The sequence below is a fragment of the Lactuca serriola genome, chromosome 5 (genome assembly GCF_051521515.1).
Source record: "Lactuca serriola cultivar US96UC23 chromosome 5, Lser_US96UC23_V15, whole genome shotgun sequence".
In the NCBI taxonomy this organism is placed as follows: domain Eukaryota; kingdom Viridiplantae; phylum Streptophyta; class Magnoliopsida; order Asterales; family Asteraceae; genus Lactuca; species Lactuca serriola.
Window position 1 is genome coordinate 350,890,278 of NC_136412.1, and position 72,089 is coordinate 350,962,366.

General features: G+C 34.1%; 2 protein-coding genes, 1 long non-coding RNA gene and 3 other non-coding genes across 7 annotated transcripts; 3 read left to right on the plus strand and 3 right to left on the minus strand.

Annotated features, from left to right (window-relative positions):
• The first annotated feature begins 28,094 nt into the window (after window positions 1-28,094).
• Window positions 28,095-32,863, plus strand: LOC145055563 (transcription factor EMB1444-like). Of its 2 annotated transcripts, none has more exons than XM_079003926.1 (10): window positions 28,095-28,972; window positions 29,527-29,679; window positions 29,774-29,858; window positions 30,042-30,083; window positions 30,358-30,417; window positions 30,520-31,257; window positions 31,875-31,976; window positions 32,081-32,221; window positions 32,304-32,429; window positions 32,514-32,863. In XM_079003926.1, exons 1-10 carry the CDS (start codon window positions 28,875-28,877, stop codon window positions 32,592-32,594), a joined length of 1,626 nt encoding a protein of 541 aa, XP_078860052.1. In that variant the 5' UTR covers window positions 28,095-28,874; the 3' UTR covers window positions 32,595-32,863. The 2 variants fall into 2 exon arrangements, with proteins under 2 accessions (XP_078860052.1, XP_078860053.1); XM_079003927.1 differs by having other exon boundaries at window positions 28,288-28,972; window positions 29,574-29,679.
• A 5,053-nt stretch (window positions 32,864-37,916) lies between these two features.
• LOC145056222 (small nucleolar RNA Z102/R77) lies at window positions 37,917-38,002 on the minus strand. Its single transcript, XR_013685753.1, has one exon. It is a non-coding gene; the product is annotated as a small nucleolar RNA Z102/R77 (small nucleolar RNA).
• Window positions 38,003-38,183: 181 nt separating this feature from the next.
• LOC145056220 (small nucleolar RNA Z102/R77) lies at window positions 38,184-38,269 on the minus strand. Its single transcript, XR_013685751.1, has one exon. It is a non-coding gene; the product is annotated as a small nucleolar RNA Z102/R77 (small nucleolar RNA).
• A 172-nt stretch (window positions 38,270-38,441) lies between these two features.
• Window positions 38,442-38,527, minus strand: LOC145056221 (small nucleolar RNA Z102/R77). Its single transcript, XR_013685752.1, has one exon. It is a non-coding gene; the product is annotated as a small nucleolar RNA Z102/R77 (small nucleolar RNA).
• Window positions 38,528-39,712: 1,185 nt separating this feature from the next.
• On the plus strand, window positions 39,713-44,243 carry LOC145055564 (uncharacterized). Its single transcript, XR_013685214.1, has 2 exons — window positions 39,713-40,773; window positions 40,887-44,243. It is a non-coding gene; the product is annotated as an uncharacterized LOC145055564 (long non-coding RNA).
• A 24,632-nt stretch (window positions 44,244-68,875) lies between these two features.
• Window positions 68,876-72,054, plus strand: LOC145055565 (alpha/beta-Hydrolases superfamily protein). Its single transcript, XM_079003928.1, has 8 exons — window positions 68,876-69,004; window positions 69,793-70,101; window positions 70,200-70,399; window positions 70,496-70,846; window positions 70,913-71,113; window positions 71,186-71,256; window positions 71,322-71,461; window positions 71,527-72,054. The coding sequence occupies exons 1-8, from the start codon at window positions 68,962-68,964 to the stop codon at window positions 71,892-71,894; spliced, it is 1,683 nt and encodes a 560-aa protein (XP_078860054.1). The 5' UTR covers window positions 68,876-68,961; the 3' UTR covers window positions 71,895-72,054.
• Window positions 72,055-72,089: the final 35 nt, after the last annotated feature.

Genomic DNA, 72,089 nt, shown 5'->3' on the forward strand with positions numbered 1-72,089 from the left:
AGCATGCACATAATGTTTACCTATGGTTCTTACTTTGTGAAATAGATCACATTGAACACATTTCCAATCCTTCTCATTTCACAACTCCAAATCCGTTTTTCATAAGTGAAAGAATATCAAATTCTTGCTACTTATAAAATATGCTAGATTCTAACATTTTATGCAATGATCTCTTTTGTAATGTCACTGCACCAAAGTCACAAAGACTATTGCCAATGATATTACAAAGTCTTCTATCGGACATTGTTACAAGACAATTCCATAGATGTGATGTCTCTCACTCAAAGTACTTTCTTTGAACATCCTTTTGCATAGAAGTTTCTAATCTTAGTCATAGATTTCTCAATATTCAATTCCCAATATGGACACACTTCCATATGTTCCATATGACAACTCATTCTTAATAGAATCTTATCTATTCGTAATGATGTCGATATGGTCCATCCAATATGGAAACATTTCCATATTTTCCAATACTATACTTCCAACTACTCACAAGCGACCAATCCTCGTCGAACTTGGATTGTCCTTTGATAGTTGTTTAATTATTTTAGTCAAAACCAATTCTAGTCCCTTTTCCCTCTAAATGCGCTCGACATTTGGAAAATTTTAGAATTGTCAAACATTAAAGCATTTGCAATCGATCCTATACCCGAAGCGTATGGGACACGACGCATAATGTTTTATTTGTTATGTTCTCAAAATTCGAATTGTGAAGAGGGATGCCGTAATCATAATCGAAATTTTAAGAACACACTTTGTACCTTTGACTAAATTTTATTAACATTTCTCAACCTAAACCTTTAGATTTGAAATGAAGCATAATATTCTCTCCCTTAATTATAGCAAAACAACTCTTCAACTATTGCGACTTTGCAAAGTATGACTCTTGTTTTCTATAATTAATATTGCTAATCTTGCAATACTTTCCTTAATAATCATACAATCATAACTTTTATGCTCCCACTATCTTGATGATTATTATAAAACATAACACTTATCCTCCCACTAGCTTCGACATGTATTCATAAACATCTTAACTTTCAGAAAAAAAAACAATGCTTATTGAATTTCTTAAGTTCATGTTTCTAATACTTAGTGCTTTGATAATCTTTTATCAACGTTTCTTGATATTATACACATTTGCCTTCGATAGTTCATATGTGTGTCTAAACAATTAAGACTAATTGCCAAACCTCACAATTCAAATTATGGAAAGGGATGCCGTAACCATAATTGAATTCGAGAATGCAATTTTACAATCACTATCTTCTTAAAATTTGTCTTAGTGAAAGCATTTCCTCACAATCATTTTCATGAAGGAGGAAAACTTATGACACTTAGAGTTAAACAGTGTATTTGTTCCTATCCATGTGAATTTGTCAAAACCAAGGTTTACGACAAATTCAAACTCTTATGGATCGAACTTTCTTGATCTCGATTTCTTGCCTTTATGGTAGCACAGCTGCCCACCATGTTTTCCAAGTAGTTAAGCAGATCACCCTTTCCTATCAATGTACCTTTCATTGATTAAGGTGCTTTGCCTTTTATGCGTTCAAAATGAGAACTCATAAAACTCACATGCATAATTAACTCGATTGGATTGGCACAGAATCAAAATAATGTCAACACGATAGGTTGTAAACCTCAACTCGTGTGCTAGTGATGATCGATAAGGTTTATTTGATTTGTTCTTGAAACCTTTCAAGACAGTTAAGACTCCCACTGACTCCTTGACATATAAGGTTCTCTTGTCAATAACCATTTCTTGACAAACGAATATTCAAGAGTTAGTGTAGCTTTTATCAAAACACTTCATAAATTGGTCCTAGTTGGTCTTTGTCTTATCCAAGACATCACAACTTTCCACATTTAATGAAAGTTACAAACCTTCTTAATACCTTTTCACTCAATGCCACAATCTTAACTTTAAGACTTGTTTTTGGAACGAAGTATGATTGACTTTTTGATTTAACCATTTCTTCAATTCTTGATTCCTCTTCTCGGACATACAATTGTACCAAGACTCACTTAGAGGATCAATTGAGATATGGTTCTTAATCATTAAGACCTATCATAAAGCATAAAAGGTACTCTCCCTTCTTTTTAGAATGGAGAAACTTTTATCTCTCTGCCTACTTGATTCTTGTTATTCGTTCTGCTATTGATCTAAACCCTTTAATCAATTCAAAATTACACTTAATCTTGTAAGTATAATCATATTTACTAAACCTTTAGTAAATCATGACGAATATCATTGTTACTCTTATGGTGGTCTTGATCAACACGCAACATTGTGTGCTCGATCTCTTAGTCCTTCACTTGACACCTTGTCAACGAATTAGTTTAATTTCCAAATATGAAATTTCTCATTCATCGTGCAACCAAGTTGCGTGATTCCAAATTTCTGTCCAATTGAAACTTGGGCGATGAGAAACTCTCTCTATTTCTCTATTTGGTAAATTCTCGACTTTTCCATAAACACCATAAATAAGAATCATATCCACTTGTTGTAGAAATATGCAAACACCAATTTTCATAACGATTTCATTGCAAGGAAATAAACAAATAAATAAATAAGTCAAACAAAAATTTATTTTATAAAAGCAGCGGAAAACATTTGTCCTTACAATGCAAAATCCATTGAAAAACTATGTGTTTCAAAAAAAAATTCTAACAACTCTATCATAACTATCTAAGCTCAAAATCTAATCTTCAAGTCCATGCGATCAAGATCCATTCCTTGTGATTAGATTTATCTTGCTCTTTCACCAAGCTTCCTTTCTTTTCACCGATCCTGTAAAACATTCAAATGCGATCTTATCACATTATGTATCAATGAATAGGAACTTAATGGAGTTAGACAGTGGATTTTACCTGAAGCACATCCATACTCTTTGACTCTCCCATCTTCTGGACTCTTCAGGCTTTTTGGGCAGACTTGTATCCAACGCCCTCTCTTTTGGCAGCAAACGCAGGTCGGTTCTCCTAGAACGTCCTCGGAAGCATGGTTGGTTGACTTTTCCAACAAATACGCTCCATTGCTTCGCCAAATCATTTCTGATTCAGTAGCAATGAGCATGTAAGTTAGGTCAATGAGGTTGTCGTCATGATCCATCATATAATACTTTCTTTTGAACTCATTATATGATTCTGGAAGTGACTGCAAAACCCAATTCACAGCCAAACCATTCGGGAATGACACACCCAACATTTTCAACCTATCAATGTGTGATTTCATTCCTAGAACGTGGGCACACACGGGTTTACCATCTTCATGTTTCATTTCCAATAGGGCTTTAGTGATATTGAACCTTTCAATTCTTCGATCTTGTGGGTTGGGGAGAACAATAGGAGGAGGAGGAGGAAGTGAAGCATGATTTCTCGTTCCTCGATTGAATCGTGGAATACCATCTTCATGTGGAATGCTTGTTCCACGGGATTTGGGAAGACCATAGTTGTCGAACTTTGACATCTACAAAACGAGAGAAAAACAAATTCAAGTTAGTTGATTGATTGAGTCCTTGGTAGATCACCCAAATGAAATTCCAAGGCTAGGACCCAACACAATACGCTACAACCTAGAAAATGGATGCCGTAATCTAGTTGCAGAATATTTGAAGGTAAGTGAATGACGATTCACTAATTTCCACCATGAAAAATGAAAAAGAAATTTAAGTTTTAAATTTATGAAAACTCCTAGATCCTTTGAGATACATTGAACTTTCAATGGCATGTTTAAATCTCAATATGCCCCTCTTGTTTGTGACTGGGATGCCGAGGATCACAAAGCGGGTGTGAATAACCATGCAAACTACATGGTGCCCTCACATGTTACAGTCACCTATTCGATGTGCCGGTAAACCACACACGCTCCACCGAACTATGACAAACATTGAGTCACCCTTTGCTACCTTTGCTTAGACCCATTTAGTGTGCCGGTTAACCACACACGCTCCACTAACGTCTTCGCAAGGGCACAAAGTGTAATTTCATGGAATTGCATCAATTCACTTTTGCCTAAGTAACTAAGATTGGGAATTTTTGAAAAACATTTAGTTACTTTTATAATTCATTATACTTATAATGGAAGGTTTCGTCCTATCCTACCCGTTCGGCTAACGACCCTCCACTAGTCAAGAGTGCGGTGGGTAAGAGTGGATACCCATTCAATCACCATTTTATAGGCAATTTCCTTAAACACCCCTTATAGACCAGCTTCGTGAATGAGGCCTACTAACGGTAAGACTGACTTTTAGTTATACATATATATAATGTTAGACTTTTAATGTTATATATAGTATAGGGTGTATTTTACACTTTTAAAATATTAGGTGGTTCAATTTAACAATTATACTTTTAATTTACTTAAATTGTAAACCTAAACTTTTATGGATTTATTAAACCTCTTTAATTAAACACCTTAATTAGTTAATAAAACCATAAGGGTGTGATTTGAACTTTTTCAAAACTATACTAGAGTTTTAGAATTTAACATTCCTAATTAAACTTTTAATCAACTTTTAAATTCCAAAACTTGAGGGCAAGTTTTGAAACATTTCAACACATTAGGGTTTAGAATTTAAATATGCATCAAAATTAAACTATTTAATCAAAATTTAAATTCCAAAACTTGAGGGCAAGTTTTGAAACCTTTTTCAAAACATTAGGGTTTCAACTATTTAAATTTCAAAACAACAAAACTTTTGGGGTTCAAATTTAAACTATAAAACCTAAAGGGCCAAATATGAAACTTTTCACAACAACAAGGATCAAATAACAAATAATTTAAATTAACATTTAATCACATAATTATCCATATTTGATGATTTCTTGCAAAACAATTTATCAATTTACTTAAAATAATTAATCAATTATCTTATAAGGAAACAATTATCTTATTAATTGATAAATATCTTCAATTAGATTAAAATTATAGTCAAATATATCATATAATCGGATTAATATTAATCTAAGATGATAAGGTAATTATCCCAATGCAAAAACAGCAAGAAATCCCGAGATAAGCACTGTCTGACGCACCGACTCGCCGAGTCACCCTCTGGAACTCGCCGAGTAGGGGCAACTCGCCGAGTCCACAGTGGGACTCGCCGAGTCCATCAAGCAGAACACCAAAAATCGAATTTTTTAAACATATAAAGCATCAATACAATAGAAACCAATCATGGCTCTGATACCACTGATGGGTTTTGGTCATAAGACATCCTATGTGCTCATACAAACCCTAATGCTTGGATCTAGGTTTCTCTATTGTACATACTTTGAATCCAAGACTTTGTACCCTAATACCAGCATATGGAAATCAGAATTCACATGTAAATAGGTTTGAGAACATACCTTGATTGTTATGTAGCAATAACAATCCAATTCCTCCTTGAATTGACCTTGGAAAGCAGAGAGTCACAAGTGTCACTCCTCTAATGGCTTACAAACACCATAAGCAAGTGGAGAAGGTATAAGGAGAGAGGAGGGAGGTTAGAATTCGTATTTGGGACCTCTTGGGAAGGGTTGGCCGAATTCACAAGCCTTAGGGGGTTTATATAGGTGTAAAGATTAGGGTTTTAGTCATTATCCTTATCTAGTTGCTTGTCCACCAAGCAACCATAAGATAAGTCCTAGAAATCCTTATCCTAGTCAAATTCTAAGGGATTTACACCTCAAATTCGTTCACCATATATATAAGATAATCCTTACCTTATTTTGTAACTATCACATAATTACAAATCAGCCCCTCTAGTTTATTTAATTACACTTGATCACAAAATTAATTCTTAATTAATTATTGACCAATATTAATTAAACAAATATGATTTCTCCTTTAATATATTATTCTTATAACATATTAATAAATCATAATAACCTCTCTCTCTATTTATTTCTCCAATCAAGTTGCTTTGGTGAAGGCAACCCAAAAGGACCATGCACCATCGGGTCAAGTACATACCAAAATAGTTATGGACTTAGACACTAATCCAACAAGATCATGGTATCAAACCATGCCATCTACCCTAAACCAGCTCGTTATAATCCTCGTGACTTCCCTTGATTTGAGTATGGATCCTATGCTTCCAGTAGTATAGTCTCAATACTACCTTCCACACCTATCCATACTTTCCTCAAGAAGCATTATGAGTCCTCTAAGTCACCTTCTTCTAATAATACTCATAATACCCGCTAAATAGCGTATCTCCCACGCTAAGCACTTCATAGGTTCTCCTAGGATCCTCACCCCACATTGCCATCAGCTGCTGAAAAACCCTATTAATCTCAACTAACTACTTCACGAATACAATTACATGCAACAAAACTTAAATAATCTTTCAACTAAAAGACCCAACCCTACAACGGTTAGACTCAAATGAGAGTTACACAATAGGGCCGCATCAATCATTCTAAAATTATTTAAACTTTGTGGCATGTAACTTAACATATTCATTTAATAGTTAACTCACATCAATATGGGTCCCACAAAGCACAAAGTAAGTAACATTCGAGCGGAGACCAGACAAGGAATGGGAAATAAGGCTAAATCAAACATTCTCAGACTATAAATTCTTAACTATGTACAACTATGATGCACATACTAAGCAACTACAGTAATGATGTCAATTCCATCTAGCATACAAGAGATTATCCTAGGCTATCAGGGATCAAACATCAGGTGTCACACATGCAATTCTATCATAATCATCACAAGCAAATAACAGTGTGGGTATCTTGGGGTACACTTTATTTCTCCGATTGATTATACACATAGCATTGACATTGATGATCCACCACCTGCCACTGATCCACCACCTTCTACCGATCCACCACTTACTGCTGATCCACCACATGTCATTGATCCTTTACATGCAGATCATCAAGAGCCCCCATCATTGAAGCCTTATCGTAATAAGAAGTCCATAAAGCTTCATGAATTTGTCTATTCCTCTTACTCGCTGGTGTTTGTCTCCTTTAATGCTAATGTACATCGTCTCTCTAAGCCAACATCCTACAAATAGGTTGTTAAAATCCCTTTTGGAAGATCTCTATGGTTGAGGGAATTGCAGCTCTTTATGAGACTCATACATGGGATATGGTTATGCTTCCGCTTGGAAAGCACACGATTGGTTTTTGTTGAGTATATAAAATCAAACAAAGTCTGATGGATCCGTTGAGCATTATAAAGCCAGACTTGCTGCAAAATGGTACACGCAAAAGTATGGTATGAATTATGAGGAGATTTTTGCTCCTGTTGCCAAAATGACAACTGTTTGCACCTTGATTGCAGTTTCTTCCATTCGCCAATGGAAGATTTATTAGAAGGATGTCAAGAATGCATTCTTGAATGGTGATCTTCATGAGGAAGTATACATGTCTCCTCCTCCTGATATTGCTCATTAACCAGGTGAAGTTTGTCGACTTCGAAAAACACTACATGGCCTCAAATAAGCCCCTCGTGCTTGGTTTGAGAAATTTTCTATAATGATTAATCCGCTTGGTTTTCAACCAAGTAACCATGACTCAACTCTATTTTTTCGATGTACGGCTGCAGGTCGAATTATTCTTTCCTTATATGTTGATGACATGATTATTACCGGTGATGATTATGATGGTATAGAGTCTTTAAAGCGTGATTTGGATTACCATTTTGCTATGAAAGACTTGGGTTTGCTAAGTTATTTCTTGTAGATTGAAGTTGCTTAGTTTCCATAGGGTTATCTTCTATCTCAAACGAAGTATATTTCAGATTTGTTTGAACGCGCATGACTCATGGATAATCAAACAGTTGATACGCCTATATAGAGTAATGCAAAGTATTCTCTAACTGATGGTGTCCTCTATCAGATCCAAGCCTTTATCGTACGATTGTAGGGAGTTTGGTTTACCTAATTGTCACTAGACCTGATATTGCTTATGTAGTTCATGTGGTTAGCCAGTTTGTCACTGTCCCTCCTACCGTTTATCGGGGAGTTGTTCTTTGTATTCTGAGATAGCTTCGTGGTACTCAGTTTCACACCCTTGTGTTTTCATCTATATCCTCTCTTAAGTTGTGTGCCTATAGTGATGCTAATTGGGATAGTGATATTTATAATCGTAAGTACACTACTGGGTATTGTGTTTTTCTTGGAGACTCGTTGATATCATGGAAGAGTAAGAAATAGGATGTTGTCTCTCGATCTTCTACATAATCTGATTATTGAGCCATAGTCATCGCCACTTGTGAGATTGTTTGGTTGAGATGACTTCTTACAGATATGGGCGTTCATATCTCTCACCCTACCCCTTTGTATTGTGACAACGAGCACTAGTACAAAAATAACCTATGGTCACACTTTTGACTAAAACTGTGTCTAAAGGTTATTGCTAAAATTCTGCCATTGTTTTAGTGACATTTTAAGTTGTATTTCATGACCATTAGTAATATAGTTGAAACATTTAGACGCGTTTAAACATAACAAATGTGACAATTATTAGCCACACCGGAAAAATGAGGCCAAATGTCACCATCCGCCACATGTTTGTCAGATATATGGAAAAACTTCGTGATGGTTTTAATAAGAGACAATAGATTATTATATGGTCACATGAATTAAATGTGTATGTGGCTGTATCATGGAGCAGATATTGACATTTGAATGCAAAACACATTGAGATTGATTGTCATCGAGAGTGTGATAATGATTTTCAAGAATTCGGTGTTTCATGAGCGCACAAAACACATTGAGATTGATTGTCATTTCACACAACATTATCTCCAAAAGAGAACTATCTCCCTTATATTTCTTCCACTTTCTAGATCACTGATATTCTTACGAAGCCATTGACTACTCCTCGATTTCATTTTCTGTCTTACAAACTCTCAATGCTTATCGTTGTTGTACTGTGAGTTTGAGGGGGGATGTTAGCCTAATAAGATTTTGGGCTTTGTTTTTATGTTGGCTCATTAGCTATAAATCCCTAATTAGTTTGTCTATATATTATGTTTTTTTTTTCTTTCATTGTATCTTGTACATCTCAATTAATAATAATATTAAACTCTAGCCATTATGTGTCTTGTTAGTCTACATTAAGTATTTATCTTCATAATTTTTTTTATGATGTAGATGTACAATCAATGTATTGTTTGTTTGATTTGTTTTTGTATGCATTATAAAAGCAATATTTTACTTTTTTACATTAAAATATATCATATATTTATTTTTCTAGGGCATGCACATGCTTACAAAGATCGCTGTGAGATTGGACAATTGTTAGGCTATCACTATCCAATCTTACATACGGTAGACTGATAGGTGCTTCAAATCTTAGCAAACCTTTGATTAATGCTACAAGTATCTTGAAATTTATATAATTTAACAACACACAAGACAAGAGAAATAACTAAACTGACTATAATACAATGTGTGTTTAATTTTTTATTTTATTTTTTCCAAAATAACCATCGATTCGGATTGATACATTTTGGATTAAACAAAAACATTTTTCTGACAAAAAATAAATTTTGGATTGACTTTTCAAATTCTAGACCGATATTCCGGATTCTGGATTGACATACCAGATTTCAAACTAAAATTTCGGAGTTCGGGAAAAAAAACTCTCAAGTTCAAGAACAAATCCGGAATCCGATGAACAATTCCGGAATGTTGAGAAAAAAAATATTTTTTACTCAAATTTAACAAAAAGTTAAGCAACTATTTACGATAGTAGGACATAAAATCCTACACTTAATCGAAAAACAAATATATTAATTATTAAATACTTCGAAATTATCATTTTGGATTCAAGTAAACATATTTTTTTTTCAAAAATAAAAAATAGAAAAGTTCAAAATTTTAAAAACTCTCTAGAGTAAAATATTCAGAAGAAAATAATCATTTTTAATATATATATATATATATATATATATATATATATATATATATATATATATATATATATATATATATATATATATATATATGATTATTTTCTTTAAATAATCCACTTAAAATAATTAGTTTAATAAATTTCTCATATACAAATTTCACACGAATTGATCATTTATTAAATATTCATTATTAAACGAATAAAAAACTTTTAGCTCTTAATAACTTTTAGATCATAATTCATTGTCACCAAAAAAAAAACAAATATAGATAAATTCATGAGTGATATTAGGTAAAAAATGGATTATGTCATTCGAAATAAAGAAAATTTATTCATCAACCATAGTCCAAATTCTAACAAAAATTTCTACTATTCTTTTGACCAAAATCGATTAAATACTAAAAAATTAAAAAGCATGGCATCATTGTACTTTATGATTGCAATTATATTTCAGCCACAATCTTTTTTATATATAAATATACAAATGGTTCATCATCATTAGCATCACTAACCATGCCTTTCGATCCCTAACTTTTTTGGTAAATATACAAATAATTGACTAAGTATTTTCTACATTTTATTTTCATTTACACAAATTGTTTATTGTTTCATATGATGTCATATTGTATTTTGTTTTACTTATTTTGTCGATAAAAACAATAAAAACAATTAAGGGTGGAAGAATAGACAGATTAGATTGACAACTTGTTAATCTTCAATTATATTATAAAACTTTTAATAAAACTATATTATTACTATATTAACCAAATTTTTTGAATAAAACAAAAAGATATTATATGCACTAAAATATACTTTCAAATTTTGGGTCATTACAACTCCAATTAAATATGGTAACATACAATATGATTATTGTTAGCAAAACAGGAACACTAATAATCCCATGCCCAATTAAGAGCTTGACAAGTTTAATAATTTTAATGGAAAATCCAACAAGTATCATTTCATTTTCCTTTTTTAATCATATTAGACATTTATGATGTTTGGTTTCTTTTACAACTAAAAGAAGATAAAATCAAGCATCTTGAACGATGGCCACAAAAGAAAGTTGTTTTAGAGTCTCAAACAATTTACGATTAAAGTCTTTAACTTTTGTCTTTCTTTAATCTTGTTCTATAATAGTTTGAGGATGTTATATTATAAGTAAATATTCATGACAATAGACGAATACGTGAATACAACGTATTATAATTAAATATTCATGAGAATAGACGAATACTCACAACGACCATAAATAGATGTCCTATTACAAATATAGTTGTCCAAAAAGAAGACATCTTTTTTTAAATCTAAATTGATACTGTCAACCCCATTTGAATCAACATATTGAACCAATTTAAGTCACATATTTCCTACATGGTTGTTGTAAGTTGTAACACTCTTCTTAGGGTTTGTTTGAAATAATAATATATTTTGAAGAAAATAATCAGTTTAAAACAACAGGAAATTTTTTTAAAATCTTAAATATTTTTTAAACAACAAATCATACATACTTATAAGGTATCATTTTTTCTTCAATATCATGTATTTGAAACTCTCATTCTTTTTTTCTTTCACCACATTCATTTGAAACTCCCATGACTTTTCAATTTCTTTATAATAATAATTATAATTTGGTAATTAGTTTAAATAAATATCAAATCTAAAGTGTATTTATATATAAACTAAATTTCAATATTAAAATAATATCTTTAATTCTACTTATAAAATTATGTTTTTTTAACTTTTAACATATTATACTTAATTTATTAGTTTTAATATATTGTTGGATGTAAACCATTATCATTTTAAAGGTATAATTTTTGAACAATTTGTATAAAATACTTAAATTATTAATTAAAATATAAAATTATAGGCTCAACTTAAATATAAATTTTATTTAACTTAAACAACCCAAAGATTATTTTATAAATAGTTAAAAGTTATAAATTGTAATGTCTTTCTAATAATGATTGTAAGTTGGTTAATAAGGTTAAATAAATATCAAACCTAAAGTATAATCATAAATAGACTAAATTTCAATTTTTAAATAATATCTTTACTTCTATTTATAAAGTTATTTCTTTAAATTGTAACATATTATACTTAATTTATTAGATTTAAAATGTTGTTGCATGTAAACCATTATCAGTTTAAAGCTACAATTTTTGAGCAGTTTGGACAAAATACTTAAATTGTTAATTTAAATATAACATTACAGTGTCAATTTAAATATAAATTACAGTTCCACTAAAAAAAACAAATAATATTTTGTAAATAGTTAAAAGTGATAAATTATAGTGATAAATGCAAAAAACTAAATTGTAATATCAGTTTAACTAAAATATTTCCTAAATATATTTATATAATCGTTAAAAAATTTCAAATAAGTAGCTTAAAATAACTTATAATAACAATAGTTAAAAGTAACTCTATATAAATGATTATATTGTTACCTTTAAAATCAGAAAATAATGTTTGATGTTTTAAATAATTATAATAATAGAAATTGAAACATTAAGCAAATATATTTTAAAAAAATAGTTAAAAATAACAACTATAAATAATATTAAACCATATATAATATTTAATTTTATTGATGTTTAACTCGCGAGTAGAAGTCATTCAAACGATTGAGATTATAACGTTATAATAGATTTATATATTATCATATAATTCAAAATAGTCAATATATTATATCAAATTAATATACGAATTATTATATCAAATTTAACAACAACGTTAGTGTTATATTTTAAAAAATATATATTTGTAAAGACTTCAACTATATAGGTGTTTCTGCGCATTACAATGTCAACTCAAATATAATTTTCAGTTTCATTTAAAAAAACTAAAGAATATTTTGTAAATAGTTAAAAGTGATAACTTGTAGTGATAAAAGCAAAAACTAAATTGTAATTTCAATTTAACTAAAATATTTTTTAAATATATTTTTATAATCGTTAAAAGTTTCCAAATAAGTAGCTTAAAATAACTTACAATAACAATAGTTAAAAACAACTCTATATAAATGATTATATTGTTAGCTTTAAAATAAAAAAACAATGTTTGATGTTTTAAATAATTATAATGATAGAAATTAAAACATTAAGCAAATAAATTTTAAAAAATTAATTAATAATAAAAAACAACTATAAATAACATCAAATCATATATTATATTTAATTTTATTCATGTATAATTCGCAGGTAGAAGTCATTCAAACAATTGAGATTATGTAGTTATAATAAATGTATATATTATCATATGATTCAAAATAATCAATATATTATATCAGTTTAGTATATAGAAATTATTATATCAAATTTAACAACAACGTTATTGTTATATTCAAAAAATCATATGTTTGTAAAGACTTCAACTATATAGGTGTTTCTGCGCAACGCGCAGGCATTCGCCTAGTATATTATAAAGCTAGCAAGAAGTTAGACAAAACAAAGAAATATTACAACATAGAAAAAACAAAGATTAAGTTTTGATGTCAACCAATACAATTCGGTTTGACTTTCCTTCTTCTATTAAAAATCCAAAAGAACGCATGAGTAAGTAAGATAAATAATCATTTTTAGGTTTACATTACCAACAAGCATTGCATTCTGATGAATCCAAAGATACCACCAAGTCGTGAAACAAGTAGCCTCTAATGACCTTTTCATCATTGACCTCAAATGCAAAGCTATGAACAAGTTTAACCAATCATATTATGAAGTAAAATTTAGAATAAGCAAACCCCACCAAGTTCCAAGATAAGACCAAACTGCAAGTGCAATGGGGCATGAAAAGAATAAATGATTAACATACTTGAATCCCACTTCACAAGTTGGGCAACCAAGTAAAGCGATGTCAAGCCCTTTACTCACCATGTTATCCGTTGTAGGGAGCTTATTCAACCACAACCACCAAGCAAGAACATTCACCTTTATGGGAGTTAACGAATTCTATGAAATAGGCATAGAAGTTGCAATCAACAAGTGCTCATCAATATAATTTATAGTTACCCTCACTAAAAAATTACCTGAATCATCAATTAGGAAGAGTAGAGAGGGAACCAACCTTAAAAGACTAAGAAGATTAACCTATTGAATCCCTTCAACAAACTCTCTTGGTTCACGAAGAAAAGACTAAGACTAACCAAATTATACCATTTTAGAGTGAAGTGTGATCACTTTCTCCATTTTCAATATGGTATATTCTCATGAATTGAACTTTAAGATATGAATCTCTTAAGCAAATTGTTGGACATCAGCGCTACCAGTTGATCTAAAACCAATTGGTGTTAGAAATGGCATAACCTAACCCATATAGCGCATTCAACCCTCTAGGACCAGGCATTCGATTGCGGCACAACGACCATCGTTCGAGGAATTGGTCAATGCCATTTTTGACCCCTAACACACATGCTGCATTTTAGTAGGTTTTGACCTGATACTACGAGACCATGCAACTTTTGTTGATGCCTGCTCTTCAAAAGCAATAAATCTGACACTTGTCTAGCTTTTGACACAAGAACACACAACCAAATTTTTTTTAAAAAAAATATCCTGTCATATTTCATACCATCAGCATGCTTAAGCTCAGAGAAACACTACAACTAAGAAAGAAAATATACAAATTAAAATTAATTTAACCTTTAGAAAATAAAACTTTTGAATTTTTTAAAGTATAACTAGAAAACTAAAGTAAACATATTAAACGAACTAAATCTAACTACATTCAAATAAAAATTAGAAACAAAAAATAGACATACCTTTTCATGCCCTTTTTGTTTAATGAGAGAGACATCAAAATATGAATTTTGAAAATTCAGAGTCTCTCATATCATCATACTTAACAAAAAGACTTAGGAACCCATTTGAGAATAGGGTTTTGAAACATACCTCCCTTTTTTAATGCCTTTGACCAGATAAAGAAATGTCAGATTCACAACTCTAAACTCCCTTTTTCGTTTTGTAACTTTCTTCAACAAACTTTCCAAGACACTTTAAATTCCATTTCTTTTGTCTGACTTCTCTACATGGATTTATTTCAGATTGTGAAGACAATTTTTTGGGAACCCTCACTTGCTTCAACTTCCTTGGATCTGGAGATGACTTGTTTAGAACCCATACCTTCTTTGGCTTAGTGTGATTCGACTTCCTTTTATTTTCGAATGATGCCCTGTAAGGAGAGTTATTGAACCAAGAACATACATTAGAAAACTTACCAACAAGAGATCTTTTGATGTTTGAAGATGGAGTTGGAGCATGAGTCTTGAGAAGGTGAGATGGAGTCTTCACAACTTGAGATCATTTTATTTGACAGTGTGAAAGGTCTTTGCAGTGATACTCGACTTGTCAGCTTGAATTAACTTGTCAGTGTGAACCTTATCAGGGTGAACTGATTTGTTAGCGTCTGATGTCTTTGCAATACGAGTTGAAGTAACAGTGTGAACTTTCTCAGTGTAAGGGTTATCAGCGTGAGACTTGTTAGTGCAAGAGCTATTGTGATATTCATCTGGATGAAAACTAGAGTTTCTTGAAGATGAACATTCAGATACTTTTTTTTTCTTCACACCATTTTCTTTAATCTTCTCCTTCAGATTGGATATTTCTTTCTTCCTTTATATCAGTTCCTTCTTCAATACTTCAATATATTCTTGATTTTGATTGATGATTTTGTCTTTCAGATCAATTTCAACAGTGAAGAACAACGATAGAAGTGTATTTGGATCATACATCAGATCATGAAAACATGATAAAGGATTTTCATCAATTGTCCTTTTATATTTCAAACTTTCCTTGTATTCTTCTTCATCAAGAAGATTTGTATCTTTGTTGATCCTTCCTATTAGAAATTCTTCTCTCGTCTGAGAAACATTATATGGACCAAACATACATGATACAGTTAGATAATACTAAGGATAAGAAAACATACCATACTCTCTCTTCTGAATATCTGATGTGTCACACCCCCAAACCAGGATGGCGGAAACGTCCGAGGATGGATGACTTTCATGTATTGTATCATAACAATTGAGTAATAGTAAGGAAATCAAACATGACCATCATATATATAATTATAAAAGTTACATCTTTGTAAATGTTACATGTTTCAAAAGGCAATTACAATATGACGACAAAAAGACTTGTTTGACGCCTTAGCACCCTATCCTCAAAAGGGAGTGTTTACTTGTTTTATTGATTTCCTGAGAATACAAGTTGTTTGAAAAAGTGTCAACAATTAAGTTGGTGAATTCATAAGAGTTTATATGAAAATAGTAAGCCTTTCCGTAAAAAGATATCATGTTTGTTTCCATAAAATCCGATATTTTCAAATAAATGAGATGTAAGTTGTAAAAGTTCCAAAACCGAAATGTACCTGTGATTTCCATACATTAAAGTAGTAATATATAGTTTTATTCGTATATAAAACCGTTTGAAGATTCGTATTTCCGTGTAAATTGTACGTATAGTCGTTTCACTATGTGAGTTTCTATAACTGTGCTTTTAAGATGCGGTGCATGCCTCGTGGTTCTTTAGACGCCGAGATATTTATGACATTTGTCACCCATAACCTGATGTAACGTCCGTGTTATTGAGATAAGCATTAAAGATGATGTAATAGTATAGGACAACCTTTGTATTTTGTTTAGAAATAATAAGATGTATTATTTAAGTATTATGTGTTTTATACTTAATTATTATAATTTAATGAATTTAAGATATAAATAAGCGTCGAAAATAAATGATAGATAACCTCGATATCTATGAAGAAAGTTGTAGTGGTTGAAATAAGGAGTCCGAAGATATAAAGAATACCGGAATCCAAGTTATAACGAAGAAGTTATGACTTGTCGAAGTTTCGCGACAGAACAGGCACGACGCTGTGTGACGTAAAAAAAGTGAGTTTACGATAAAGTGATTTTTAGCCTTAGCAATCTAAACGAAAGTTGTAGTGTTTGTCAAACCGAGAGTATGCATAAAAAGAACGCCCTAATCTAACTTCGTATGAGGAAGTTATGATTTTTCTAAGTTTCGGCTTACCAGTATGCAGCCCGAAGTTCGAATATGAGATCGAAAGATTTTTAGCTGAAACAACCTTAACAAGAATCGAAGATCTTGTTGATATTAGTTCATCGGTAAAAAAAGATAGACGAAAACGGACATCGGATGAAGAAGTTATGAATTTTTAACAGACTTTTCCTGTCCTAGCCTGTTAAAAATATAACTTTAAAAATAAAGTCAAAATTAGCCAACGGAATCTAAACGAAAGTTGTGGAGCACAGCCTCACCTACGCGTGGATATAAAGAACGTCAAAAATGATGCTTGTATGCGAGAGATATGGATTTTAGAAGTTTGGAAAATTTTTGTACGCCCAACATAATCGTGTGTGTGAACCGGAGTTGGCCACGTCGCCCAAACCCTCACATGCGACATGTATCTTACGGACTCGACACGTCCTGAGCCACGTATCAGAGTATGCCCAGCGTACTGAGCCGCAACGCCTTACGCCCCGCGTACATGAGAATTACGCCCAGCGTAATTCATGTTTCAGCCCCTATAAATATAAACTGATGGTTGCCGTATTTTTGTTTAGAATTCTCTCATTTTACACCCTCTACACTCTCTCAATTTACTACACCCCCTGAAGTCCCGGTATCATCCCTGACGCACCGAAGATCCCGAGAAAAGAGTTTTTTTAAGACAAAACTCTGCCCACGTGAAGCCCGGTTTTTGAGAAAACATCCCGGTTTTAACAGAAACGATTATTTTAAGGGACGAAGTGTTGTCTAACCGTCGTCTTATAATGTGAGTGTATAGTCACTTTCATCTTACACATATATATGAAGTATTTTATATAAAATACGTGCTATGTGTATATATGTTGTTTGTTTATTTGAGATGGATGATGAATGAATGTTTTATACAGGTTTTAAACTGTATAGGTATTTTATATCTACAAATATGTTGGGTAAAACGTGGGTAGATAAAGAATGAGGGATGAAAGATGATATAGATGTTATTGGCAGTTGCGCCTAATAAATAACATTGGCAGTTGTGCCAATTAGAGAATAAATGATGTTGTTGGCAGATGCGCCTAATAAATAACATTGACAGTTGTGCCAATTAGAGAATAATTAGAGAATAAATGATGTTGTTGGCAGATGCGCCTAATAAATAATATTGACAGTTGTGCCAATTAGAGAATAAATGATGTTGTTGGCAGCTGCGCCTAATAAATAACATTAACAGTTGCGCTATAGGCAAAAAAAAAGTGGACTTCGTGCTTATTCCTTAGGTTAATCCTTAGGAATGAATGAACGAGGACTAGTTGATTTCTTATGGTGGATCCTTAAGAGTAAAGAAGATAATGGGGGTGTGAAATTGGGTTGATTGTTTGATGTTTAAACATAATAAATAAATTTATTGTTGTTGATGAAAGTAATAAATTTATTATTTGTGGGTTGAAAATCCTATATGCTCACCAGGCTCCCAAGCCCGACCCACTCAACCTTTTATACTACAGGTAGTGGACCCAGAGCATAGTCTGGATGATGAAGAGGGATTTTTGAATTATAGGCCAGTAGTTGTAAATAATTGTTACATGGCTTATGATGTACTGTATATGCTTTTGGTATGTATCAGAACATGACATCCCGAGGTTTTGATATATAATGAAAATACATATTTCTCTAAGAAATGTTTTGATAAGTTTTTTTATCATGTTTTGTTTTAGGGACAAATTCCGCAACATCTTTGAAAAGATTACTTTGATTTTATTTTAAAAGCATAAATTAAATCGGTCTTTTCTAGCCGTGAAATTAGGGATGTCACACCTGTCGGTCTGGCTGTAGCTAACAACCAGGGTGTGGGATCATCAGTCGTGTATAGATCTGTACACAAGTATCACGCTCTCGTATCAGAGATTCCGGTTATAAATACAGGACTTGCGAATATACCTCAGATAGGTACGATTGAAGACAGCGTCTCACAATTTCCAATCAACGAGTGTATGTGTTTTTGAAATGAAAACGTTTGTAAATGACATTATCCCATATTTCCAGGATAACGTCGAAAATTTCGTAAAACAATTATATATGTACTTTATATAATTTTATCCTTTGCTCAACGAGTTATAAAAGGGTAAAGTTTCGTAAACTATATATATATATATATATATATATATATATATATATATATATATATATATATGTATGTACGTATGTATGTATGTATGTATGAATAATGGTAAAGTTTTGCAAAATACTCGAAATATATATATATATATATATATATATATATATATATATATATATATATATATATATTTGTATGAATAATGTAAAGTTTTGCAAAATGTTGTTCGTGGAATCATATGTGATTGATAGTAAAACCGTTTCGTGTATTTAACACTTTTCGTAAAAATGGTAAAATAATGTATTTAAATGTTTGAGTTTTAATGTAAATATTCATGCATGTTTACTTGTATCCCCCCACTAAAACATAGAAAAAGAGTCTTGAAAATATAGGGGTATGAACTTACCTAATATGTAGTCGCGTTTAGATAACTAGATAAACACGGTGACTTCGATATAGAACACGAAACGATAGTCGTATCCTAATGTTTAAACACATATTAATGTGTGAATATTTGATGAAACAAGAACTTATGTGTTGAATAACTACTAGATAAAAAGAAAAGAACTTACAACAATACTTGTAGTCTAACTTAGAAGAGTTCTCTATTTGTAAAGCTTAGGTTATTTAAGAGAATTTGAGAGTATTTGGTTTACTAGAGAGGGATTCGATATTAAGAGCAAACATGGAGTGAAAAGTTTACTGAGAAATGAATAAGAATATTTTTAATTTTGTATCTTAAATAGGAAGGAGAAGTAGGAGGTTGATAGGATGGTTACATTGGAATGTGTATTATGTTGTATTGGGAACTTAATCTGACAATCAAGTGGCACCTTACCTTAATGCTAATTGAGATTTCAGCTAACTTGGAATGGATTTTGGTCCATCAAGACCGAAATCATCTTTTTTACTCTTCAAGATATAGATTTCGTCCTTAGTTGGAAGGATATCAGCCTTAATGACTTTTAGGAATGTATTTTCGGTCATGGTGGGTTTTATGTAGAGGCGAGGCTACATGTCTCTTAAGGGTGTCCTTGGACACCCCTAATTTTAAGAATTTATATACAAGGAATATAATAAATTTCAGAGGGACACCCGTGAAAATCACAAACTGGACACCCTTTGAACACAAAACAAAACTTAATCCATAATTTTAATATTTCAAACATGTCAATCATAATCTATTTTAATTTTAACTCTTAAAACTTGTAAAAGTTATAGGAACATGGATTTAAGAGGTTGTTACAAAACCAAATCGTTTCTATAAATAGAACACAAAAGATAAATCATTTACACTAAAATACTCCGTATAACTTCTAGGAAAAAAATAATAGAATGAGGAAGAGTGAAAACTAGCTAGAAATCCTACAAAATTTTACAAAAATTTTGGTGTAAATGGGCTCTGCCTTCGTAATCTCTCTTCGTCGTTGTCAGCAATCTATCTATGTTGATCGACCGACGGACGCCTGCAGTCTTCTTCTCCTTGACTCCTTCACCTCATTTGCATAGTTGAGCTCCATCTCCTGATCTTCGACTCCTCTATGTTAAGGTAATTCTCTTTCTCTCTCTTAGGTTTATTTTAGTTTGGTGTTTTGTGGATAGATGCAGTATAAAGTTTAATTTGTATCTGAAAAGTCAAAGCCTAAAATTAATAATTAACTATAGGTCATAGCTTCCATCATGTGTAGTAACCCTTGGGTGATGGTTCAAATTACAATAAACATTTAAATTTACCAATTTCTAAATTTTCATTTTATCTTTTTACAAATGTACTTTGTTTATATATATATATATATATATATATATATATATATATATATATATATATATATATATATATTAAAATAAAATATAAATTTGTTATTCGATTTTATAACTCTATTTTAAGTGGACACTTGTGAGTTTCATTTCTAAATTCGCCACTAGTTTTATGGGATTGATTTCGGTCCTAACATCTTTAAAGTAATTGATTTTGGTCCAAGGGTGTTCTAAGGTTCTAAAACTTGAAATCCTTAAGTATTATACTATAGCATGCTCATAGACATATTACTTGAACTTGTGTTGACTCCTTTGAGTTTTTGATGGCTTGTTGACTTCATTTGTCTTTTAAAGGTTCATTATAACTTGACTTTCAAGAGTGTATATACATATGAACTTGTATAAGCATGCTCTCTTGGTTTCCAAAGTTTCATTGCATCAAGTGTGTTGTGAATTTACTAGTACTTGGTTAGAGTTCAGACTTACTTTGCTCTAGAATTTTTCAGGTTGTCACATGATGTATTCTTCATATCTGGATGAATGTAAAAGATATATTCTTCTTTTCGTTCTTCTGATTTTCGAGATTCTGAATGGGAATGAAATTCTGAATCTTCAACATCCTAGAACAAATGTGTTATCCTGCTCTGATGCCAATTGAAGGTCCCAAACCCTTTGTAGATTCGTACATCAAATATAAACAAGAAAGAATAATAAAGAACAATGAAGAACAGAAAACGAAAGAACAATGAAGAACAGAAAACGAAAAGAAAGCAAGAGATTCTCCAAATTGATCTTTCACTAAGAAAGAGTTTTTTTCTTCACTAAGAAGAAAGGTCGTCACAAAGACGGTCATGAAACCAAGAAATTTACAAGATGCTAAACATTAGGGTTTAACCCTAATGTTGTATATATACTAATCTAATCTAGTGAATCCCTTCAATCAAGGGATTGTATCGAATCTAAATATAAACTGAACATGTAAATAAGGAATGTATCAGATTAGATCTTCTGCAGATTCGGATATCAGCACCAGCACATCAGAAGATGATCAGAGCATTGGCTTCAACTTCAGTTATCGGCGTCAGGGTCAGGCCGATCAACTTCAACTTTAGATAGTGAATGACCATCAGTGAGTATCATCAGCGTATCATCTTATCAGCGTGTCATTAGTGTATAGACTTCAGCATCTGGACAAACTGATCAATCTTCAGTAGATGATGTCTTCATGCCTTTGGTGCTGATAGAGTCTTTAGGGTCTTTCAGTCCTCAGGCAATGTTCTTTATTCTTCAACATATGAACTTCCATCAACATATCTTCAGATTAACTAACCAACTATAACTATACAATATATATTTTGCATAATCAAATATATACAACTAAGTGACCCAACAAAATGAATTAGGGTTTCAAGGAGTCAAAATGTTGGATTTTAGAAAACAAGGAGCCTCATGGGTTATATGAAAACTTTTGTTCGGGACTGGTCTCACAACGTGAGACATAAAGGCTCACGACGTGAGAATATATACAGCCCAAGCGCATGATATTTTAGGGTTTCCTTCGTATTTAAGCACCTCTAAACCCATTCTAGGGTTCATTATCAGCCTCCCAACCCTCTTCCACCTCATAAACCCCTATCCTTCATCCATTGCTTGATTCTTGGTTATTTTGGAGCCTTTCTTGGTTTGAAGAAGAAGAGAAGGTGATCTTTTAAAGAGGATTGCAAGCAATCATCATCATTATCACCTCATATTGTTTCTGGACCCTTGTAAGTGTCAAAGCTTCCACCCTTATTATTGTTTGTGACTAGATCTAATTTTTGTCCCACTTCTCTCCTTGGTCGAGCAAGTTTGAATGAATGGAAAGTTAGGGTAAAAGGCTTAATGGATTAAAGACTTAAATTTTTAGATTTTTGGCTTCAGACTGTGCTTACGACGTGAGACAAAGGGTCTCACAATGTCACAACTAGCATTTTGAGCTATGAGATTCTATTTTCATGTAAACATCAGCTATTACAAGGCTTTTACTCTAAGTGAATATCATGATATATGCTAAAATGAAATCATCTACTTGAATCAAAACCCCTGAGTAAAGTTTAAAATCTAATACAATACATCTCATATATCCAAGTTCAAAATCTAATACAATACATCTCATATATCCAACTATGGGTTGAAAACCCTAAAAATCTCGGTTCAAGTTTATTATGGACTAGGATCCTCTTATTGGGCCTTATGGACCAGTAAACTTTCAATTTGGCTATTTTGGGCCAAGGAACCCTATTTGGGCTCTAATTGGACCCACATCCATGAAACTAAAGTATTTTGGGTCATGTGGGCCTAGAATGATCCATCTTATCTCTAATGGGACATGATGGGCCATAAATTGTTTCATAAGCCCTAATGGGCTATAAACTATATTATTGGGCTTAATTGGGCCGTAAACCCTCATAAGGGCCCAATAGGCCGAAAAATCTTCATGTTGGGCCTCATAAATTTGAACTAAGTCAAGAAAGGGCCTAAACTATTTCATTCCCTTTTTCTCTTCCTCATTCTCGGCCCAACTATGCAAAAAAAAGAGATTAAACATACATGTGCCACCTAATCTTTGCATGGTGGACTTCCATACTTAAACACATCAAATAACAAGGAAATCACATACACCCATGCAACATCACTTCAACATTTCCCTCCCTCTCTCTTATCTCTTCTCACTCTTGGCCATAGAGCCTTCATCATCAACATCACTTTTCATCTTAAAACTTAATATTTTCTCTCTTTTTTTTCCTCTCAAGCACAAAGAACTTTCCCCCTCCATCCTCCTAGTTTTCGAGAATTTTAAGGGCACATCAAGAACTCTTCATCAAAGCTCATCACTCTTGGTAAGTTTTTGTTTGACTCCATAGTTTTAATTTCAAGTTTACACCAAAAATCTCTTCATAATCCACATCATTTCATGATCTATGCTCTTAGAACGTCTTAGAGCTCGAAAATCTCATCAAGAACACATCTAGGGCCGAGATCTCCTTATTTCCTTACCAAAAACTGAAAACTTCAAAGCAAAATGAGTTCATACCCCTTATTTTCGATTTTTACTTGTTTTGGGGGAGAATACAAGTTGTTTTATGTAGATCTATGTGTGTATGCATGAGTTTGTGTGTTTTCTTTAGTTATATATGTGTTTATGTGTTGTAAACTTCATAAACTTAAAGATCTACTAGAAGATGATCATATTGGTATAATATAACACTTATTTCAACTTATCATACAAGAAAAGGTTTAAAATACATTTAGGATACTTGAATCTAAGAAAACTTCATGAAAGGGGCAAAATCGACAAATATGACAAAGTATGGGTTATTTATGTAACTCATGGCTAATAAGGGGTTCAAAAGGAAATTTTTGCTGAAAATGGATAATCTCGACATTTGAGACCTTATAGGGACCAAAAATGTAAGTATTTTCATGAATGGGCCTTATTTGGGCTTTTCATGGTTTTGGGCCCAAAAATTGTAATTTTGGGTCTTTTGTGGGCTTAATTATCATTTTCAAGAAAGTTGTGTCAAAAACGTAATTTTTTTATAAAAAGGGTTAAAGTTGTGAAATTATGAAAATTTGGGCCAAAAAGATGAAATTTTCTATAATGGGCCGAAAATGTATATTTTCACAAAAATCAAGCCAAAAATGATATTTTTGATAAAAGTGAGTTAAAAATGTTATTTTTACAAAAACTAGCCTTAAATACAATTTTTGTCCAAAAAGGGGCCTAAAATGTTATTTTTACTAAAATTGGGCCTTAATTGTAAATTTTTGGCTTAATGGGCCAAGAACGTCATTTTTACAAAAAGTGGGCCTTTTATGCCATTTTAGCAAATAATTGAGCTAATACTAGCAAAATAATAACAAACGGGCTAATTTTTACCATTCTCATGTTATTGGGCCTTAGTGGCTCATTTATATGCTTGATAGGTCATGAATACTCTTTATATGTTTATTGGGCCTCATTGACCCATTAACATGCTCGATGGACCTTGGATACTATTTGCGTGCTATTTGGGCCTGTAAATACCTTACATGTGAAATGGGCCTTGGTTGTCATTTTACATATATTTTAGGCCCATGTTATATAATCTCATTCCTTTCGGGCCTAAAAATGACTTACGTGTTCAATGAGCCTCTGTTGTTCGCTTACATGATTCATTGGGCCTGGAATGAGTTTTATATGTTTCTCTTTGTGTAAATTCGATTAAGCATCCAGTGAGACGTGTCGGTTGACACCTATTTAGTGTACGATCATAGCATGTAGTTATAACCAGAGTCTCTTGGAGGGAGAGGGGGGGGGGGGTTGTGTATAGATCTATATGGGGATGACACCCCACACCTAAGCTGTTCGCTACAATTAGACTAAACCAGTCTAGGGTGACAAAAACCTTATTCTATTTTCCGTCGGTGTTCATAAACGCCAAGACAGGCGAACTTGTCTTTATTTAGCATGGTTATAACGACTCACGTAGAGGAATTAACATTATGAAATTTACGGGAGACCACTCTTTTTTCTCTTTGGATTATTCGGGAACATACTCGCGCCGGTACTCAATCTCGGGGGTTGACTTACCAGCATTCTCTTTTGTAGGCAACATAGAGTTGTTTGGGGACATTCTCTTTATATTCTCTTCATTTACTTTTGGAATTCTATTAAACAAAAACACACATGCATTAATACAAGATCGGGCACAAACATACTAAACTATTTTAAGGAAATACAGGATTTTCTTGTGATTACAAAGTTATACAAATCATTTTCTCAAACATGCTTATGAACTCACCAACATTTTTATGTTGGCCTTTTTAAATTAACTTGTATTCTCAGGAAACCGTTGAAGCAGGTTTGGCTGAACAATTTAATGGATGTTTTGTTATATTTTGTTCCATCATACTTTAATTATTTTGGCATGTAATATTTAAACACAATACTCGATGTAAACATTGTATGTTGTTATATTACATGTGTGATGATGATGATGTTATGTTTCAATTATATACTATGTGATGATACTACAAGGTTGAAGTCACGCACACGCCCCTGAACGTTTCTGTCGTCTGGTTCGGGGTATGACACACAATGTGAGGGTTGAATGACCCCTTTTTCCGTTAAGCTTCTTGGAGCTCAAGACATGAGAGGAGGCTGGTCACGACGTGAGATTAGCTCCAGTGACTTTTCTTTTCTGAGTTGGCTGAGTGGAGTTGAGATGAGTTGGAATCGGACCGAGTGAGCTCTCACGACGTGACCAAGGGTTGGTCACAAGGTGAGGCTGAATAATTGACATTAGGGGTTGTTAACTTTGAATTTGACCATTGACTTATGACCTGGGTTGAATTTTGGCCAAGATGGCTGATTTCAGTATGTAGTCTAAGGTTGGTGCTTGTATGTTGTGATAGGAGCACTGTAGCGGCGGTTGCGTGGCTTTGAGTTGGGTGTTAGTCGGCTTTGTGATTCAGGTGAGTATCCTCACTGTACTTTGTGGGTCGAAGGCACAAATGTCGGCCCACTAGGATATGTTATGTAGAATGGTAGTTGTCTTCGTAACCCTTGTATTGGTATGTCGGGCTACGTCCATTGTATATTGGGTTAGGCCCATGGTATGACGGGATAGGCCCATTTGTATGTTGGGTTGGGCCCATTGATTTGGAAGGGTTAGACCCATTTGTATGTTGGGTCGGGCCCATTGATTAGGAAGGGCTAGGCCCATTGTTATGGGTTGGGCCCAATGTGAGGGTTAGGCCCAAGGATATGTATGGTGTGAGGTATTTTAGGGAACTCTTTAAGCTTTATGCTTATGATTTCATGTTTATGGTTTCAGGTATTTCCGGTACGAGAGGGAAGGGTCCAACGTGACTGCACAACGTCCCCCCAGAGTTTATTCCACATTGATAACTTTTGTTGTGATGTTTAAATACTATTTTTCACCTTGAATGATTTTGGGAACGAAATGTTATATAGATTATTGTTTTAAAAATGAAAATTTTACCTTGGATTTTCGGGACGTTACATGAGACAAAGATCCTTTTGGGTTGCATGTGTTATTCTTAATTGTTAAATGATTTTCGCATTGTGCATATTGTTGTAACTTTAAAATTCCATCAGAAACAACCCTTTACTCTCATGATACTCTCTTTGTCGAATTCTTCAAAAGAAACCCTAATTTGTTTGATTCGTTTTATATACTTCTACTTAATAATTTATTTATATTAAGAAAAAATAGAATAAATGTAATCATCATTAACTTTAGAGGTGTTCAAGGATGGTTAAGTGCACTGAATTTGCATCTCACAAAGTTTATGAATTTCTTGAACCTAAACCTAAATAAATAAATAAAAATTAGTAAATTGGTCTTTTATCAACTATTATTTCTAAACCTAAACCTAAATAAATAAATAAAAATTAGTAAACTGGTCTTTTATCAACTAGTATTTTTGACTTAATTATCAGGTTAACCAAATAACAACTTACTAATTATAAATATAATTCCATGTTAACAAACTCCACAAAATTTTCCAAAATACAACCGATGATATTTGTTTACAATAATATAATTGATAATACAATTGGTGATATCCGTTTACAATAAGGTTAAAACGTCTAACCCCGTTTTTCAGGTGTTATTACAATTTTTTTACATGTATTTTTATTAAAGTTTTTTTTTCAGGTCTCATTTTTACACTACAAAAGAAATTTAGTGTGTCCACACAATACACATGTACCTTCCCTTAACTATATAGATCACTCTTGTATTGAACATAGAGGTGACGATTATGATTTAGTTATTTGTAAGTTTGTTGGTATGAGTTAAACTTAAATTTGAACAATTGAAATGAATTAACCTAAAAGATCAACTACAAAAAAAACTAGTCAAATGGATTTTGTACCAATATAGATTTTGTAACAATATATAACATATTAATCATAATATAAAATTCTAGAAATAGATTTAAAAAAAGTTTGTGGAAATGTTTCGTTTTTACTGTTATCCGATTCATCGACCCATCCATATTGCCACCTAACTAAACATTATGCAAGTCAAATGACCACTTAAACACAAATTATAAATAAAGAATCCGAATAGAGGTGTTTTGTTGTTGTCATAACTTTTACATATAAAAATCATTGGTGAGTAGGTATTTTGTGAAAGGGTGAGTAAGAAAGATGATGGGAAATAGGAAACATTTTTCTAACTTGAAACATCATATTGTTTGCCATAAGAATGAGAACATCTATAAAAGGTGACTCATAACATCACAAAAATGAGTGTAGAGAATCAAAAGATTATGTACACACAAACTGACACTTCTTTTGGTGAGTCATCATTCTTGAAAAGCTTTAGGTGAACTGGGGTCAATTCGCAAATATGGTTTCAATTCTTGTACCAATTGGCAAGTTATTAGAAGTTGGAGGGTGGGTTGTTAAACTTAAGTGAAGAATAATAATATCCGCTCTCTGTTTATAAGTCTAGTCTTGAAGCTCACTTATTACACAGATTTTACTCCTTTCCTTTTCTTTCTGTGTGTATAAAAGTTCAATTCTTTTAGTATCTTTTCTAAATTGGAAGAAAAGTTAATGCTGAAAAGTGAACAAACATTCAATTTTCCCCCTCATTTCATCGATGTCGTTTGATATCAGTTAAATTCTTTGAAACTGTTGATCGGAAGATCCAAGAAGATATCTCTTTTCAATTTAAAATTCTTGAATTTAAATGGAGGGGTTCTTGAATTGTGTAGTTTTTCATGTGGGTATTGATCTTTTGAATGTCAATCTTATAAATTTGGTTCAAATTTGTTGAAATTTGAAGAAACATTAGGTTTCTGTCAGGGTTAGGGTTTTTTAAGTAATTGGGGGAAAGAGAATGGGATTGGAGAGTCTGCTTATTCTAACAGTAGATCCACCAATAAAACGGAGAGCAGGGCTACGGAGAAAACAGGCAGGGAGAGGCTCTTACAGGGGGAGCTAGGTGTAAATTAGGGTTTAACTTTTTTTTGGGGGTGTGAAAGTTCATAATTCATTAGGTTGGTGGTGTAATTACATTAGGAATTGTTTAGAATTTTGTTGAAAGAAGATGGGGGTTAGCGCATTACATCAAGCTCTCAAGAATTTCTGTCTTAACACCGACTGGAATTATGCTGTTTTTTGGAAATTGAATCCTCAAGCTCGAATGTAAGATCATTTTACTTTTACATGTTCGTTAATCACTTATTGTATCTATCAAATATGTTATTGTTAACTGGGTCTGTTTCTTGATCTTCGTTATCTCAAAACCATCTAATTATTCTGTGAATCGTCATTGGGATCATAAATACGAATCAATTTTTATGTTTTTTGATGTGGGATCGATGGTATTTCCATGGATCGTATATATTAATTTGTTTAGGTGCCATTTCTTTTTGAATTAATTAGGACATGACTTAATCTTAACAAAGAAAGTCAAAAACTTTTTCCATTAAGTCATAACCTTTTCTATTTTCCTAAGCATACTGTAATTTCTCTTTCTCTTTTTTTTTTAAACGTCATTTATCTAGACAATATTGATTTTAGTTTTTCGTTTATTTTGGGTCAAAATATTCAGATCTGGAGGAAGCATGTAAAGAAGCTACTTTAATAAAAACTGATTATTGAGATAGATGTGAAATTACCTAACTATCCATGAATGCCTATACTACCTCATAAACCTTAGGATGTTCACAATTGCGTGTGATATGAACTTCTTGTAGGATGTTGACTTGTGAAGATGCTTATTATGACAAAAATGATCCTTCAGGGAGCAAAAAACCGTTTGATACAATGATTGGAAATTTGCATGAACAAGACCTTCTTGACCTAGCAGTGGCAAAGATGTCTTTTCACAGATATTCTCTCGGGGAAGGGTATACCACATTATCACTACACTAAAAATGTTTCTTCTTTTTCATTTAAAAATCTTTATGACAAAAAATTCTCATGATACTTTTTATTTTATAGAATCATTGGGCAGGTTGCAGTTACAGATAAACATCTATGGGTTTCTGGTGATCAGCTTGTTAATGATCCCAGCTTGTCCTTTGAGGTAAGAAATAGCATTCTACTTTTAATTTCTATTATTAGAATATTATACTTTTGAAAAATATACTCAATTATAGAAAGTGAAAATTGTTTTATATGTTTGGATGACATGGCTATAAGTGGATAGATCTTTTAAAATGCAATGTTGTATTTAACCCAATTTATATTGCAATTTGGTGTTTTTCAGGATTATGATGGATGGAAAACTCAGCTGCAAGCTGGGATTAGGGTATGTATGGCCTTTACAACAAGTAGCATCCAATTTTTGTTTTTCTTTTTTCTATTACAATGAAAAATAAAAAATCTACCCAATTATAGCATTCCACTTTTAGTTTTTTCTTATTAGGATATTTTACTTCGAAAAATCTACCCATTTATAACAATGAAAATTGCTTTGTATTTAAAAGAATTTGCTATAATTGGGTAAATTAACAAATATATGAAACTATTTCTTGCAATGATTCATGATTTGTGAAATAAATTGATCTCTTCTTGCTATGCAGACGATTGTTGTTGTGGGTGTTATTCCTCATGGAGTTGTACAACTTGGCTCATTAAAGAATGTAAGAACAATTTTTTTTTCTTTTCTATTCATTAAATAATTATTTGATTTGATTGAAGTTATAGATAGTTAGGTAATTTATACTTTCGTCTAAAATCAACAGATTCCTGAGGATTTGAAAATGGTGAATGACATCCGAGAGATCTTTCTTGAGTTACAAACTTCTTTAACCGGATGCATACCTAGCACTACTAGTTCATATAACGATACAATTACTTCCGTAAACTTCGGAATCAACAAATCCTACACAATATCCAATCCCGATCGAAACCCGGAATCAGGAATTCCCGTTCCTTCAAATTTCCAAACGCTAATGAACTCCAGAAATACAGATTCCCAAACCGAAACCAACACCATGAATACATCTTTCAATTTCCCAGCCGGATGCGAGTTATACGAAGCACTAGGACCTGCATTTTTTAACCAAAATGAAAATTACAATAGTCAAACGATCAATGAGATGCCCGGAATCGGAATGAGAAATACCGATCATTTGACACCCAACTCGGGTTCCGAACATCTTCTTGAAGCAGTTGTGGCCAATGTTTGTCAAAGCGATAGTGAGTTTAGTAACTCGGTGAAATGGGTCGACCCGCGGTTCAATGACATGCAAACGAGCGGTTCGGGTTGTTATTCGTTTGATACTTATGGTTCTTCATTAGGGTTCTCATCGGCTAGTCATAGTAGGTGTAGTGAACCATTAGAGCAGTCACAAGAACGGGTGCATGTTAGCAAGAAACGGGCTAAACCCGGTGAAGGTAGTAGGCCCAGGCCCAGAGATAGACAACTTATTCAAGATCGTATTAAGGAACTCCGTGAGCTTGTTCCTAATGGAGCTAAGGTAACTTTCTCCCTACATAATGTTTTATTTTATGTTCTATTTTGGAACTTTTAAGGTTCTGTTTGTTACATGTTACATGGGACTGAACAGATTGTACTGTGTTTGACATGCATTGGACTGAGACTGGGACTGTAACTGACATTTGATGTCGATGGGACATAAATTACAGTCTTTTTGTCCTATCCAAAAAGGTAGAACAAGATGAGACAGGGACTCTGCTCTCAATCTCTCGTCTGTGCAAAAGACGTAAATACCTCATCCTTCTCAGCATCGAAAATAACCCTAAAAAGCTTTTCCGGTCCTGTCCCGTGTAGTTACACGGGACAGGATGGGACTGGTTCTCTAGGGCTATTTTTAGTGATGTGGATGACGAGGGTATTTATGTCTTTTGCACAGACGAGAGATTGAGAGCGGAGTCTCTGTCCCACCTTGTTCTATCTTTTTTGATAGGACAAAGAGACTGTAATTTATGTCCCATCAACATCAATGTCAGTCGTAGTCTCAGTCTAATGCATGTCAAACGCAGTACAAGACTGTTTGTTGTGTCGTGTACTGTGTAACAAGTGGAGTGGGGGCCGGGATGTACTGAAAAGGGGTAGTTATGACTTATGACACAGTGCAGCATCGATTCACTTCTGGAAAGAACAATCAAGCACATGCTCTTCATGCAATGTGTTACAAAACATGCTGACAAAATCGATAAGTATGCCGAATCTAAGGTAATGCTTTTGCTCTCTGGATAAATATTTGACCAAGTTTCCCTGACTTTCTCTATTAAGTCAAGTCATTCTTTTTGTATTAAGTCAAAACAAATTTTTTGCAGTTGCTAGGAAAGGAAGCAGGCATACGAGGTCCATCAAGTCATGAACAGGGTTCAAGTTGGGCAATGGAGGTTGGGGATCAGATGAAAGTTTGTCCGGTAACAGTAGAAAACATTGGTACAAACGGCCAAATGCTGGTGGAGGTATGGCGGTGATTGGCGGTGAAAATCTTTTTTTTTTTTTTGAGAAATAAACTAAAAAAATTTCATTCGATCAAATGCGCAGATGATGTGTGAAGAAGGTGTTCATTTTCTTGAGATAGCAGATGCCATTAGGAGTTTGGGTCTCACTATTTTGAAAGGCGTAACAGAACCCGAATGTGATAAAACTCGGATGTGTTTTCTTGTCGAGGTATATTAACTATTGTGTGTATAAAAATAAATAAATGAAGTTTGTTTCTATTTGCTATTTTAATGCGTTGATGCATGATTTCAGGGAGAGAATAACAGAAATGTTCATCGGATGGATATACTTTGGTTACTTGTTCAGATATTACAATCGAAGACACAGACTTAAACTTAGTTGGGTTGGTTTTTTGTTTATTTTTTCCATATCGTGTTGTAATTTAGCTCTTTTTTATTTATTTAAAAATTTGATGCGAAAATAATATATGTATTGCCTTCAAGTTTAGGTCTTTTGTGTCTTTGGGGAAAAAAAAAACTATACATGTATGTATAGTCATCAACATGTAACGAGCAATTGTATAGGCTTATATTGGGATTGTAAACTACAATGCTATGTTGTCTTTTATATGATCAAGTTTTAACCTTTTTGCATGAACACAAGTCCAGATGTTCTTGAATGTATAAGAAAAATGATGAAGTGTGTTCGGTATTCAACTTCAATAACTTGAAATGAACCTTAATTGAAGATTGAAACTCTTTGATTGTAAAGAATTAAAACCTTAGAATGCATATAATCATAAAAAACCTGGACTATGCATCATATAATGAAAAGAAGCAATTTGTGAATGTTACATAAAAATTAGTTGTTAAAGAAAAAAGACTTGATCAAATGATAATAACAAATCGATGAGAAACAAATAATCCCCCCCAAAAAAAAAGTTGTCTAATCTTTGTCTAGTTGAGTTGGTTATTTCGATTGTATTTTTTTTTAAGCAAAAGCATCATCATCTTGTAAGTCTTCGTCTTCATTGGACATAGTGATATTGATAATAATACCATATGAACAAAAAATTGATGTGTCACCTAATTGCGTCTTTCACCCACTAAATTACTCTTTATAAGGTTGTGTTGATCTTAATTCTGAATTGCGGCTTCAAGTGGAACATATTATTACACTTTTATAAGGTTGTGTTTAAATGCAAGTTCGTCCACTACCTCTAAAAGTCGATATCAAGATCCTCCACTAAATTCTCAATGAAACACTTCCAATTTTGAATTTCTTCCAAACAGCACCTTTTAGTTCCCTTAGTTGTGTTTGTTGATTAGAAATTCTCTTTCAAAATGTTTATCAATCTATTCATATGAGATGAGAGTAGTGATGTATTTATCTGAGGTATGTATGAATAATATATGTATTAAAGATTTAAACTATCAATGTATCTACGTATAAATTGCAAATCTATGTTAAGGAGGAGGGAGTCGTTCCCACTGAACCCACTGCCACATCAGCTTTTCTCTTTGATTTTTTCTTCATCTTTCCGTACCCACAACACACGGAAATCCTATCTTTTTCAACCCACTCAACCCACTCAATTAAAAAAAATATACTAAACAACTAAAGTACAAGTTTTAAAACATATGGTACAAAAGAAAATGAGAGAGAGAAAGTAGAGAGAGAGGATGAAGTAGGTTCGTGAAACCAATTAAACAACCTGTCGAAGAGGAAGTGGTACCGGCGGTAACTCTATTGGTAATTAAGATTTTACCTTGATTATTTTGTATATTTTTTTAATTGAGTGGATTGAGTGAGTTGAGAAAGATAAGATTTCCGTGTGTTGTGGGTTCAAAAAGATGAAGAAAAATCAAAGAGAAAAGTTGATGTGGCAGTGGGTTCGATGGGTTCAATGGGAACGACTCCCTCCTCCCTTATATGTATGTATGTATCCATTTGACACTAGCAAGAAAAAAAATGAACACTTTAATTTAAAAACAAAATCTTTGAAGGGATTTTAATCTATTGAAAGTCAAAATAGGAAAATGTGGAAAGAGTTATTAGGGATGAGGGAGTCGTTCTATTGAACCTATCGAACCCACTGTCACATCAGTTTTTTTCTTTGATTTTTCTCCATCTTTTCGAACCCACAACACATGGAAATCCTATCTCTCTCAACCCACTCAATTAAAAAAATATATAAAATAATCAAGATAAAATCTTAATTAGCAATAGAGTTACCGTTGGTACCACTCTCTCTTCGACGGGTTGTTTAATTGGTTTCACGAACCCACTTCATCATCTCTATCTACTTTCCCTCTCTTATTTTCTCATGTACCATGTGTTTTAAGACTTATACCTTAGTTGTTTAGTATTTTTTTTTAATTGAGTGGGTTGAGTGGGTTAAGAAAGATAGGATTTCCGCATGTTGTGGGTTGGGAAAGATGAAGAAAAATCAAAGAGAAAAGTTGATATGGCAGTGAGTTCAGTGGGAACGACTCCCTCCTCCCTAAGGGAGGAGGGAGTCGTTCCCATCGAACCCACTGAACCCACTACCACACCAGCTTTTCTCTTTGATTTTTCTTCATCTTTCCGAACCAACAACACACGGAAATCCTATCTTTCTCAACCCAATCAATTAAAAAAAATATACAAAATAATCAAGGTAAAATCTTAATTCGCAATAGAGTTACCGTCGGTACCACTCCCTCTTCGGCGGATTGTTTAATTGGTTTCACGAACCCACTTCATTCTCTCTCTCTCTACTTTCTCTCCCTCATTTTCTCTTGTACCATATGTTTTAAGACTTGTATCTTAGCTGTTTAGTATTTTTTTTAATTGAGTGGGTTGAGAAAGATAGGATTTCCGTGTGTTGTGGGTTCGGAAAGATGAAGAAAAATCAAAGAGAAAAATTGACGTGGCAATGGGTTCAATGGTTTCAGTGGGAACGACTCCCTCCTCCTTAATAGGTTGGGTATACAGCTCTGATTAAACATGTCTTTCCTCTTATAAACACCATGTATGCTTCTTTGATGCCCCGTTGTGGATTGGGCCACCAATCAAATAAGCATAAAATCATTTGGAAACGATTAATGGAATCGGAATCTAAATGCACGGCTATTTTTCATGTGTTTATTACTTTATTTGGCAGGAAATAGAATGGGATTAAAATTTAAATCTCCATGTAATCATAGGAAATATTTTGCTGCTTGTTGATCAGCTAGAAACATCTCTACGCTTCAATTTTGGAAAACTGGTGACACATTTAAAGGGGTAATAAACGGTTTAATTAGCACTAAATTGAACTAGCTACAAAGTTTTCAATTCCGAACACTGATCAGTGAGGCTTGATTGAAACTATATTTCATACTTTGTCCAATTAAAATCAATTGAAAAAAGAGGTTAACATTGATCGGTATTTAAGATGAGTGACAAACCAAACTCAACAACTCATATAAGTCACCTTAATGAATTGTTCCTTAAATCGGTTCGGTGTGTATACATTTTGTGTTGTATCTATTTGTTCAAACTCTTATTTTGAAATGATATCTCATATCTTTTTTTTTAATAATGCTATATTGGTTTATGTTTGCTCTAAAAACCATGAATCTTCATATGGTGAGGCTTGATTGAAACTATATTTCATACTCTAGAGTGAGGTTCTAGAAGGTTTTTATCGCTTCATTTTTCTTTTATTGTGAAAATTAAGTTAAATTGAGGAGGATCATAGAAGAAGAATTGACAAATGTTTGTAATAGTGCTTTGACAATTTATAAATCATATCGATCTTCTTGTGGGCTCAACATACCTACTTATATCTAGTGCTTTGGGTATATGTCATGTTAAACATTGATGATCTACTACAATAAACTTATATATTATAATTATATTTTTTGCCATTGATAATGATACCATATGTTCCACAGTTGTTGGCTGTTATATATATAGTTTTTTCATAAGACAATGGATTTCTGAAGATAGTTGCTTGGAGATTTTTTCCGTCAAACATCAATTGGAACGTGGTTTAGTAATATGATGACGTTCTCTTATGTTAGAAAACAGAAAGACCACACCGATATTGTAAGTATTTTTCAAATTAATATTTTTTCTTAATGCAGGTATTGAACAATCATATTAGTTATGTTATTCTTCAACATGATCATTGAATAATTTCATTAAATAAAATTATTAATTTGTAATATACTTACAATATCGAATGATCTTTCTATTTTCTAACATGAGAGAACATCATCATATTATTAAACCATGTCCCAATTGAAGATTATGGAAAAAATCGACGAGCAGCTAACTTCGAAAATCCATTGTCAAACTATATACATAACAACCAATATATATATATATATATATATATATATATATATATATATATATATATATATATATATATATATATATATATATATATATATATGGAAAAAATCGACGAGCAGCTAACTTTGAAAATCCATTGTCAAACTATATACATAACAACCAACAACTGTGAAACATATGGTATCATTATCAATGACCCAAATATATATATATAAAAAAGTTCATTATAGTCGATCATCAATGTCTAAGATAACAGATACCCAAAACACCTGAAGTAAGTAAATATGTTAAGCCCACAAGATAGTCTATATAGTTTATAAATAACCAAAACACTATTACAAACATTTGTTAAATATTCATCTATGATCCTACAAACATTTGTCAAATATTCATCCATGATCCACTTCAACTTAAGTTAATGTTCACAATAAAAAAAATAAAGAGATAATAATCTTCTAGAACCTATTTGTTCTGTTAGACAACAAAGATCGCATTCTTTTTTTGCTTCGTTTAAATAAAAGTTGTATCCTTATATAATTCTTTAAATAAAAGTTGTTCTAAAAGTTGTATCCTTATATAATTCTTTAAATAAAAATTGTTCTTCTATTCTACGGCTGATCTCTATCATCATCTCTGTTCCATTTATCAATTCTCCTATCCCACCTAGGTCTATGAATTTATCTATCAATTCCATTACCTTATCCTACCTTATCCTTAGCCGTGAGGTTCCAACATTTTTTCCTAAATTTTCTTAGGAATTGTTCCCAGGCATACTAATAAAAAGGTTCTTATATGGTGGTTTTCTTAATCAAACTTCACCTAATCATATTCATGGTTCTTAGAAAAACATACCAATAAAGCATTATTAAAAAAAATGAGATTTATATTCAAAATAAAAGTTTGAACAAATAAACATAACGCATAATATATGTGTACAAAAAAGTAAGGGTAATTCATAAGATGACTTATATATGAATTATTGAATTTGATTTGTATCTCGTCTTAGTCTTAAAAACTGATCAATGTAAACTTTTTTTAATTGATTTTAGAAATTAGAAAGCCAAGTTTTACAATATCTGCTTTGTAGCCTCCATGATTTGTTTTTTTCCTTTACATGATTTGCTCATATGTGGGCTTAAACTTTAAACAAAATATATTAATTTACTAACAATCGAATAACTTCAATATCTTTTGTTCTGATTTAGGTTTAGACGGCAAAAAATTTATTGTTTCGAAAAGGATACCTAATATGGACATTGTAAGTTGTTAGAAATTTTGTTTAGAAATCATATTATTTGATAATTATAAAGTTATGTCGCTCATTTTGTACGAAGGACGAAAACCAGCTCAAGAACTCCAAACCTGTTATCAATCAAAATACTAAATCAAGAAAGATCAGATAGAGCTAATACATTGTTGCCATCATTTCGACAGTCAAACCAATAGGGAAAACAATTTCCATCATCATGTCAATATTGAACACAAATCCATTAAAATGCAGAAAATGCCATAAATATAATGTCAATCTTTGTGTTTTTTCATAAAAAAGGGATTATTCTGAAAAATCAAGACAACAAATACTTGATTTTCCAATACACGACCAAATTAATTTGAAATCTAAAAAATCACATTACTTAACAAAAACGATTTTAAAGAGAAAGATCAGATAGAGCTAATACATTTGTGCCATCATATCGACAGTCAAACCAATAGGGAAAACAATTTCCATCATCATTTCAATCTTGAACAAAAACAATTCAAAGAAAAACCAATTATCGTCAAAATTAAAATTCAATAAAATGCAGAAAACATCGTTGAAAATCAGACAAAACAAATACTTCATCCTCCAATAGAACGACCAAATTAATTTGAAATCTAACAAATCTCATCACTTGACAAAAACAATTTTAAAAAGAGAGATCAGATAGAGCTAATACATTTGTGCCATCATATCGACAGTCAAACCAATAGGGAAAACAATTTCCATCATCATTTCAATCTCGAAATAAATTCAAAGAAAACAAGAAAAAGAATAGTGTTAAAATTGCTATAATAGTCTTTGATCTATGCATATCGAATTACTTCGAATCAATAAGCAAAGATTGAACAAATTAACAACGCAAAAAAATAAATAAAACACTATTGAATCAATATTCAAACTGTGTGTGTTCAAGGAAAATGCTGCGGCGCAAACGATAGTATTTCTTTGCTTCAAAACCCTAACTACATTTGGTTATATAGACCGCGGATCCGGTTGTAAGTTCAGAAAAAATGCACAATTGGCACAAAAACATAGTCTAAACTGCATTTTCATACCTTAAAAAACATATTTACTGCTTTAGTCCCTGTGGTTGACACTCTTTTGTAGATTTAATCCAAAATTTAAAACATAGATATGGAGTAGTTTCAAAATTGGTTTTTTTGCTATAGCTATTAGTCGCAACTAGGTCCTTTTGAAGATAAAAAAATAAACACAAAATAAATTATACTTTTGAATTTTTTTTAAATATTATTTTCATCATTTTTATCAAATAAATAAATAAATAATTTACCGTTTTGTTTTATTAAATGTACATAAAATATTCTAACAAATCTAATAAAATAGTAGAATATTCCAATAATTTTAATAATTCTAGTAGAATACTAAAATAATATAAAAAATTTATTTGAATATTTATAGTGTAATGTTCTAATAAATATTAGAATATTTTAATAATTCTAAAAAACTTCGATATAATGTATGAAAAAAATAATTTCTTTTTTTTATTTTATGTTCATTAAATAGAATGACGAAATTAATATATATTTTTTTTTTCAGAAATTTCCATTTATTTTTGTATTTTAGTAGATTTTTGTTGACAACAAAAATGATTGGTTAGGAATACATCTTCACCTCTCACAAAATTCTTTTGTTTTATTTGAACCAAACCCCATATATATATATATATATATATATATATATATATATATATATATATAGAGAGAGAGAGAGAGAGAGAGAGAGAGAGAGAGAGAGAGAGAGAGAGAGAGAGAGAGAGAAGAGATGTTCAAGTATTTAAAGTAATTATTGTGTGGTTATAGGATTTAATATAAGTCAATCATTCTTAAAGGGTATTAATGTAATCTTACCTATTATTTAATTTTGGTAACTAAATACGTATTTAATTAATCCTAATTTTCTTCAACCTTGCCCTAGCATTCAGCATACCTTTCAATGTTTGGCAAAAGAAACCATCGGCCATGTTCCACCAGCCCCTACCGCCATTAGTGCCTAAACAACCCACCCCTCACCATCACTTTATATCTCTCTCTCTATCTCTTTCTCTTTCTGATTCCGAAAGTCGGTGATGGAGATATTGGGTGAGGGCTCCTGCTTTCTCCGGATAAACAAGTATGTACGCTTGAAAATCCCCTTTCTGTTCAGTAATTGTACACAGTGAGGAGTCTGCCGGCAATGGCAACAATCGGTGAAGGAAGCGGTTCCTCAAATCCAAACGCCTCATCGTCTGCTTCCTCTCATCAAGCCCCCAAAATCCTATTAGCCAAGCCATCTCTAGTCACTACCGCCAAGTACAACCGCGAAGCTGGTGGCGGTGGAGGCGGCGGTGGTCCCGATGACGCTTCATCGTCACTCCGCTTCCGCTTTCCCTGTCTGTTTGCTATGTCGATTCTTCTATTACTCAAAATTCAGGTATATGATTGTATCTGTGTGCGTGAATTGATTCTTTCAGTCGATTCAATGTCAATGAGCCCTTTTTAACATAAATTGTACCAGTTTTGATTTTTAGGGTTTTCTTTGTGTAGAGGTTTAGGGGAGGTTTTAAGCCAGTGGCGACCTGTAAGTGTAACTCTAGTTGTAAATAGGTGTAGTGTAAAAGAGGTTGTGTCGATGACCTTCTTTTCATGGAAAATATCTTCAATTTCATGATCATTGGGGTGCCGGAGCTAGGGAGGGTTAGCAGGTTGTGCCCCCTCTGGTATTTCACCCCCAAAAGGATTTATAATCAGTTGGTATTAAACATAGAATCACTTCTGAAAGGACCATACTTCTGCTTACACAGGTTTGCACATTTAAACTCCCAAACCTTTCTTTACCTTATGTTAAATTGTGTTGTATGGAATGCAAATTGTTTATAGTCCATCGATTTTGGCTGAAATGATTAGACCTGATGGTTCATCCATAATATCAGTTTTGGGTGGTGAACCCTTACCTGTTGAGTTGGCTCATGAACTCATGGGAATATCAGTATGTACCTTAAAACAAGTAGATATTGTTACCATTTAATTTTGTGTTAATTATGGGTATTTTGTGATATGCTTTCTCTAATTAACTCCATATCTTTTAACAAATCCTGCAAGGAACCCTTGTACCTTGGTGTTCTCTTAACATCCATTTGTCACATTATATTGGAGGTTTCAAAAGGAGTTCATGATAACAACATGTGGCGTTTGATGGCAACGATATGATCATGGAATGTAATTGTAACATCCTGTTTATTTAATAAATAAATAAATATAATTTATGAATGAATAATAGCCCTAAAATCCATAATATTCAACATGATGTTGGTTTTGGGGGCCAAATGTTATAATTTGGATTATTCGGGGATTAAAGTGTAATTTCGGGACTTATTTTGTAAAGATTTTTAGAAGACGATGGGTGTTTGGTAAGTATTAGACCTATTATGAAAAGTTTTGAGAACTGAGGGTTGTTTAGTAAATTATAGATTTAATTTGAAAAGGATTTTAGAAGTGGGGGTATGCTTGGTAATTATTAGGACTTACTATGAAAGGAATTATGGAAGCAAGGGCTAAAAGGTAAAATTTAGATTTAAATTGAAAACAAAACTGTGAGGAGGGACTGAAGTTGGATATTTGGATCGAAGTTTGGAAGGACACGGGATATACCCGACGACCCTTCTTTCCCTCTCGTTTTAGTGAAACAGAAACCCTAAACCTAATATGTTGCAGCAGCCACCATCACCATGTGAACCTTCTTTAGCCGCCACCGCTTAGCCACGATCGACCGCCACAGCTGTCGTCGGTGACGCCCACTGCCGACGAAGCCGGAAACCCGGAGCCATATCTCGCATGCTCCTGAAAGATCACCGAGACCGATAGAAGAACCGTGAACGACGAAGTTCAGGCGTGAACGACTGGATGGTCATCGGTAAGGTTAAGTCGTGACTTATCTCTCCCATCTTTTGTTCTTTTCGTTGGTTTGTCGCTGTGACTGACGGTTGTGGTCGTCGGTGGTCCTTTAACCACCGTTTCTTCTTGTTTCGATGACGACAACCTCCTAGTCGGTGGTTGGGAGCTTTGGCCTCGAGTCAATCACATGTATGTGTTGCTGTCGTGAGTTGAATGTGTTGGCATGAGTGTTTTGGCTAGAAACCCACCGCCACCACCTCATGGTGGTGGCTGCCACCATTTTCTGCTGCCACCAGCCACCGTAAGGGGCGGTTGTGTGTGTGTGTTTGTGTGTTTGTATGTGTGAGAGTGTACTTATGGGTGTGAAGTTGTTTATGCAATTTTTTGGCCGGAATACCCACTATGGCCGCCGCGAGTCGCCGTCGACCATCATCGCTTGAGGTGACATTGGGTGGTGCTCGACATAATGACACGGAGATAGTGCTTAAGATGACCGAGCTTATACAACAAGTTCGAAAAAGATTGTTGATGACCCAGCGCCACCAGAAGAGTTATATGGATCGGCAACGCTATGAGCTAAAGTTCCATGTTGGGGATTTGGTGCTTCTGAAGGTGTCACCCTGGAAATGTGTTATCTGCTTCAGGAAATGGGCAAGCTGGGCCCCAGGTTTATTGACCCGTTTAGAGTGTTGGTCCGTGTGGGCAAGGTGGCTTACCGGTTGGAGCTACCTGAGGGGTTGAGACAGATTCATGATACCTTCCATGTTTCCTAGTTAAGGAAGTGTATAGCTGATGAGACAACTATGGTTTCTTTGGAGGATATTCAGGTCGATGATCGCCTGCATTACATTGAGAAGCTTGTGGAAATTCTGTATCGGAGAGTGAAGAACTTGAAGAACAAGGTAGTGAACTTGGTCAAAGTTTAGTGGCAACACCTGAAAGGCTTGGAGTGGACGTGGGAGCCCGAGTTTGAGATGCGCAAGCATTATCCTGATTTGTTTCCCGAGGAGGACTTCAAGGACGAAGTCTGATTCCAGTAGGTGAGACTTGTAACATCTGATTTTTATGTAATTTCATTTTAGTCCTTAGCCTATTTTAATTTTACGCATTTGGTCCCTTGTTGTTTAAGGAATCGCAATTCAACTCGTACGTTGGGCGTACCTGTAGTACACCAGGTGTACTAGCCTAACCTCTAAACCCTAAATTTAAGGGTTTTCTCCCTATTTAATCCACCTTATAACTCCCTTTAAAATTTTTTATCGGCCACCCTTCCCTCATAAGCCCTAATCTCAAGTCTAAGCTTTGTGCGTGAGAGTTTGGATCTTATTGGTGTTTTTGGTGCTCCTTTGTTGAAGAAGAATGCTAGTGAAGAAGGAGGTGTTGCTTACAAGCTTGTAGATTCAGAGACTACATCACATTGTGCATCTTTTGAAGGTATAAAATTTATACCTTGATGTGTTTCCTTTTTGATCTATATGGATGAGTTTTATGAGCTTTTTGTCCCAAAGATTGGATCTTTGTGAGTATGGAGTACTCCATAGTATATTAGTTGTCCTCTAATGCATTTTAGGTCTTGTAGATTCATAAAAATGGTTACTTGATGGTCCTTTTCTATCCATGCAAGAGCTTGGTAGTATTGAGTATGGATTAAGTTAGAGTTTTATGGGTTAAGCACTGCTCAACCATGCAAAGGCTTAAAGTTTTGGACTTTATGGATTAAGGCGTTATAAGAAGGACATATATGTGTTTGGATGCACGTCTTAATGATTAAGACCATTTTGGAGTGGTATTTGGGGTTAGACAGAGTACACCCAACATAGCCAGGTGAGACCCTGAACCCCCCTGATCATCGAGTAACGTACGATTTGGGCAATTCACTTTTGATGACTTTCGACCTTTGGTCAAGATTTAGGGTTTTAGACCATGGGAGGGGAAAAATGGACTTTTTTTTACCTTAAGGGGCTTAGTGTAAGGTTTGGATTGGTGAATCGAGTTGAGGACCTTCATTATTAATTAAGGTTAATTGTTGTGTTATGAGGCGGAGTCTAGTTCCGACAGTTCGGGTGTATGATTCATCTGTCATCGGTATCAGGTGAGTCTCCTCATTTATTCTTACCTGTATGGCTGAATAGTTGTATTTGTGATGACCAGTTAGGTCTAACTGTTATTTTTGTATTATGGTGTTATGTATGAATGATATTACAGGTAGTCTCTAGGGTTTCTGATAACCCATAGGGCATGTTTTTGCCTACTGGAACTGTTGATAGTCCCCAGGGTTGCTGATAATCTATGGTTGTTTATTTATGCTATGTTGTATGTGGTATCTTAGGAAACTCACTGAGCTTCATGCTTACAGTTTTTAATTTATGTGTGTCAAGTACTTCTAAGGATCGCGGAAAGGTGAATGTTTGATTGTACACACTTGCTGGAAAATTTATCACTGGGACAGTCTGTGATACTCTGATATTTTAGAATGATGATTTGTATTTAACACTTATGTTTTTGGATGACTTTGTTCATGAACAGTATTTTGGTAATTTAAAAATGAAAATTTTGGTTTAAAAATTGACGTGTTACGCAACAAAGGAAATGGTAAAAATAAACAAGTACAAATGCATATTACTCTTAGAACGTGGTCTTATTAATGGTTGGTGGCTATAGTTGGAGGTCCCAGACATGCAAAAGCAGGAGACGTGCAAACCTAAAAATTTCTTCACTCGTAAACAAATCACCATGATTTTTGTTATACATTTTCTACAACCCTAAGCCATTTCAACTAACTCCAAAGTTTGTCAAACATCAGCCCATCGACGAGGTTTAACAAAAGAAATACAACAATATCGTTCGAAATTGCAACTATTTTTTAAGTTAAACCTTTTCTTTTAAGTGTGATAATACCAAACCAAACATCACTATTGATATTATATTTAGAGGGGTATTTCAGACTCGCATTTATGAATCATCAAACTTCAAACTAACTTGCTCAAACATTTATGAAATCACTCAACTACAAGCTAATTTGGTTATTTACAAAATCAACTAACTCCTACCCACAACTTATGTAATGTAACTCTTTATGAATCTAAAGCAGAAAAACTTAACCGAAACTAAATAAAAAACGGAAGCAAACCATAAAAAACCCAACTCCAATCCAAAAAAGACGCACATGATCGTAAGACTGGACCGAATAAAGACTAAACTGAAAAAAAAAAACTATATGAGACCTATTCAGAAAAAGATCAAACCGTTGTGAGACTTGTCTTTGAAAAAAAAAAGTCCGGTTCAACCTCAATATTAGGGGCCGTTTAACAGGATCTTAATTTTTAAGATCTGAATTTTTAAGAGGGTCTGAATTCTTATGATTTGAAATTTTAACATGTTGTTTGGTTGGAACCTCTAGATTTATGTGTTGAATTATAAAAATGACCATTTCGCCCTTTCTATTATTTATTTTTACTGAATTCATTGTTTATTTTTCTAAAATACAATGCTCTAAATGAAAGAGGTGAAAATATGTTGTTATAATAGAGAAATAAATAAAAGTAAATTGCTATTTATTACATTTAACCCTTTACAAAAACAAGTTTACAATAGATATGAAAACAGCCTGAATCGAAGAACACTAATAAAAAAAAAACAAAAACACAAATTATGTAGCTAGATTGCAATTTGAAGGTTTTGTTCTAGACAATTCTACCATGAAAACTTTGATGTTGTACAATGCAAATAACATATTTATCACTCAGTAGATCCCATTTGGTGTGAAATTATAAACAGTTCTTATAATCTTGATATTCACATAGTTTTGGGCCTAATTGATGCTTACATTGAAGCGAGGCTTTTTAATGAAGTAATCCAAATTATACATAAACCAATATCTTACTCCAAAAATGTCTTCATGTCTACAAGCATATGCTAATCACCTAAAAAAATATATTCAAACCAATAGGTTAATCTAAATTTCAATCATATAAGCAACAAGTTCAAATGCAACCTTTCTATAAATCAAGACAAGCTTAAATGAATAGATGATTTTAGTAGGTGACATCTACAAAAAAGTATTTAAATTTCCATTCAATCTGATGTTGATTAAATGAACAATACACAATGGTAATCGGGATATATGGCAAGGCAAAAAACAAGAACAAAACTGATATGTGAGTTTTATAATCAAATTGATAGCAAAAAAGAAATAAAAAATCAATGTATTACTAATAATCGATTTTCAGGGGGGGGGGGGGGGGGGGGAATTGATGTATTCAGGGGGAAACTATTCCAGCAAAAAAATCGATTTTAGGGCAAGAAAGTTTTACATGTCGCTAGATTTTGACGACGTTGGAGGAGTTAGTTCAAGGGATGGCGGAGGCGGTGATGCAAGGGATGCAGAGAAGTGGATCGTCGGATGTAAGACAAGAGGTTTCACCGACGCTGCAAAATCGGCATTAACGATGGAGGAGCATGGAGGTCAGAGGTGGGTCTCACACAAGAGGTTTCACCAAGAAGGAGTCTCTGAGAAATAGAAAAAGAAGAAGGAGTGTAGTTGTAGGTAAGTATGTGATAAATAGGTAGACAAGAAGGAGTGTTAGGCGTGTCAAACACAACAAATAATAGGGGTACAATAGACTCCAGATACACTGCTTTAATGCACTAAAAAGTAGTACAAGGCAAGCAGGGTCGAACCACAGAGATACGGGACAAAAGTCTATACCTTTTTTTGCACAAGGTACTTTGGTCACAAATGGGGGTTTTGTTTGCAAAATTCAAATAATAAAAAATAATAATCAACTTTGAAACATGCAGAAAATGAAATTGATTTGTAAACAAGTTGTAAAAGTGCTTCTAGTTCTAGTTCTCAATGTTGTCATTTAACATGATTATGACTTGATGCAATTTGTGATTGCTATTCTAAGTTGGTACTGAAAGATATCAACACGCTCTAATACCTCTTGCTTGCCAAATTATCTAACCAAAATACGCTCTTTGACTAGACCTAGCTTCACCAATTCAACCTAAACACGCTCTTAGATTGTATTGGAAAACTGCATTAAGTTTTGTACAAGCTTCCCAACAATGTTCATTTCTTCTCATACGCTCGGAAGTGTGAAAACATGTGATATATGTTTTACAATAAGAAAACTTATTGCTCGTTACCAATTATTAACTTAATAGAACAATTAGGTGCCCTAAAAGTTAATTAACTGCACAAAAATTCAATTCATGAAAGTGGTCAATCAAACACAAATCAAATTTAAGGGTTCTAGTTTAAACAAAAACATAATCACTAGAATAGAATCACAAATCAAACATCAAATCATATGATTCAAGTCAAGCAATCAACATGTTTTGAACAAGAACTAAAAACTAGGGTTTCTTAGCCACACATGGCTAAGAACAAATCAAACAAGAAAAATGATGGAATTGAAATGTTTAATGCTTACTAAAATGAAATAAAAAATGTTTGCAATGATTTGGTCTTCTCAAAAGCTCCAAGAATTCTCCTAGAATCGCCCAAACTGCTCCAAAAACCATTCTTTCTTCAAATGACGTCTTCTCTTGTCTTTTATTAAAGTTCACGTGCATGCCATGAGGCCATGCGTTTTTGGCATGGCCATGCCTTTTGCCCATGTGTTTTTGGCATGGTCATTTGTCTTGACCATGTGTTTTTGGCATGGCCCATGCTTTTTGCTAAAATTCCAAAAAGTCTTCACTGTTGACTCCATCTTCAATCTAGCTTCACCACGAGTCATGTTGCTCAAATATGAGACGATAAAGGACAAACACGACCCATGTCAGTGTGACAAGAACCGCATTTCATACGTAGTCCTTTGCTATGATGATAATGCGACAGTGACTCGGGTTATGTCTTCATGCTTTCCTCTATGGAATGACCAGTTCATCTTCTCTGCATGCTCCGAAGCTCCATGCATCCATGCATCCAAGCTCCACGTTTCATGCTCCATAATGCCTGCAAAATAAATAAAAAATAGTGAAGTACCAGACATTCTTAATGAAATATGCAATTTCCCTGATAATCAACTAAATGCAAGAATTATGAAGTAGAATGCTATAAAAAGACGGAAATAAACATGCAAAATAGGTGCATAAAATGCATCTATCAAACCTCCCCAAGCTTAGACCTTTCTTGTCCTCAAGAAAGAACAAAATTGAGAATCTACCTAGAGAAAACAATAGGTGACTAAAAAGAAACTAGGATGAAAAGAATAGAAGGAACGAAAAGGACTAAATGGAATTAAGAGTGCATGCATGTAATAAAAGAAGAACTAATGAAAATAACATATGTACAATTTTTTTTCAAACATTAATGCAATAAACAAAACAAAATGAACATATTCAATCCAATTAACCTCATTATGTCATACAGTCGAAGGTGTACCTGTCGGGCCTTGAGATAACTTGACATTAACCCCCACAAAGATATATAACATGTAAAACAAGGTTTTTAGCCATTCCCTAACGCAACTCAACAAAATCAAAAGTTACAACACTTGCTCACTTTTACATGTATTGGGTTAGCACATGGAACAAATTATGGTCTTACTCTTGTGAAAACATGTGAGCTCAATCATTTTCATTTTGCAAAGCATGACAATGACCGACTCCAGCTATTTGTTGACTAACAACAATCTTTTTCTTAAAAAAATTTCTAAAAATTCCCTAATACTTACCCAGATTGGTTACACGTTTCAAACCACTTACACTAGTCAAAGTAGTTTACAGTCAGTCCAGTCCAAAGGAATCTTTGGGCAGCCAAGCATTTTTCCTAAACATATTATTCAATTAAACTATAAACACAAATATATACAAACTATCTAATTATATTTTCCTACAAATAAAGCTCATGGCTTTCTTTGAAATCCATGTAGCGGGCTTCTAACCCACACATCCAGACCAGATGACCTTGGTGTGCTAGATTTAAAGAAATCCTTCGGGTTTACTTGCCCGAACCTCAAAGGCCGCATATTAGCTTTATTTGAATATCTAAACCTATTTATATTATTTTTTTGTTTTTATTAAGGTCATGACTTTCTATGGAACCCGTGTAGCGAACTTTCAACCCAATCAGTGCCAAATAATACAACTTTAGGCAATTAGGTGTAGAACACCCCTCGGGGTTTACTGATTCAAGTCCCAAAGGTCACAGATTAACTTAATAATTTTTTTAATTTTTATTTTATTATTATTTTTTTTTTTGCCAGGCTTATTTCCTTATATTTTCGTCTTGACTCTTTTAGGGGGACTGATGTAAACGCGCAAAGACCCGTAAGTATAGTTGGAAACAATGTCCCCAAGCAGGGTATTTAGACGGGAATAGGTAGAAAAGACTTTTTAGAGCACTGGGGAATTCGAGTCACTGAAATTTTATATTCATTTTATGGCTCTTTTGAATTTGAAGTTTGGATATGAGTGAGCACTTACTACTCATAAGACCGGTCGTGTGTTCCATAGGCTAAACTATATTTGTCTTTATGCTTCGGTGTTGATAACCTTATCATTTTTTGTTTTGCACGAGTAGCTTTGGGAGACGTGTTCGTGTGAGATTAGGTTGCTTCAATATTTTTAATGAAAAACGAACAAGTTCTAATCTCAAGCCATGACTAATTTACCACTTCAACTTATGCATGAGGAAACTAGAACCTAATGTACAAAGATCCCTCCCCAGGCTTAAGATTAAGCATCGTCCACGATGCTCGGAGAGGGTAGGGCAATCTACTAGCTGCGAGGGGCCCAACGCTACATGAACTGCATAGCTTGTTGTACTGTTTGTGTAAATTGCTGAACGGAGGCATTGGTTGCAGACAAATCAGCGCGGATGTCGACAACCGCTTGATCAAGGTGATCAAAACGCCTCATGTGTGTCATGGTACTGAGTTGCCCGTCGGGTGTAGAAATAACGTGCAGTCTCCACCGGGGCAACAAAAGTGGATCCCCTGTTATGAGAGGAGTGGAGTGAGTGGATGGAATAGGGATGTCGTCTTCGTGGTCGACGACCAACCGCTTAGGAGCTCTCGGGATGGGCGCGAATACGCGTGGTATGGAATTTGTAGAAGTGCTCTTTGGTAGACACCACCGAATCTGAGTGATGTCATGCTGGATTTGAAGAGAGCTAAAATCCCTAGCAGGCACTCGAAGGTGTGGCTCAACCTGTACCAACCATGTGATACTACCACCACCTTCTTTACGGAAGAAAGATGAGGCTACAAGGACATTGGATGTGATGGTATTAGAGCCTTGTGTGAGTTTCTCGAGATCCGTGCACTTGCTCTCAAAAAGCTCGGCACAAGCAAGGCGGGTGGCAAGATAGGAGATAATCCCGCCACAATGAATAGGGGCAGAATCGTTGGTAGAGACCTTAAGAAGTTTGGAAGCAAGGAAGGCGCCAAAATGAGGTCTCTTCAAGCTGGTGACCATCACCAAAGAATTTCTAACTCTATCTTACCGGCTCTGCTAACGTCTTCTTGGGGGAAGAAAATATTAGCAATAATTCGGAGAGCCACCCTTAAGACCGGATGGATGATATGAGATGCTTTGGCGGATCGAGCCTCATACCCATCAAGTCCTGTGATTTCCTTCCAAAAGGCTTTGACCTGGGTTTTGAAAAGATTATTTTTCTCTCGCATGTAGCCTAATTTGGGACCATAAGTATTGAATTTAGAAATCCCAAATAACCCATTAAGATTGTCTAGACTCGGTTTAAATTGCAAACGCATGAGACGAAATGAGAGACATTTGACATTGTCATTGAATTCCAAAGATTGTGTTTTTATACGATTCCATTGGTGCCAAAGTGAGAAGTTTCTCCCAACTGATGTTGCTAAACAATCTATGGACGCCATCATAAACTCCTAGTTCTTAGAGAGTATGAATATCTACAAATCGTTGTTGGGAGTATTCGCGGTCCTTGAGGTGAAGGAATCGCTCACGGTGCTAAAGAGAGTTGTGAATAATGGTGGTGACACCATATTTGGATTCCAATTGTTCTTTTGGTTGTGGGTTTTTACATTTTGGCATGATGACAAACCGGATTTATGAAAAACAGGTGGTGCCCAAAGATGATAACACAACTAGACAAACACGAATGAACAGTTATATGAAGCATAAGAATGGATTCACAACTATTCTAACCAAACAAACTTAAATTCAATGTGTAAAACTTGAGATATGGAAGGAATGTACCGTTCAAACGCTTGGATTTGTGGTGTTGGCTTGTATTGTTCACTTCGTCTTCAACCTCAAGAAAGCTTGAATCCTTCAATGGTGGAATGCCCAATTGGAGATGAAGGATCCTGATTTTCTTTCCAAAATGCCTCCCCAAGCTTATTCTTCAAACCATATGCAATAATTTCGAAACTTAATACAAGAATCAATTCAAACTATGCAAATCAAGAACTAGGGTTTATGAAGAAAAATTCAATTTTTACCCATTAAATGATGAATTCGACCTAGATGATGAATGAAGTGAAGTTAGGAACCGATAGTAACATACCTTGGTGGCTTAATCTTGGATTAATTGAAGAAGAAAATCGAAAATTGATTAGGGTTTTGGAGGTTTCGGCCGATATTGATGAAGAGAGGAGCAAACGCACGATCGTGAGGTTTGTGAGGGAAGAGAGTTGATTAAGATGCATTACCAAATCACATGGAAGTGTATGACCAAAAGCTTGCCCATGAGTTTCTGTTTTCAATCCCTTTGCCCATGAGTTTCTAGCCGTGCGGCTTTCTTGTAATTCTCTGGAGCTAGCGACAATATGCACGGGCCATGCGTTTTTGAACCATGGCCGTGAGTTTTTTTCTTTGAGGACCGGACTTGTAATATGGACGCACGGTCTAGCCCTAGGCTGTGCATTTTTCCTTTCCAGCCCGTGCAATTTGAAGCTAGCCTGTGCAATTTTTTTAAACCTCGATGGCATGGCACGGGTCAAAAAAAATAACCGTGAGTTTTTGCCTTCCCCCATGCGTTTTCTTTCCGTAAACATCAAACTCACGATTTTTTTGTTTTTTTTTTTTCAAAACCAAATTTTCTTTGACCATTAGATAGGAAAGTTATTTGTGCGAAACCCTCGAAAAGACGCAAAAACATTACAACACGGATGAAATAAATCAAAATAAAGAAAATAGAAAGAAATACTCTCGAGTTGCCTCTCGGTTAGCCGCCCTTGTTTCAAGTCTTTGGCTCGACTTTGCCCTTTAGATTCACTCAATGTAGTCTGGGCATTCCAAGCTGTCAACCTCCATGTCTTTCTCTTGGAAACCTTCATAGAAGACCTTTAACCTATGACCATTAACTTTGAATACTTTTCCAGTTTTGTTACTCTTAATCTCAATTGCATCATGATCAAATATATTAGTAACAATGAACGGTCCAATCCACCGGGACCATAACTTACCGAAAAACCATTTAAAACGAGAGTCATAGAGTAATACCTTTTGACCAATCTCAAAGATCTTACGGGAGAGGTACTTATCATGGAATGCTTTGGTCTTGTCCTTGTAGATGTGTAAGCTCTCAAATGCTTCATTTTTAATCTCCTCTAATTCTTGGATCTTTAGCTTTTGGTGAATACCCATTTCATGGAACCCTATGTTCTTCTTTTCATCTATAAACTCCACATTTACCAACATCTCTTTATCCAACTTGAGTTTTTCTGGAATCTCCTTGACCAAATTTTTATCAAAGTTACTATTTAAAGCCAACTCTAAAAAATCATGGTTAGTAAACTCAAAATTTAAAGAGTGAACATCATTTGGGTACCTCTTCTCTTCAATAATATTGAAGTTAATGACCTCCCCATCAAATTCCATTGATAAAGTTCCATTGTAGACATCAATTTTGGTTTTTGTTGTTTTAAGAAAAGGTCTACCCAAAAGTATGGAACTTGAATTTGGGGAGTCATCATCTCCCATAACTAGAACATAAAAGTCAGCTGGGAAAATAAGTTCATTGACTTGAACTAACACGTCCTCTAGCACACCTTTTGGGTGTACTATCGACCGGTTAGCAAGTTGAATGATTACACCGGTTTTGCTCAATGTTCCTACACCAATTGATTTGTAAACAGAGTATGGTAGGACATTTATAGATGCACCCAAGTCAAGCATAGCTCGAGGTACATGAAGATTCCCCAATTTTCAATGCACAGCAAAGACACGGGGATCCTTGCACTTCGGGGCATCTTATTTTTGCAAAACCGCTGAAATGTTTTCACCAACTTTTACCGTTTCATTACCTTTAAGTTTCTTTTTAGATATGCAAAGTTCCTTTAAGAACTTAGCATATCTAGGTACCTGTTTGATGACATCAAGGAGTGGGATATTGACATGAACTTTCTGAAACATTTGCATGATCTCACTCTCCTCTCGTTCTTTCTTTGTGCTCACCAATCTTTCGGGAAATGGAGCGACTGGAGTATATTTGACTTCGGTGGTGGCAAGCTTCTTTTTGTTGGATTTTTCTTTATTTTCCTCCTCATTACTTGACTTATTCACCACTATCTCCTCTTCTTTTTCTTGATCAACCGATATTGGTGGGTCATCATAACTATTTCCACCTCTCAATGTGATAGCACATACATTGTGCCTTTGGTTTTTCTCAGTTTGGGCAGCTAACTTTCCTTGAGATTCCAACCTACTAACTGAAGTAGCAAGTTGTGCCATTTGGTGCTCAAGATTCTTGATGCTTGCCTTGGTTTCTTGCTGAAAACTTTGAGTGTTAGTGGCAAGGCTTTTGACTATGTCTTCTAAGGACATGCTTAAGGACCCGACTTGTTGAGGACGAGGTTGTGGTTGCCTCTATTAGTAATTTTATTGTGGGAATGGAGGCCTTTGTTGATGTTGAGGAAATGATGGTCTTTGTTGATAACCCCCATGTTGATTACCTCCCCAACCTTGATTGTTGTTCCATCTTTGATTACCCCTTGGCTGCTAAAAATCCCCTTTGATTCGACCCAGAATACTCTCCTAAAGCATTGGCTTCCGCATAATCCTCATCTTGAAGTTGAGGGCACATGTCGGTTGGGTGCCTCACTTGAGTGCAAATACCACAAGGGCGGGGTGTGGCCTGCACACCCTTGTCTTTAGCCAACATCCTTACAAATTTCGTAAGCTCGGACAATTGAGCTTCAATTTGAGGAGTTTGGACCTCTTTTACACCTCGGGGTGCATCTGTGTACCATTCTTCATCATGGCTTGCATGCTTAGAATCTTCAGCCATATTCTTGATTAAGTTGCGGATTTCGGTTGGAGTCTTATCGAGTAAAGATCCGCCACTCGAAGCATTAAGAAGCCTTCTTTCCATTGGGGTCATTCCTTCAATGAAATATTGGAGGAGTTGGTACTCGGTAATTCCATGCTTTGGACAACGGGCACAAAGCTTCTTGAATCTCTCCCAATATGTATGAAAGGCTACTCTCTCGTGTTGTTTGATCCCAATTATCTCTTTTCTTAGGGTCGAGGCTTTCATTTCTGGGAAGTATTTGTCTAATAAGAGGCGTGCAAGATCCACCCATGTGTTGACCGTCCTCGGTGGAAGGTCATAAAGCCAATCTTTTGTTGAGTCTTGCACTGCAAAGGGGAATGCCCTAAGCTTGATTTGGTCCTCCTTGACATTGTGTGGTTTCATGCCAACACACACAACATGGAACTCTGTGAGGAACTTATGGGGATCTTCGTTTTCTAAGCCTCTAAAGGTTGGGAGTAAGGTGCTGTTTGATTTTCTGAAGCAAAAATTTATGAAGTCTGCGGACCACCTCTGTAACCCTCTGCAGTAGACGAGGTGGACCAAACGGCTGCAGACTGTAATAAGAAGCGTGTTTGTTTTTTTAACATTTGCATACTGCTGCAGATATTAAAAAATTAAAATAAACTAATTTTATAAATCAAAAATAGTTTTTTAATACGGAAAATTTAATAATGTATAACATTTCGGCAAGAATTAAAGATATTTCAATAAAAAAATAATGATATTTCAACAAAAAAATAAAGATATTTAGTAAAAAATAATGATATTTTATAAAGAATCTATCATTATTCAATATAAAAAAAAAATAAAAAATAAAAATTCAACAAGAATAAACGAAAAAAAAGTGAAATAAAATTTCAACAACATATAATAAAATTTTCAGCAAAAAAAGAAGAAGAAAAAGAAGAGGTTGGAAGAGACAGTACAATTGTTGCGCCAAATAGAGCACGCGCATAAATTTTTGACTCTGAAGACTTCTAAAAACAAACAGTTGCGAGATGAAAAGTGTTGCGCGTGTGCTGCGTCGCGCAGCAATAAGAGGTCTGAAGAGGTTTTTTCCAAAAAACAAACAACACCTAAGTGGATGAGACCAGATTTCAATTGAAGATTTGTGGTTGCCGGATAGGTGATGCAAAGAGGTTGTTGAGTAACTTCTTGCCTTGCCCATTGGCGAAGGGTTTGTTCGGGTGGTAGATTTGGAGGTGGATTCCCTCCATGGTTATCTCTCATGGTATGAGTAGGAGTTGAGGTTTCTGTGGGTGTAGTGTTTGGGCTATTATAAGTAGGTGAAGATGGTGGAGTAGTATTTATGGGTGAGGATGGTTGTGGTGAGAGTGATGGGCTTCTGTTTCTGAGGCTGATACACTTGAGAGGGGTATGTCCTCCCAAATGTTGATGACTGGGGGAGTAGATGGTGATGAAGTACCGGAAACTGGTTGCCTCTTACGAAGCTTGGCTTGCTTCCTTAACTTCTTTGGAGTCCTTTCTATCTCTGAGTCAATTGGCAATGGTGTACCTGTATGAAAAGATCTAGGCAAACACAATTAGTAACACCGTGTCCCCGACAATGACGCCAATTTGTTAGGTGTGTCAAACCCAACAAATAATATGGGTACAATAGACTCCAAATACACTGCTTTAATGCACTAAAAAGTAGTACAAGGCAACCAGGGTCGAACTACAGAGACACGGGACAAAAGTCTATAACTTTTTCTGCACAAGGTACTTTGGTCACAAATGGGGGTTTTGTTTGCAAAAGTCAAATAATAAAAAATAACAATCAACTTTGAAACATGCAGAAAATCAAATAGATTTGTAAACAAGTTGTAAAAGTGCTTCCAGTTCTAGTTCTCAATGTTGTCATTTAACCTGATTATGACTTGATGTAATTTGTGATTGTTATTCTAAGTTAGTACTGAAAGATATCAACACGCTCTAATACCTCTCGCTTTCCAAATTATCTAACCAAAATACGCTCTTTGAGTAGACCTAGCTTCACTAATTCAACCTAAACACGCTCTTAGATTATATTGGAAAACTGCATTAAGTTTTGTACAAGCTTCCCAACAATGTTCATTTCTTCTCATACGCTCGGAAGTGTGAAAACATGTGATATATGTTTTACAATAAGAAAACTTATTGCTTGTTACCAATTATTAACTTAATAGAATGATTAGGTGCCTTAAAAGTTAATTAACTGCACAAAAATTCAATTAATGAAAGTGGTCAATCAAACACAAATCAAATTTAAGGGTTCTAGTTTAAACAAAAACATAATCACTAGAATAGAATCACAAATCAAACATCAAATCATATGCTTCAAGTCAAGCAATCAACATGTTTTGAACAAGAACTAGAAACTAGGGTTTCTTAGCCACACACGGCTAATAACAAATCAAACTAGAAAAATGATGGAATTGAAATGTTTAATGCTTACTAAAATGAAATAAAAAATGTTTGCAATGATTTGGTCTTCTCAAAAGCTCCAAGAATTCTCCTAGAATCACCCAAACTGCTCCAAAAACCGTTCTTTCTTCAAATGACGTCTTCTCTCGTCTTTTGTTAAAGTTCACATGCATGCCATGAGGCCATGCGTTTTTGGCATGGCCATGCCTTTTGCCCATGTGTTTTTGGCATGGCCATTTGTCTTGACCATGTGTTTCTGGTATGACCCATGCTTTTTGCTAAAATTCCAAAAAGTCTTCATTGTTGACTCCATCTTCAATCTAGCTTCACCACGAGTCATGTTGCTCAAATATGAGACGATAAAGGACAAACACGACACGTGTCAGTGTGACAAGAACCGCATTTCAAACGTAGTCATTTGCTATGATGATAATGCAAAAATGACTCGAGTTATGTCTTCATGCTTTCCTCCATGGAATGACCGGTTCATCTTCTCTGCATGCTCCAAAGCTCCAAGAATCCAAGATCCATGCATCCATGCTCCACGTTTCATGCTCCATAATGCCTGCAAAATAAATCAAAAATAGTGAAGTACCAGGCATTCTTAATGAAATATGCAATTGCCCTAATAATCAACTAAATGCAAGAATTATGAAATAGAATGCTATAAAAAGATGGAAATAAACATGCAAAATAGGTACATAAAATGCACCTATCAAGGAGCATAACTATGGGTAAGTATGTGAGAAATAGACAAAAAAGGAACTCGTGCCTCTTATTTCTTTTCAGATACAACTCCATATCTGAAATATTAAGAGGGTTTTAACAAGGGAAAATGTCATTGTAGGCCAACGAATTCTTTCTTTTGGGTTTAAAAAGAGTGAAAATATTAAGAGGATTTTATCAAGGGAAAATGTCACTGATAACCTGTTAAAAAGAGTATTAATCTTTTTTTTTGGTTTTATAGATAAAAAAATGACGTGGTTTACCCTCTCTCTCTCTCTCTCTCTCCCCCTCTCTCTAATAGAATGCCACTATAGGCCACACTCCCACTTTGTCTTCTCCAGAAAATTTTGAGTTTTCAAGACCTCGACAACCTTAAGCTTGTATGTTCTCCGACGACCCCACCATCTTTGTTGCCAACCATCACAATCTCCCCTGGTACCACCATCTGCATTTTCCAATTACTTCTACATTTTTCACCCCCATCAAGATCTTTCTAGCCCTTTTGTAGAAATCCATTTCTCCTTCATATTTTGACCATCTCGTTCCTCACCTCTAAATCATCTTCCCATTCATATTCAATGTAATTTCTTTGCACTCATTTATTAGGTTACGATACCACATAGATAGAGGATAAACTCAATGCAAATTTTAGCTTCGATTGTCAAAATCAAAATGATTCCTTTTACCAATGGTTGCAACATCAGTAAAAATGGAAGAGAAAAAAGAGGGACTTCCCTGGTTTATGTACTCATCGGAAACCACAAAAATGTAACAGAATATGTTGTGTGGCTGTTAGAGTTTGAAGATGGTGAACAGGGTTATATTTTACCCAAATAAAAACATAACTTTTGATGGAGTTAGTAGTCCGTTGGATAATAAAAGAATTCAAATAAACAGACTTGGTCAAGTGGAGTTGTGCACACGTGATATACCAAGTCATAGCTATTTCCATTTATTCAGTAGTCTTCTAGTTTATTAGCTTAGTTTGTTTTGTTTCTTTGTATTTAAATCCACTATGGATCCTTTTAATATCATCATAAATCAATGAGAAATATATTGTGTTTAGTAGTTCATTGTGGTATCAGAGCGAATTTCCGATCAAAGAGAGTAACAAGATGAATGATGATAAGGTGAAGGTGCCGGTGTTCGATTGGTCACTACGAGCATTGGAGTGAAATGATGGAAAACTTGCTATGTGCCAAGCAAGTGTGGAACTTGATCGATCCAGGAATCAAAGAACCAACAGTAGGTGTTGCCCAAAGTGAAGCAGAAAAGAAAAAGCTAGAAGAGCTACGCATGAAGGACCTACAGGTCAAGCACTACCTGTACCAAGCCATTGATAGGGTTACATCTGAGCAAATCCTGGATCGAAAAACTTCAAAGGCGGTATGGGAATCCATGCAAAAGAGATTTGCAGGAAACGACAGGGTAAAGAGGTCCATGCTGTAAAAACTTCGATGTGACTTTGAAGTTTTGGAGATGAAATAAAACGAAACCATACCAGAATACTTTGGTAGGGTTCTATCAATATCCAATCAAATGAGAAGTAATGGAGAATCATTGACTGATGTTAAGATTGTTGAGAAAATTCTTCGTACACTCACAGAGAAGTATATGTATGTGGTAGTGTTAATTGAAGAATCAAAAGAAATAGACAAAATGTCTATAGAAGAGTTGCAGAGCACCTTAATTGTCCATGAACATAAATTTAAGAATAATGAAAAAGAAGAAGAGCAAGCCTTGAAGATGGATGTTGGTGAGGGCTCGAATTCAAAAGGACGAGGCAGAGGTCGTAGCAATTATAGAGGAAGAGGATGAGGCAGAGGACGAGCCTTTGTTAAGAAAGAAACCATTAAATGTTATAACTGCCACAAGTTAGGACATTATGCATACGGATACCCAAATGCAAAAGAAGCCAACTATGTTAGGTTCGATGAAAATGAAGAAGTCATGTTAATGGTTGATGTAAGTGAAGAAGAAGACCTTGTGTTCATGGCTCAATAAAAAATTGAAACCAAAGGCTTGTTGTGGTTTCTAGACTCCGAGTGCTCAAATCATATGTGTGGGAATAAAGAAAGGTTTGTTGATTTAGACCAGACCTTTTCAAACACTGTGAAACTTGGAAACAACACCCGTATGAATGTTGAAGGAAAGGTAACATGAAGCTGATTTTGAATGGAGCAACCTACGTGATACAAGATGTGTATTTTTTTTCCATAGCTAAAGAACAATCTCCTCAGTATTGGGCAACTTCAACAAAAAGGTTTGTCTTTCTTATTCCAAGATGATAGTTGTAAGGTGTTTCACCGAGACAGAGGATTGGTGTTTCAGTTTAGCATGAGCACCAATCGTATGTATCCACTCAGTGAGAATACAAATAAAGCTCCTGAACAAAAGAAGGATGGGTGTTTGTATTCTAGTGATGATAATGCAGCAAAATTATGGCATGAAAGGTTAGGGCACATCAGCAAAACAAGCATGAAAACCATGCAACAAAAGGAAATGGTACGTGACTTACCTAACTTCACTGTAGATACTACTATATGTGGGGATTGCATGACTGACAAACAGACCAAAGAGGCTATCCCAAGGTCAAGCTCATGGCGTGCAGGTGAGATATTGGAACTAATATATTCCGATATATGTGGACCAATAACACCCATATCTCACACATGCAAGAGATATTTCTTAAGTTTCATTGATGATTTCAGTCGCAAGGGTTGGGTTTATTTATTGGCATCAAAGGCTCAAGCCTTTGAAAGCTTTACAGAATTCAAGACTAAAGTGGAGAGAGAAACAGGGAAGAAGGTCAAGGCTCTTAGAACCGGTAGAGGGGGAGAATATCTCTCAAATGACTTCAAAAAATTCTGTAAACTGCATGGAATCAAACGACAACTAACCATAAGTTTTACTCCCTGACAAAATGGGGTTGCAGAAAGAAAGAACATAACCGTGATTGATATGGTTGTCACTTTACTGTATGCTAAAAACATGCCTAAGGTGTTATGGGATGAAGCAGTTAGTTGGAGCTTTTATGCGTTGAACATGACCAAAACAAAAGCTCTTTCAAATGTGACCCCACAAGAGGCGTGAAGTGGACTAAAACCAACAATTGAGCACTTCAGAGTTTGGGGGTGCTTAGCTCATGTGCACATCCCTAAGGAGAAGAGAACTAAGCTAGATAACAAAATTTTTGTGTGTGTTTTAACAGGTGTCAGTGAAGAATCAAAAGCTTATCGTCTTATAAACTCGGAAACGATGAAGGTTGTTATAAGCAAAGATGTGGTCTTTGAGGAAGATAAAGGTTGGAAGTGGAATCAAGTGACAACAGTGTTGGAGGACGAAGAGATATCTTGGGGTAATTGTGACTTTATTGATGAGGACTATGTTCTCATTGATGAAGATGGTGCAGAAATACATGACCCACCAGAATCAAAGTCACAAATCAACGAATCTGGTCTCAGAGATACACCAGTTAGGGAGGGAAGACAACGAAGACGTCCTACTTATTTGCAGGATTATGTGACTGGTGTTGATCTAAGCTCTAATGAAGAAGAAGTAAATACCATGGAGGCTGTCATGGAAGTCGTTCAGACTGATCCAGTTCGCTATGAAGACGCAATCAAAGAAACTAAATGGAAGATGGCAATGGATCGTGAGATTGAAATGATTGAGAAAAATAAAACATGGTGTTTGGTTGATTTGCCAAAGGATTCAAAATGTATTGGTGTGAAGTGGATCTTCAAGACAAAGCTAAATGAGAAGGGAGAAATAGAGAAACACAAGGCGATGCTGGTAGCAAGAGGATATGGTCAAGAGTGTGGAATCGACTATATGGAGGTGTATGCACCAGTAGCAAGAATGGATACCATTCGTTTGATGCTTCCTTTAGCCGCACAAAAGGGCTGGAGCATTTACCAAATGGACGTAAAGTCGGCGTTTCTGCATGGGATGTTGCAAGAAGACATGTATGTGCAACAACCCCAAGGCTATGTGAGAAAGAACAACGAACATAAGGTGTATAAGCTGCAAAAGGCTATATACGAACTTAAACAAGCCCTTAGGGCGTGGTATAGTCGTATAGAAGCTTACTTTACTAAAGAAGGGTTTGTGAGAAGCAAAACAGAGCATACTTTATTCGTCAAAGAACAAGGAAAGGAGAAAGTTTTATACGTCAACATTTATGTTGATGATCTACTTTTTATCGGAAATGATGAGCAGTTGATGGAGGAGTTTAAGACATCCATGAAAGATGAGTTTGAAATGACAGACTTGGGAAAGATGAGGTATTTTCTAGGAATAGAAGTAATAAAAAACTCAGCTGGAATACATATTTCACAAAAGAAATATGCAGTTGAAGTTCTAACTCGTTTCAAGATGATGGAATGCAATGCATTTGTAAATCCAATAGTTCCAGGGAGCAGGCTAACTCATGATAATAGTAAAGGAGTCGATCAGACTTCATTCAAGCAGCTAGTTGGTAGTTTGATGTACATCACCACCACTCGTCTAGACATTCAGTTTGTGGTAAGCTTCATAAGTCAATTCATGGCAAAACCAATGGTAACTCATCTTGCTGCAACAAAAAGGGTGTTGAGATACATACAAGGCATATTAGATTATGGAATCTGGTACAAAAAGGAGGGAAAGGAAAAATGGAGATTTATATAGATAGTGATTTTGCAGGTGACCTTACTTACAGGAAAAGCACATCCGGCTATGTAATTTTATGGGATGGAGCTTCAGTTTCATGGCCATCGAAGAAGTAAAGCATTGTTGCTTTGTCTTCAACCAAATCTGAGTATGTGGCAGCAGCAACATGTTCTTGCCAAGTGATTTGCGTGAAATCTTGGATGATCTGGGATTAAAACAAACAGGAAGCAGTGTGATAAAGTGTGACAATACCTCTGCAATTCAGCTGTCAAAAAATCATGTTTTTCATGGCAGGTGCAAACATATTGACGTGAGGTTTCATTTCCTAAGAAACTTGGTAAGCAAAAGAATTGTTGGTGAGTATGTTGAATCTAGAGAGCAGGTAGCTGACATCTTCACTAAGCCACTGCATCGTGATGTGTTTCAAGGCCTAAGGGAAAGACTTGGTGTGTGTTATGTTAAAGGCAAACAAGACCTGGAAGCCTAGTCTAGTTTGAGGGAAGGTTTGATGGAGTTAGTAGTTCGTTGGATAATAAAAGAATTCAAATAAAGCAGACTTGGTCAAGTGGAGTTGTGCACACGTGATATACCAAGTCATAGCTATTTCCGTTTATTTAGTAGTCTTCCATTTTATTAGCTTAGTTTGTTTTGTTTCTTTGTATTTAAAGCCACTATGACTTCTTTTAATATCATCAAAAATCAGTGAGAAATATCCTGTGTTTAGTATTTCAACTTTCACACCAAATGTATTGATATATCGTTTCACAGTAACTCAACATCCTCGTTTTGCTGGTCGTTGGTGGAGCCCACTGAATCAGAAATGACGATATTAGTTAAACATGAAATCTCCAATGGTTGTCGTCTCCGAGTTAGTGGTTAAGGTCATCTGAAGCAGATTACTTTCATTGAAGAGGATAATAAGTTTGAGTAGAAATTATGTAGCGTGTTTGCCGTCATATAGCTTTAATTGGACTTCAAAGTTGAATTTTATGTTTTTCTTTAATCCAATCCAACTTCTTCTAGTAGTATGCTCATGTTATGACTTGTTACAATGATGATGGTAGGAAATGGTTTTCTGATCATATGATCATCGAGATGTCAAAGGAAATGGTTTTGTTGAATTGTAGTAGTCGTACGAGGGGAAAAAACTGCACACCAGGTGTTTGGTTATTTGTCAATAAGAGAATAAGAGTAATGACTTGGTATATATTGTGTTATTCACTACTATACTTGTACAAGATCACTTGTATGATTCACTTGTATAGTACAAGGTGTTATTCACTTGTACAATGCAAGATATGATGCATTTATGTGGGTTGAATGATTCACAATACAAGGATAAGTAAGAACCTTAGGAACCAAGTTGTAAACAGTGGCATCCAACTAGGTAACATCATTGATGAGCAATCAACTAAATCAGATAAAATAGGTATGTGACAGTGGTAGCTCGATATAATTGGTAATGGTGACCAAATAAGCGAGTCAATATCGACTTTATAACGCTAAAAAGCAGAAAATTAAGTTCAGTGACCTTTTAAACCAAAAAGAAAGAATTCGTTGGGCTACACATTTTCCCTTTTTAAAAAATTAAAAGATAAAAAATGAAGGGCTATCAAATAACCTATATTTAAATTTTTAAGAGATTATTTCTTAATTTTTCAACTAGAAGGGTTACCCGCGCAATGCGCGGGGCGGAATGTATTCATTTTGTGAGACAAATAATGAAGTACATTGCATAAAATTGGTAACGAAATTAAAGCATGTTGCTGTTGTGTGTAATTTTCCATCAATCAGATGAATGGAAATGTAATGATAGACCATACTATTAAAAGAAGCACAATGCTATATTTGAATAGATTTTCGAAAACAATGAAAATACAATCTTCTATCCAAGTAATTTTAAATGAAATTACAATGCAATCTACAATAAATACAGAAAAAACATCTTCATACTTACCCCATCTCTCACATGTCTTCTTCAATTTCATTTACTTGAATGATCAAATCATGCACCTAACATTAGAATTAAAGTAAAATGCTATATGTTTCAATAATACATTATAAGGTCTTCAAATTCCAATGGGTAATTTATTATGGAGACTCATTAAAACAATATGGCCCTCGGTATATTGACATCATGCAATGCTTTTGAAAAATACATATCAGCAAGGTCATGTGCCATTTTTAATGCTTGTTTTATTTGTTGCATGTAATGTTGATTCCATTGCAGGAGAAGTCCAATGTTGTTGCTATAATATCATTTATTAAAAAATTTATTTATTATAAATGAAATTATCACATCATCGATTAATAAAAAATAAAAAAGGAATGTAATGTTACCATACAGCAAACCATCATTTTAATCTTTAAGAAGCGTAAGAGATAGTGGATGTTAAGTGATTTAATTGTTGTCCTCAGATTCCGAACCTTACCCTCCATCTCCTATGGTTGAATCAATATACACTTCATCCCTGAGAGCCAATAGCATCTATTTACCTTTTTTTATATTGAATCAAATAAAGATAAGTTTAATTTATATAAAAAAAGATTCAGAAAGGGTACCTCTTTGTTCCTTTCTTCCACTTTTAGATTCCACAGAGGAACTCTTGTTTTTATAAATCAGTTTGAAACCTGTCCATTACACTTTCTATCACTTTGCTTCCAGTAAAAAACAGCAGTACAAAACAACAACAACAAAAGTGGAGTCGGAATCTCCAATTCCTGAGTTTCAAGTTTTTTTTATGAGCAAACTTATAAATAAATAAACTAATCCACATAAATGCATTTTGTCCAGACTTATATACACTGATGCATATAAAATGTCATAATAGTAGAGGTTAATATGCAACAATTGCTCATTTAAATACAAAAAATATTTCTTCCATTTTTAACCTAAGTATATAACATTGTTTTTTTTTATAAATGGTATGCTAAGTTAACCAAATGAAAGATTCATTCCATCAAACTGAAATACAAATTATAAACTGAAGCTGTTCATAGAATCAACCGAAAGTAAAATGAAAAATCCATATAAAGTTGTAAAGCATAAAAAAATTTAACAAAAATAAAAAACGACTGAGGGATAACCAATTTGTGGACATGAACCTTACCTCGCAGTTGTGGCTTCATCTTCTCATAGATTATGAAGTTTTAGAGAGCAGTCTATGTTGGCCTAAAATGAGACGGTGAATAAAGTGGTTTTTATGTAATTTGGCCTACAAATTAAACATGCCATCATTTGGAACAAATATATAATTACTAAATTACCTATTAAAGACATGTATGTATGATTATTAAAAAGGAAAATTACAACAAAAAAATATTGCTTTTCGTATTTTGAAACAATAAGAAGAGGCAAAATCGAATACTAAACTAATGCTGAAACAATTAGAAATTTGAGGAAAAAATTAAATCTATTACCTAATTGAAATAAAAATATATCTATGAATGATTATGAGGTGGGCCAGTTGTATGTGACTCACATCTTATTATATCTCTCTTTTCATTATTTTAGTTCTTAAGTTGTTTTAACTTAACTAGTTATTAACACATGTTTCTGCAAACGAACCGTTTGTTTTTAAATAGCATTAATAATTCCAAAAAGAGAAGGCAACATAATGATTATTCGTTTTGATGATCTAATTTGTAATTATGTTATGTTAGAGGCAATGCCAAATGCCAATAGATCATGAAAATGTTATTCATGGAGCCTGAACAAATATATAGAAATTATTATATTTGAAACACGTTTACGATGTAACAAATTTTTTAATAAACCATATAACTTTGACTTATCTAATTCAATCATTTTACCTCATACAATTAGTTTTTCTTATAAGCTGGTCAAAAATGGCACAAAAAAAAAAGAAAAAATTATATGACTTATCCCAAATCACCTCCATTGTTCAACATGTACTCATGATAATAGAAATACAATAAATTAACATTAATGAGAATTGAAAAGCAATTAAAACTGTAACTTGTTAAAAGATTGAAACTTACTGAATTCTTTCTTGATTCTCAATTTATGAAGCTCGTCTAAGTAAAAGACTTCGTCAAGAAGCGATGAACAACATGTAATGCATATAAAACACCACAGTTAACCATTTGTCGCAAAAAATTCAAACTTGTGTCATAATTAGAAACAACACAATAGTGTGTTGGATATTATTGTTGTGGATTCCAATATTACCCCTACGTCCATCCTAATGACAAAAAAACGACACTGAAACTCAAAAAAGAACTTTATAACTTAAAGACATATCTGTTAATCAGAAAAAAAGAACTTTACAACTTAAGGACATCAAATGGTAACAAAGTCAATGGACATGATTACAAATAAACGAAAGGTATTTTACCTTGTTTGCAAGAAGATCTTTCAAATAATCATCACCTACCTGTCAGGCATTGAAAAAAAAAAGGTTAAAAGTGAAACCAACAACATAACAACACTAATAATTATATTATCTAATAAATAAGAAAAAACTGACTATGCAGCTTCATTTTATGACAAATCCATAAACATAAACAAAATATTTTCATTTAGAGGTATTCATATTTACCTGTATATGTACTATCTTTTGCTGAATTAGGTTTTGATAGCATAACAATAGGCTTTGCAATAGGCAACTGAAATAATCATCAAACACATTTAATAAAATAACAAAAATCATACTATAAAAAATATGCCCAAAATCATAATATACCAGGAGGCAATTTATTATACCCATTATGCCCCCTATAATCAACCTAGAAAAAGATAGGATAATAGAGGAAAGAATAAACCCAATGAATGGATTTTTGGAAACGGAAACCGATGAAAGGTATGGAGAATAGAATAAGTGAGATGGGTAATGTAACTCTTATAAAATTATAAACACAAAAATTGATGATAACTTACTTTCTTATGAGACCCACCAACCTTTGATTTTTCTGTAGATAACAGTTGCTTTGAAGCAATTATCCATGGATATTCTTACATATTTTGATACCAGCAATGTTTAACACCTATAGAAATCATCTTGGGCTACTTTTGCAGAAAATTTTGAAATAAGCATGTAGTGTAATTCATAAATGAAACATAAAAATCAAAGATTTACCTTCAAGGTTGATATATGGCATAAAATAAGAAGTTTTAGGGCTGTTAATTGGAAAATCACAGCACCATCGGCATTAACAGCGCTGCTTCTTAACTATGGTGGAATATGCATGTGGGTGTGTCTCCTGATTGCAGTATGAGACCAATCGTTGAGAAATCTCAAACAAAAGTTTTAGTACAAACCAAACCTAAAAACATGAAACAAAACGGAGTTGAGAATCACAATTCACAACACCGATCACAATTCACAACTCCAGTGGCTGTAGTAAGGTTGGGGAAGTATTCAAGCCCTAAAGAGAAACAAAAGTAAAAATAGTGACGAATATAAGGTATTACTGTCTCCAACGCTGCACCCACAATCGACGATGAGAAGGTGGGGTCGATGAATAGGAGCACCAGTTGGAGGAGTCAGGTGGGAACAATATTGATGGCGGATGTTGTGGCGAAGCCAGTGTCGCTGGAGGCGGAAGCAGGCAAAAAATCGGAGACCGTCAGAGGTAGCACTTACCCCAATCAAACCCTTTAATCGCCGATGGTGGAGGGAATAGAGGGCATAAAAAGCTTCGAGGTCTTCATCTGAGGCGGTGGACAGTTGAGTTAACCCTGATAAAGAAGCAGAAGGACGATGGAAGGATCGGAAAGATTTAAGGCGGTGGATAAATCAGACGAACCAAAGTCAGGTGAAGTAACCAACCTTGGAACGATACCCTGGTCCACAAATACAAGAAAATGTGACAAATACAGCAAAACATAAGGACCTTGAATGATAAAAACCAAGCAACATAAGTCGGATGGCCAAATTAGACAAAAAAAAGGGGGTTGTTTACTGTTAAAACTTTTCATAACTTTAATATATGTCAGTGTAATATTTTATTAGAATATTTAAAAAAAGAATTTTAGATTTTTCCTTTTATTTTGCATTTTAAAATTATTTTTTAGAATATGTCAGTGTAATATTTTATTAGAATATTTCACGTATTTTTCAACAAAAACGAGATTTTATTTTATTTTTTTATTTTATTTTTATTTTTTTAGTTACTTCAAGTTCCGAAAATAATATTTAAAAAAAGAATTTTTGGATTTTTCCATTTATTTTGCATTTTAAAATTATTTTTAGATTTGGTCTTACGGTCTCACAAAATTAGAATGGTCTCAAATGAACATGAACATATATATATATATATATATATATATATATATATATATATATATATATATATATATCATTCGTTACCGCCTCATGATTCCGATATTCCCAATTGACAATATATGCACAGTTTGTTGCAAGGCATGTTTGGATACCTTTGGGGAACACGCGGTTCATTGTAGAGAGCTCCCTGGTTTCAAGTATAGACATGATGTGGTTCGAGATGTTCTTTTTGATGCTTGTCGGCGTGCTGGTATTTCTGTGAAGAAAGAAGTGCCAATGAACTTTTTGATGGACCCGCATGATGGCAGGTCCACACTTAGATCGACTGACATTTTGGTCTTTAGATGGATAGGAGGGAAGCATGCGTGCGTGGATCTTACTGATGTCTCTCCTCTCGTTGGTTTGGGGAGCGGAGGTTTCGCAACTGGGCATGCTGCTTTGAAAGCCGCTGCGTGCAAAGTGGTAAAGCACGAGAATGCATGTAGAGAAAATCAACATGCGTTTGTTCCTTTTGCATTCGATACATTTGGTTTTCTCGCACCAGAGGCGGTGAAACTCCTTAATAGAGTCCAATGGGTCATGCATTCTAATGTCATATCTCCTAGATCCACAAATGTTGTTTTCAAAATAATTGATTTTGCCATCCAGAAAGGGCTAGCGGCGCAGCTTGTTGCCCGTTTGCCTTCAATTGATATGTATTAAACTTTCATATTTGTATCAAAGTTGGCTCAAGTATAATATATATATATATATATATATATATATATATATATATATATATATATATAATTAAAAGGTCTACTAGAAGGTTGATAGTTGATACCCGGCCCATTCCATACGCTTAAGGTAGCCCATTTTCTAATGGTCAAAGTCCAGCAAACTAATTGACCGGTTCACTTTTGGCAGTTCTCACCGTAAGGCGAAGTCGGTTTTTTTTTTCAGACAAATCCCAACTCCTGAAACTGAAGCTTCCCGATGCTTTTTGTAACCATCAATGGCCGCCAGTAAACACATGAAACGCTTGTTGCACAATATCAGTACGTATTTCTTCTCATTTCACCTATATTCTTGTTTAAATACATGTACTTACAATCCTACGGTTGAATACTTTTTTGTTATGAACCCTATGCGTTTGTTTGATTCGATTCTGCACCGAATGCCATCGTATGAGTCGTTCCTTTGTGATTATCATGAATTTTGATCACAGGGATGAGGTGCGGTTTGTAGTATATTTTACGGTCGAGTTAATGGTTTCTCGAGCTACTTATTGATCTAATTGCGCCATTTGTTCCTTATAAACGAACATTCTACCAAGTTAAAATTGTGTTATTTAATGTTTGAGATGTCAATCGCTGAGAATTGTTATGAATATTTCGTTAATGAGGATTGCGTGCAATTTTTTACATCGGACATCTTTTGTACATATGTATTGCAATAGATTTTTGAGAAACGCAATGTGAATCGAACATATCGGTTTACCAAAATTGATAATTTCTAGCAAATTTTCTTGAAACAGATGGTGATGTTCCAGTTAAAAATTATTATAAACCGAAAAATACATGAATTCCTGAAAGTCAACAAGTCATTCTCATAGTCTCATTTTATAGCTCCTTTTAAGTGGGGTGTACTAGTATAAACAATTTTGGTTCTCAAAAAACAAATATCTACATCAGTTTAAAAGCAAAGTTATCAGATACAACTTTCAAAGATCAAGAACAATGAGTTCATAATGATCTCAGAGGGAAACTTTTAGAACATATTACAGTATTTTGCGTTTGTATTTCTATTTTCTCAATCTTTATATCATTCACTTTTGGTGTTGCAGATTTGAGTTCCAAGTTTATAAAGGAAAGGGAACCTTATAACCCCCGTGTATATAATGTCATCAAACGCTTTCAATCACAATGGCCAAAAGTACAAGATCCAAACATGAAAGATGCAAAAGATGATGCATCTGTATCACCTAGAAATAGAATACCTCAACATGACAACCAAACAGAGTCGAATTCTAAGGTTAACAAATACAGTTCTGATGAAGAAGATGCAATCAGCAACAAGTGGAAGCCAGAGCTTGCTTGGCTCACAAAAGCACTTGAACCTGCATTACAATTGTGTAGATGGCCTCTTCCCACAGGTCTGTTTACAAATTTTCTCTATTTTATAACACCCTGTCTTTTTTTTCTATTAAGTTCTGTATGTATTTGAGAACATATTGTATTCTATTTAAAACAGGAAATGCACAGGGAACCAAAATCCCACCTAGTAGTCGATCACTTGCAGAAATCCTTGCAAGCATTCAAAGAAGCAAACTTGGAGTCAAAGATTGGAGCTTAAGTGATCTTACAATAGGTTTATATCTTATCTACCTTCAACAAGCATCCACAAATCCATTTCAAGATGTGAAGGGTGTAAAGATTTCATCCGACACAGTGGTAACTTTCTTAATTTCTCACAACCTTAAAATTCACAAATCATATTTCTGACATAAAAACATGACCTTTTAGTTGTTGTGTGTATGTACTATGTAGGTGCAGGATCTTATATACCATATTGAACTAGCAAAAGGGGCATATAGGGAAAGTGCTAGTGGGCTAGCTAAAAACAGCATGCTTCGTGAAAACAACATTATAAAATTTGTGAAGAATTCAAGCATGCTTAGACCTGGATACTACATTGGTGTTGATATTCGCAATAAACTTGTGATTTTTGGGATTCGTGGGACCCACACTGTGTATGATTTTATCACTGACATTGTTTCTTCAAGTGATGTGGAAGTTAATTTTGAAGGGTATTCCACTCATTTTGGAACTGCTGAAGCTGCTCGTTGGTTTCTCACTCATGAAATGGGAACCATTAAAGATTGCCTTCACAAACATCAGGTGCTCAATTTCTTAATTTTCTTTTTTCTTTTTTCTTTTAATGGAATAACTAATAATTTGTTATAGGGATTTAGGTTAAGACTAGTGGGCCATTCACTTGGAGGTGCAATTGCTTCAATGCTAGCAATAATGATTCGAAAAAAGACATGTGATGAATTAGGTTTTAGCCCTGATATTGTTACAGCTGTTGGATATGGAACACCACCTTGTGTTTCTAGAGATCTTGCTGATAGCTGTTCTGATTTTGTCACAACCGTTTGTATGCAGGTTGATTTATTTATTTATATATTTATTTTTATTGGCATCAATTTCAATTCTTGTTTTTTTTTTGATAAACAGGATGATATAATCCCGAGGCTAAGTGTTGCTACTTTGATGAGATTGAGGAATGAAATTCTTCAGACTGATTGGTAACTAATGGGAATTAAGATTAATATTTGTGTTAAAATTTTTTTTAACCTTTTGAATTTCTCAGGAAAACCATATTTGAAAAGGACGATTGGAAAAGTGTTTTAGATGTAGTTAGTAATGCAAAACAAGTTGTATCCTCTGTACAAGATGCAGCTAGGAAGCTAGTTGATTACACCAAATTCGGAAGCCAGACAAAATTTATCGGTATTATTACTAAATTATTTATTTTATTTTATAAAATAAAATGACTTATGTTTTGATGATAACAGACATTCCTGGTGTGAAAGATTCTGTTGTGACACCAAGTATTATGACATCATCAACCTCAAAAGCAGTTGGACAAAAAGGTGATGAGATTGAAGAGGAAAGAAGAGATGATTTGACGTTATTGCCCCAACCCCATGAGGAACTTTTTATTCCGGGAAGTGTTTATTTTCTCAAGAGGAAAGAAGAAAAACATAATGGCAACCGATTCAATTCTTTCACACTTTGGAAAAGAAATTCAGGTGAACATTTTGAAAGGATATTGTTGTCTAATAATTTGGTTTCAGATCATAAGTGTGATAGTCATTACTATGCTTTGAGGGATGTTTTAAAAGGTATACCTCTGCCTCAAAATCAAAACTACCCCAAGTAAAGCTTCGTTTTTCTTAGGTTTTCCATTTTTATATTTTACTTGTGGGACCCACAAATGACAAAATGTTAGTGTTAGAAAATAGAAACGCATATGTTTTATGGTTTTTCACATGTTTATGTAGTTGAATGTACATATTGATTTTTATCATATTTTTAGAACATTTTAGGCCTTGTTTTGTGTTGCTTTTTTCTCTAT

Coding starts and splice junctions, on each gene's coding strand:
- LOC145055563 (XM_079003926.1), top strand. CDS start 28,875: ATGGGGGTTAGCGCATTACATCAAGCTCTCAAGAATTTCTGTCTTAAC. Junction 29,680..29,773: donor AGATATTCTCTCGGGGAAGG/GTATACCACATT, acceptor TTTATTTTATAG/AATCATTGGGCAGGTTGCAG. Junction 30,418..30,519: donor AACTTGGCTCATTAAAGAAT/GTAAGAACAATT, acceptor TAAAATCAACAG/ATTCCTGAGGATTTGAAAAT.
- LOC145055565 (XM_079003928.1), top strand. CDS start 68,962: ATGGCCGCCAGTAAACACATGAAACGCTTGTTGCACAATATCA. Junction 70,102..70,199: donor TAGATGGCCTCTTCCCACAG/GTCTGTTTACAA, acceptor TATTTAAAACAG/GAAATGCACAGGGAACCAAA. Junction 70,400..70,495: donor AGATTTCATCCGACACAGTG/GTAACTTTCTTA, acceptor TGTACTATGTAG/GTGCAGGATCTTATATACCA.